General features: G+C 51.9%; 1 protein-coding gene across 1 annotated transcript; it reads left to right on the top strand.

The window, feature by feature from the left end:
• Nucleotides 1-7,899: 7,899 nt before the first annotated feature.
• On the top strand, nt 7,900-44,763 carry LOC139239365 (transmembrane protein 151B-like). Its single transcript, XM_070868041.1, has 2 exons — nt 7,900-8,134; nt 43,333-44,763. Exons 1-2 carry the CDS (start codon nt 8,060-8,062, stop codon nt 44,761-44,763), a joined length of 1,506 nt encoding a protein of 501 aa, XP_070724142.1. The 5' UTR covers nt 7,900-8,059.
• The last annotated feature ends 22,776 nt before the right edge of the window (nt 44,764-67,539 follow it).

Genomic DNA, 67,539 nt, shown 5'->3' with positions numbered 1-67,539 from the left:
TTATAGTTGACCACGGCATAAATCATGTTACGACGGCACCATTCAAGCCGGCCTCCAATGGCCAGGTGGAGCTTGTCGCGACTGCTGCTGGCATACAGATCTCGTTCGCATTCGTTGACTGGGGTTCCCCCCGCGCAACTATTGATGAAACGGACCTTAAAGACTAGGCTCTCGTTAATCCTCCCAGACATGCATGAAATTGTTGAGACAAAGCGCCGGAAGCTAACTGAGTACCATGACCGAAATTTGAGGGGGAGGTGGAATGAGATAGGGGACAAAGTGTTTGTGCTAAACTATGGTAGGGGTCCCAAATGGCTTGCAGGGACAGTAACTGGCAAGGAAGGAAACAGGTTACTGGTTGTACAAATGGACAATGGCCAAACCTGCCGGAGGCATGTAGACCAAGTAAAAAGTAGATTTACCAACAACACTGCAGAACCAGAGGCAGACTACAATGTGGAACTCACACCACACCTGGTGGACAGACAGAGAGAACAACCTGAGGAAAGGGCAGTCTCAACAGACAGCCCAGGCGAGACACCAGCAATCACACCGAAAGAAAAACAGGCACCAAGGCAAACAACTGAACCACAACTAAGACACTCCACGCGAGAGCGTAGACCATCTGAGAGACTGAATCTATAAAGACAATAAGAACTTGGGGGAGGGTGATGTCATGTATCTCACACTACTGTACATATCTGTATCTTACCATGCTATACATGCCTGTAACTAGATATGACCTGTAACCACAAGCATACCTTACCACCAGGGGTGCACTTGCAGGAGACACTGCGTACCTGTTCCACACAGGTATATAAAGGCAGGTCTCAGGCAAGTGTGGCACTCGAGAGCTGTGAAATAAAGGTGCAGGTCCAGAGTGACCTTGACTTCAGCATGTGTCTCGTGTAAGTCTGTACTGCAGGGTCAGGACTTTACACAGATTATATCTGAATGGTGACAGATTAGGAGAAGGGGAGGTGCAACGAGACCTGGGTGTCATGGTACATCAGTCATTGAAAGTTGGCATGCAGGTACAGCAGGCGTTGAAGAAGGCAAATGGTATGTTGGCCTTCATAGCGAAAGGATTTGAGTATAGGAGCAGGGAGGTCTTACTGCAGTTGTACAGGGCCTTGGTGAGGCCACACCTTGAGTATTGTATTCAGTTTTGGTCTCCAATCTGAGAATGTCTTCTTGCTATTGAGGGAGTGCAGCGAAGGTTCACCAGACTGATTCCCGGGATGGCAGGACTGACATATGAAGAAAGACTGGATCGACTAGGCTTATATTCACTGGAGTTTAGAAGGATGAGAGGGGATCTCATAGAAACATATAAAATTCTGACGGAATTGGACAGGTTAGATGCAGGAAGAATGTTCCCGATGTTGAGGAAGTCCAGAACCAGGGGTCACAGTCTAAGGATAAGGGGTAAGCCATTTAGGACTGAGATGAGGAGAAACTTCTTCACTCAGAGAGTTGTGAACCTGTGGAATTCTCTACCACAGAAAGTTGTTGAGGCCAGTTCATTGGATATATTCAAAAGAGAGTTAGATGTAGCCCTTTCGGCTAAAGGGATCAAGGGGTATGGAGAGAAAGCAGGAAAGGGATACTGAGGGAATGATCAGCCATGATCATATTGAATGGTGGTGCAGGCTCAAAGGGCCGAATGGCCGACTCCTGCACCGATTTTCTATGTTTCTATGTTTCTAATACCACACTGGGTGTTGCCTCTACCCACTCAATCTTCCTGGCAGTGGCTCTGTCATACCCATTTAGTGAATTTAGCCATTTTCCCCACCCTCTACTAGCCCACTCCACCCATCCTGAGCCAGAACTAACGTCCTTCAAAGTCCATCGTCATTGAATAAAGAAAGAAGGACTTGCATTTATATAGCGCCTTTCACGACCACTGGACTTCTCAAAGCGCTTCGCAGCCAATGAATTACACTTGGAGTGTGGTCACTGTTGTAATGTGGGAAACACGGCAGCCAATTTGCGCACAGCAAACTCCCACACACAGCAATGCGATAATGACCAGATCATCTGTTTCAGTGATATTGATTGAGGGATAAATATTGGCCCCAGGACACCGGGGAGAACTCCCCTGCTCTTCTTCGAAATAGTGGCCGTGGGATCTTTTACATCCACCTGAGAGGGCAGACGGGGCCTCGGTTTAACGTCTCATCCAAAAGACAGCTCCTCCAACAGTGCAGTGCTCCCTCAGTACTGCCCCTCGGACAGTGCAGCACTCCCTCAATACTGTCCCTCCGACAGTGCGGCGCTCCTTCAGTACTGCTCCTCTGACAGTGCGGCACTCCCTCAGTACTGCCCCTCCGGCAGTGCGGTGCTCCCTCAGTACTGCCCCTCCGACAGTGTAGCGCTCCCTCAGCACTGCCCCTCTGACAGTGCAGCGCTCCCTCAGTACTGCCCCTCCGACAGTGTGGCACTCCCTCAGTACTGCTGCTCTGACAGTGCGGCGCTCCCTCAGTACTGCCCCTCCGACAGTGCGGCGCTCCCTCAGTACTGCCCCTCCGACAGTGTGGCACTCCCTCAGTACTGCTGCTCTGACAGTGCGGCACTCCCTCAGTACTGCCCCTCCGACAGTGCGGCGCTCCCTCAGTACTGCCTCTCCGACTGTGCGGCGCTCCCTCAGTACTGCCCCTCTGACAGTGCGGCGCTCCCTCAGTACTGCCCCTCCGACAGTGCCGCACTCCCTCAGTACTGCCCCTCCAACAGTGCGGCGCTCCCTCACTACCTCACTGGGAGTGTCAGCCTGGATTTATGTGCTCAAGTCCCTGGACTGGGATTTGAACCCACAACCTTCTGACTCAGAGATCTGGCCAGAGATCCATTGTAAAGAGCTTTGATTGACCAGCTCAATGAAAAGTGACCTGGTCACCTCATTAAACTGAGTTCCGTTTCCTCATCATGTTTCAGAAGAAGGCCCACCCCCACTGTCTCTAGTCAATCACGGGCACCCAATGAATGCCCGCCTTATCAGCGTCACCCACCTGATTGGCTCCACTCACATCCGAAAAGGGCAGCGACCTGAGGCAAGCCCTTCTTTTAATAATTGGGCAGTCGCCCAGTGTCCATTATCCAATGGGTAACCAGATCAGTGTCCATTCATCCAATGGGCAGACAGACCAGTGTCCATTATCCAATGGGAAACCAGACCAGTGTCCATTCATCCAATGGGCAGACAGACCAGTGTCCATTATCCAATGGGAAACCAGACCAGTGTCCAGTCATCCAATGGGCACAGACCAGTGTCCATTATCCAATGGGAAACCAAACCAGTGTCCATTCATCCAATGGGCAGGCAGACCAGTGTCCATTATCCAATGGGAAACCAAACCAGTGTCCATTCATCCAATGGGTAGACAGACCAGTGTCCATTATCCAATGGGAAACCAGTGTCGATTATCCAATGGGCAGATAGTCTCGTGTCCATTATCCAATGGGCAGACAGGCCAGTGTCCATTATCCAATGGGCAGACAGACAAGTGTCCATTATCCAATGGGCAGACAGACCAGTGTCCATTCATCCAATGGGCAGACAGACTAGTGTCCATTATCCAATGGGAAACCAGACTGGTGTCCATGGACGATCGGAACACATGTCCAGAGTGCCGGTGGACTGACCCAACACGGCCAGAATGAGATGGTCCAGTCACTGGAAGGTCCCACAGGTGCAGGAGCGCTCCTCTACCAGCAGACGTGGGATATAAGGCACACTGCAGACACCTAGTGGCTGCAAATTGTCACTGCAGGGACCTTCTCTCTGAATTGGACACCTTGGCGTTGACGGGGTGGGGCGGGGGGGAGGGGAGGAGGCTCCTGCTGTCAGTATCTGGGCCCAAGACACCCCTGGATTTGAATCAGCTTCTTTGGGGAGGTGCAATGAGTTATGCAGGAGCGTTCTCCCCGGTGTCCTGGGGCCAATACTTATCCCTCAGCCAACATCACCAAAACAGATGATCTGGTCATTATCACATTGCTGTTTGTGGGAGCTTGCTGTGCGCAAATTGGCTGCCACGTTTCCCACATTACTACACTCCAAAATTACTTCATTGGCTGTACAGCACTTAGAGCAGCATCTGTGGACAGAGAGAAACAGAGTTAACATTGCCTGGGTCCCAAGCTCTGGAACTCCCTGCCTAAACCTCTCTGCCTCTCTACCTCTCTTTCCTCCTTTAAGACACTCCTTAAAACCTATAGGCAGGTTGGGCCTATACTCAGTGGAATTTAGAAGAATGAGAGGTGATCTTATTGAAACATAGAAACATAGAAACATAGAAAATAGGTGCAGGAGTAGGCCATTCGGCCCTTCTAGCCTGCACCGCCATTCAATGAGTTCATGGCTGAACATGCAACTTCAGTACCCCATTCCTGCTTTCTCACCATACCCCTTGATTCCCCTAGTAGTAAGGACTTCATCTAACTCCTTTTTGAATATATTTAGTGAATTGGCCTCAACAACTTTCTGTGGTAGAGAATTCCACAGGTTCACCACTCTCTGGGTGAAGAAATTCCTTCTCATCTCGGTCCTAAATGGCTTCCCCCTTATCCTTAGACTGTGTCCCCTGGTTCTGGACTTCCCCAACATTGGGAACATTCTTCCTGCATCTAACCTGTCTAACCCCGTCAGAATTTTAAACGTTTCTATGAGGTCCCCTCTCATTCTTCTGAACTCCAGTGAATACAAGCCCAGTTGATCCAGTCTTTCTTGATAGGTCAGTCCCGCCATCCCGGGAATCAGTCTGGTGAACCTTCGCTGCACTCCCTCAATAGCAAGAATGTCCTTCCTCAGGTTAGGAGACCAAAACTGTACACAATACTCCAGGTGTGGCCTCACCAAGGCCCTGTACAATTGTAGCAACACCTCCCTGCCCTTGTACTCAAATCCCCTCGCTATGAAGGCCAACATGCCATTTGCTTTCTTAACCGCCTGCTGTACCTGCATGCCAACCTTCAATGACTGATGTACCATGACACCCAGGTCTCTTTGCACCTCCCCTTTTCCTAATAAGATTCTGAGGGGGCTCGACAAGGTAGATGCAGAGAGGGTAGATGCCATTGGTGTCAAATTGAAAACAAGGGCATATAATGTGGCCAGGACCAGAGGATTGGGAAACTTTTAAAAACCAGCAAAGAACGACTAAAAAAATAATAGAGAGGGAAGATAGATTATGAAAGTAAACTAGCAAGAAATATAAAAACAGATAAGAGTCTCTACAGGTACATAAAAAGGAAAAGAGTGGCTAAAGTAAATGTTGGTCCCCTAGAGGATGAGACTGGGGAATTAATAATGGAGAACAGGGAAATGGCTTAGACGTTGAACAAATATTTTGTATCAGTTTTCACGGTAGAAGACACTAAAAACACCCCAATAATGGATAATCAAGGGGCTATAGGGCGGGAGGAACTTAATACAATCACTATGACTAAATGACTAAAGAAGTAGTACTCGGTAATATAATGGGACTAAAGGCGGACAAGTCCCCTGGACCTGATGGCTTGCATCCTCGGGTCTTAAAAGAAGTGGCTGCAGAGATAGTGGATGCATTGGTTGTAATCTACCAACATTCCCTGGATTCTGGGGTGGTCCCAGTGGATTGGAAAATCGCAAATGTAACACCCCTATTTAAAAAAGGAGGTAGACAAAAAGCAGGAAACTATAGACCAGTTAGCCTAACATCTGTGGTTGTGAAAATGTTGGAGTCCATTATTAAGGAAGCAGTAGCAGGACATTTGCAAAAGCATAATTCAATCAAGCAGAGTCAGCATGGTTTTATGAAAGGGAAATCGTGTTTGACAAATTTGCTGGAGTTCTTTGAGGATGTAATGAGCAGAGTGGATAAAGGGGAACCAGTGGATGTGGTGTATTTGGACTTCCAGAAGGCATTTGACAAGGTGCCACATAAAAGGTTACTGCACAAGAAAAAAGTTCACGGGGTTGAGGGTAATATATTAGCATGGATAGAGGATTGGCTAACTAACAGAGAACATAGAGTCGGGATAAATGGGCCATTTTCCGGTTGGCAAACAGTAACTAGTGGGGTGCCACAGGGATCGGTGCTGGGGCCTCAACTATTTACAATCTATATTAATGACTTGGATGAAGGGACAGAGTGTAATGTAGCCAAGTTTGCTGATGATACAAAGATGGGTGGGAAAGCAAGTTGTGAGGAGGACACAAAAAAATCTGCAAAAGGCCAAGTGAGTGGGCAAAAATTTGGTAGCTGGAGTATAATGTGGGAAAGTGTGAGATTATCCACTTTGGCAGAAAAAAATAAAAAAGCAAATTATAATTTAAATGGAGAAAAATTACAAAGTGCTGCAGTACAGAGAGACCTGGGGGTACTTGTGCATGAAACACAAAAAGTTAGTCTGCAGGTACAGCAAGTGATCAGGAAGGCAAATGGAATGTTGGCCTTTATTGCAAGGGGGATAGAGTATAAAAGCAGGGAAGTCCTGCTACAACTGTACAGGGTATTGGTGAGGCCACACCTGGAGTACTGCGTACAGTTTTGGTCTCCGTATTTAAGGAAGGATATACTTGCATTGGAGGCAGTTCAGAGAAGGTTCACTCGGTTGATTCCGGAGATGAGGGGATTGACTTATGAAGATAGGTTGAGCAGGTTGGGCCTCTACTCATTGGAGTTCAGAACAATGAGAGGTGATCTTATCGAAACATATAAGATAATGAGGGGGCTCAACAAGGTGGATACAGAGAGAATGTTTCCACTCATAGGGGGAACTAAAACTAGGGGACATAGTCTTAGAATAAGGGCCCCACATTTAAAACTGAGATGAGGAGGAATTTCTTCTCTCTGAGGGTTGTAAATCTGTGGAATTCTCTGCCCCAGAGAGCTGTGGAGGCTGGGTCATTGAATATATTTAAGGCGGAGATAGACAGATTTTTGAGCGATAAGGGAGTCGAGGGTTATGGGGAGCGGGCGGGGAAGTGGAGCTGAGTCCATGATCAGATCAGCCATGATCGCTTTGAATGGCGGAGCAGGCTCGAGGGGCCGAATGGCCGACTCCCGCTCCTATTTCTTACATTCTCTCTGACCAAGCTTCTGATCACCTGCGCTGGTTTCTACCGATGCTATATCGAATTTCTGCCCGGTGTCAAATTCCTTATCTCGTAACGCTCCGGCGCAGCGCCTTGTGACCTGCTACAACTGCACGGGGTATTGGTGGGGCCACACCTGGAGTACTGCGTGCAGTTTTGGTCTCCGTATTTAAGGAAGGATACACTTGCATTGGAGGCTGTTCAGAGAAGGTTCACTCGATTGATTGCGGAGATGAGGGGGTTGACTTATGAAGGTAGGTTGAGGCTAACGGCGCTACACAAATGCAGATTGTCGGCTGAGGCGCTGATGAAGGGGTCGACGACCCGAAACGTTAACTCTGCTTCTGAATCTCTCTCTCTTTCTCTCTCCACAGACACCGCTGTGACCCGCTGATAAATGGTCTGCTTCTTTGAAAGATGTCTTTTGTCCCTTTGACGTTTGAAGGGGGGGTTCTCCCAGCGGGGGGGGGGGGGGGGGGCTGAGAGCAGGAACGTGCATGCACAGGAAGCAATCGGGACGTGGAGCAGCTTGCGAGTCCCAGCCCCAATAACAGACTGGTGTCCCTTTAAATATTGCAGGAGCAAGACTCCAGCAGCTGACGTCAGCTAGACACATGAAACATAAATGGAAGAGCTGTACAGGCAGGGCTAGGGTTTGAAAGGAGCCTGGTGTTGGGTATAATCGCTGTAATTTTTTTTTTTAAAACTTTGCTTGCAGTAGCAGCCTGCTTTGAGCTTACATGCTTGTGTGTAAATATTAGATAGATCTGCATGTGTGAATCACACACACACACACACAGTCTGAGCTTCACACTGTACAGAAGGGGAGCTTTCAATGTTGATCTCTCCGTGTACACGGCGTTGCCTCGATGGCTGAGAAGGGCTAAGGGAAAGCAGGTCTCACTGCCTGCCAGCTTCCCCCGGCAGCAAATGGACACGTTCACGCTAGTCCCACATGGCACAGGCTGAAAAGGGAGAATGCAGAGCTTGGTGGCGACTACGGCGGTGAATGGTGGACCCAGCCCAAGCCTGGAAGAAGCCACGAGAGAAGAGGTGAGAGATGGGTCCAGGGGCGGTTGGGGTGTGTGTGTGTGTGTGTGTGTGTGTGGAGAGACAAGACCCTCTCTCTCTCTCTCCCCTTCCCCTTTTATTCTGCTTTGCACATTTGAAATAAATGCGAGAAAAAAAACAAGCAGGAAAAAAACATATTCATTTGAAATCGATTCCTGTCGATTGCACGTCAATTTCATATCCATCTTCAATTTTAGCTCTCTAACCAGTTGGTTAATCAGTGCTTAGGGGAGGGGGCTGTAACTGGTGAGAATATTATCAGCTTTGTTTTCTCTGCCCCCTCCCTCCAGCCCTGTAACATAAATGTAATTTCATGAATTTTTTTTTTGGGGGGGGTGGGGAGGGAGACGGAGATTGAGGAAGGGGTGATATTTCAGAATGGCTGCATTGCAGTGAAGGTTCCTATGTGCACCTGTGACATCCGTGTCCTTTCCAGCTCGTCCTGGCTCTCGAAGGGAACGGTCTTGCGGGGAGGGAGGGCAGGAGACGGGCACCTTGCACTTGGTTATTTGATCCTGGCGTGTTTTTTTTTTGCATTCAGCCGGAAGGAGGGGGCTGAGCGTGAGATTTAACTTCTCAAGGGTAAAACTGGTGAATTGTCAGCTGTGTTTGTTGCTCTGTTCAGGTTCCCCACCACCCCAAGGAGGCTGGGAGCAGAGAGGAGGGAACTGAGCCTCTCGCTATTGGATCAGAATGCGTTTTTCAGATTTGTCTGTCACTTGGTGGGAAAGCATTTTTCTGGAATCTTGACAGCAGGGGAAAAAAAAAAAGGAGGGTGGCCATTTGGCCCATCGCACCCCGTGCAACTGTGCAATTCGTCGCAGAAATTTACGGCACGGAAGGAGGCCATTTCGGCCCATCGTGTCCGCTCCGGCCGACCAAGAGCCACCCGGCCGAATCCCACTTTCCCGCTCTGGGTCCGTAGCCCTGTAGGTTACAAGCGCACATCCAAGTACTTTTTAAATGTGGTGAGGGTTTCTGCCTCTACCACCCTTTCAGGCCGTGAGTTCCGCCCCAGACCCCCACCGCCCTCTGGGTGAGGAAATCGTGCCACCCCACTTCACCCACACCCCCCCCCCCTTCTCCCCCCTGCTCTTACCCCACAGCCCGACAAATGTTTCCATTTCAAATGTTTATCCAAATCCCCTTCTGAAAGTTGAAACTGCTCCCACTGCCCTTTCAGCCAGCGCGTTCCACAATCCTGAAGCTGCGGAGACGTGGCAGGGCCAGGGTTTGTGATTGGCCGGGTGGGGGGGGGGGGGAACATCGAGCCAACTTCCTCGGACTTGGAGGAAGGCCAGCTAAGGTCAAGGGTCAGCTTCCAGACATCAATACAAGACGGCAAAAGAGGCACTGTTTTAAAGGAAAGATTGATTCGAGTCTGGTTCGAAACCTCGGTCCCATAGCTCGGCATATTTTGTTGGAAGGCTTTAGAAACTCGTTCCATAGCACCACCTAGTGGGCAGAACCTGCAGCTACACCGTGACCGTTGACATTGGAAAATTGAATGGGGATTGTTTACATAGCAATTTACAACATAAAAACGTAGGAAATAGGAGCAGGAGTCGGCCATTCGGCCCCTCGAGCCTGCCCCACCATTCAATAAGATCATGGCTGATCTGATCTTGGCCTCAACCCCTCTTCCCTGCCCGCTCCCCATAACCGTATCCTCCCTTATCATTCTAATGGTGACGGTTGTCAGGAAAGCATGAGCAAAATTCGTGCCGATCGTGAATGGTGTAAGCTTTGTGGACAGGAATTGTGGGTGCTACACACAGTATTTTTAGAAACATAGTTGTCTGGGAGTACTCGCTCTGAAATTGTAAAGGTGTTCTTTATAAACGATTGCATTACACAGAAGAAATGGAAACATTTGCCAGGCTATAGGGCAGGAGCAGTGGGGAGTGGGACTGATTGGATCGCTCTGTCACAGAGCCGGCACAGGCTCGATGGGCCCAATGGCCTCCTCCTGTGCTGCAAAAGCTAAAATACTGCAGATCCTTCAGGGAAAAAAAGGAGGGTGGCCATTTGGCCCATCGCACCTCGCGCTGGCTCTGTGTACAAGAACTGTGCAGTTCGTCGCAGAAATTTACGGCGCGGTTGGAGATGCAACAGGTTTTAAGCGGGTGCAGAGGCAGGGGACGGGGAGGAAAGAAGAAAAGGGAAGGTCGGTGATGGGGGCGGAAGGCAGGAGAGATTAGAGAGACAAACGGGGATGGTGGCGCGGGCACGAGGAGATGGTAATGGGGCAAGTAAAGGAACAGAAAACAGGTCTGGAGGACCCCAGTCCCAGAATTCCCAGTCAACAGCAGACGTCTGAAAAAATGAGGTCGGTGGTCATGATCGGGTATTGCTGAGCTCAATTGTTGCACGATTTTGTGATTCTGTGAAATCTTTCCCTCCGCCCCCCCCCCCCCATGTTAGCATCTGGTGCGGGTTTCAAAAGACACGAAAGCAAGACTTGCATTCCTGTAGCACCTTTCACAACCACCGGACCTCCCAAAGCCAGCGAAGTACTTGCGTTGATGCCGTGCCCCTTTTTCAGGGCACTGAGATGTCGCTGACGGTTTCCGCTGAAGCGCGGCCAGCGGCGTTGGGGCAGGCGCACGGGCCGGCCGCCGGGCGCACAGCAAGATCCCACCGGCAGCGCGCGAGCTGCGCGAGCAGTCGGCCCACGCTTCTTTCTGGCGGATGGGGTTGGCGGAGAGAGGAAGGTTGGCCCCGCTCTTCTTCCCAATCTTGGGGGGGAGGAGGGGGGCCGGGGGCAGGGGCGGGATCTAAGCTGGAAAGGCGGGGCCTCGGCTCAGTGGGTGGGTAAAAAAGACAGCAACCGGGGTTCCTGTCCCGCAAAACGACTGCTGAGCCGAGTGTTGGGGAGCTGGGTCGTTGGACGCACCATTCACAGACCGCGTCATCCATCGAATCAGAGAACAGTACAGCACAGAGGGGGGCCATTCGGCCCATCGCATCCACACCGGCTCTTTCGAAGAGCAGCCCAGTCAGTCCCACTCCCCCCCCCCCCCCCCGGCTCTTTCCCCACACCCCTGCAATTTATTCCACTTCGAGTATTTCCCCTTTTGAAAGTCACTATTGAATCTGCTCCCACCGCCCTTTCAGGCAGCGCGTTCCCGATCACAACAACTCGCTGCGTAAAAACATTCTCCCCATCTCCCCCTCTGGTTCCATCGCCGATTATCGTCAATCTGTGTCCCTCTGGTTACCGACCCTCCTGCCCCCGGGGAACTGTTTGCTCTTATCGAAGTTCTTCATGGTTTTGAACACCTCGATCAAATCTCCTCTCGGCCTTCTCTGCTCCCAAGGAGAACAACCCCAGCTGCTCCGGTCTCTCCACGTAACTACAGTCCCTCATCGCCTCATCCTGGGAACCATTCTGGTCAACCTCCTCTGCACCCTCTCCAAGGCTGTCACATCCTTCCTAAAGTGCAGGGCCCAGAATCAGACACAATACTCCAGCTGGGGCCTAACCAGAGTTTTATACAGCTTTACTGTAACGGCCTTGTTTTTGCACTCTGTGCCTCTGTTTATACAGCCCAGAATTCCATGTGCTTTATTTGACTGCCTTGTTAACCTGCCCTGCCACCTGCAATGATTTGTGCACAAGTACCCCCAGGTCTCTCTGTTCCTGCACCCGTTTTAAATTGTTACGGTTTAGTATACAGTGTCTGTCTCTTCTTCTTCCTACCAAACTGTATCACCTCACACATTTCTGTGTTGAATTTCATCCGCCCCATGACCACCCATTCCACCCATTCCACCAGCCCGTCTATGTCCGCTTGAAGTCTATCACTATCTTCCTCACTGTTTACTAGACTTCCAGGTTTCATGTCATCAGCAGATTTTCAACATTATGCCCTGTGTCCCCACCTCCCCCGCCCACCCCTCCCCACCACAGCTCATTCCAGAATCACCGTTCCCGGCCCAGGTCGCAGGATATATACAGCACGGAAGGAGGCCATTTCGGCCCATCGTGTCCGTGCCGGCCGACCAAGAGCTACCCAGCCTAATCCCACTTTCCCGCTCTGGGTCCGTAGCCCTGTAGGTTACAAGTGCACATCCAAGTACTTTTTAAATGTGGTGAGGGTTTCTGCCTCTACCACCCTTTCAGGCCGTGAGTTCCGCCCCAGACCCCCACCACCCTCTGGGTGAAGACATTTCCCCTCAAATCCCCTCTAAACCTCCCCCCGATTACTTTAAATCTGTGCCCCCTGGTTATTGACCCCTCTGCCAAGGGAAACAGGTCCGTCCTATCCACTCTATCCAGGCCCCTCATCATTTTCTACACCTCAATCAGGTCTCCCCTCAGCCTCCTCTGTTCCAAAGAAAACAACCCCAGCCTATCCAATCTTTCCTCCTTGCTAAAATTCTCCAGTCCCGGCAACATCCTGGTAAATCTCCTCTGTACCCTCTCCAGTGCAATCACATCTTTCCTGTAATGTGGTGACCAGAACTGCACGCAGTACTCCAGCTGTGGCCTAACCAGTGTTTTATACAGTTCAAGCATAACTTCCCTGCTCTTGTATTCTATGCCTCGGCTAATAAAGGCAAGTATCCCATATGCCTTCTTAACCCCCTTATCCACCTGTCCTGATACCTTCAGGGATCTGTGGACCTGCACTCCTCTGTTCCTCTACACTTCTCAGTGTCCGACCATTTAATGTGGATTCCTGTGTAGGTCACAATTCGCAAAGCAGGTCACAGCAGGTCACCAATCCCGAACCAGTGTTCCGATCACAGTTCCAATGACTGGCTGTACCTGAACTCCCAGTTAGCCACACGTGGCCCTTGGCTGATGTATTGAGCTGCCCTAACCTCAATCCACGACATCCTTCCTGTGAGTGTGGAGCCCACATTGCCACATATCGAACTCCCTGCTGTTAGTCGTGTGAATCCGGGAAACCTGGAGCAGCGAGGGAGGGAGTGGATTCTGCCCGATCGTTGCTTCACATCACTGATTGATGGCCTAATGAAGGATCATAAGAACATAAGAATTAGGAGCAGGAGTCGGCCATTCGGCCCCTCGAGCCTGCTCCGCCATTCAATGAGATCATGGCTGATCTTCGACCTCAACTCCACTTTCCCGCCCGATCCCTCGATTCCCTTAATATCCAAAAATCTATCGATCCCAGCCTTGAATACACTCAACGACTGAGCCTCCACAGCCCTCTGGGGCAGAGAATTCCAGAGATTCACCTCCCTCTGAGTGAAGAAATTCCTCCTCATCTCAGTCCTAAATGGCCGACCCCTTATCCTGAGACTGTGTGACCCCTGGTTCTAGACTCCCCAGCCCCGGGGGGGAAACACCCTCCCTGCATCTACCCTGTCAAGCCCTGTAAGAATTGTGTCTGTTTCAATGAGATCACCTCTCATTCTTCTAAACTCCAGAGAATATCGGCCTAGTCTCCTCAATCTCTCCTCATAGGGCAATCCCCCCATCCCAGGAATCAGTCTGGTGAACTCCAGCTTTCCTTAGGAAGGATATACTTGCTTTGGAGGCAGTTCAGAGAAGGTTCACTCGGTTGATTCCGGGGATGAGGGGGTTTGACGTATGAGGAAAGGTTGAGGAGGTTGGGCCTGTACACATTGGAGTTCAGAAGAATGAGAGGTGATCTTCTTGAAACGTATAAGATTATGAGGGGGCTTGACAGGGTAGATGCAGAGAGGATGTTTCCACTGATGGGGGAGACTAGAACTAGAGGGCATGATCTTAGAATAATGGGTCGCCCATTTAAAACTGAGATGATGAGGAATTTCTTCTCAGAGGGTTGTAAATCTGTGGAATTCTCTGCCCCAGAGAGCTGTGGAGGCTGGGTCATTGAATATATTTAAGGTGGAGATAGATTTTTGAGCGATAAAGGAGTCGAGGGTTATGGGGAGCGGGCGGGGAAGTGGAGCTGAGTCCATGATCGGATCAGCCATGATCGTATTAAATGACGGAGCAGGCTCGAGGGGCCGAATGGCCGACTCCTGCTCCTATTTCTTATGTTCTTGTGTAGAGTTATTGCAAGGGTTCTAATGAGAGAGGCCTGTACTCCCAGGAGAAGTCCAATTATCAGATTGATTTGAATCAGTTCCGCAATTATAGAATCTCGCGGTACAGCAGGAGGCCATTGGGCCCATCGAGCCTGTGTCGGCTCTGTGACAGAGCGATCTAATCAGTCTCATTCCCCCTGCTCTTTCCCCACAGCCCGGCACATTTACCCCCAAGTATTTATCCAATTCCTGTTTGAAAGTCACTATTGAATCTGCTCCCACCGCCCTTTCAGGCAGCGCGTTCCCGATCACAACAACTCGCTGCGTAAAAACATTCTCCCCATCTCCCTCTCTGGTTCCATCGTCGATTATCGTCAATCTGTGTCCCTCTGGTTACCGACCCTCCTGCCCCTGGGAACAGTCTCTCCCCATCTACTTCATCAAACCCTTCATAGTATGGAACACCTCGATTAAATCTTCCTTTAACCTTCTTTGTTCTGAGGAGAACAGCCCCAGCTTCTCCAGTCTCCCCACGTAACTACAGTCCCTCATCCCTGGAACCATTCTGGTCAACCTTCTCTGCACCCTCTCCAAGGCCGTCACATCCTTCCTAAAGTGCGGGGCCCAGAATTGGACACAATACTCCAGCTGGGGCCTAACCAGAGATTTATAAAGGTTTGGCGTAACTTCCTTGTTTTTGTACTCTGGGCCTCTCATCATCATAGGCAGTCCCTCGGAATCGAGGAAGACTTGCTTCCACTCTAAAAGTGAGTTCTCAGGTGACTGAACAGTCCAATACGGGAACCACAGTCCCTGTCACAGGTGGGACAGACAGTGGTTGAGGGAAGGGGAGGGTGGGACTGGTTTGCCGCACGCTCCTTCCGCTGCCTGCGCTTGGTCTCTGCACGCTCTCGGCGACGAGACTCGAGGTGCTCAGCACCCTCCCGGATGCACTTCCTCCACTTAGGGCGGACTGGTCTTTGGCCAGGGACTCCCAGGTGTCGGTGGGGATGTCGCATTTTATCAGGGAGGCTTTGAGGGTGGTCCCTTGTAACGTTTCCTCTGCCCACCTGGGGCTCGCTTGCCGTTTTGGAGTTCTAAGTCGAGCGCTTGCTTTGAGAGTCTCGCGTCGGGCATGCGGACAATGTGGCCTGCGAAGCGGAGCTGGTCGAGTGTGGTCAGTGCTGCGATGCTCTAACTCTATGCCTCTAATGCACAAGGTGCCAATGGTGGGATTTGAAGTCTTGCCTGTGGAATGAGAGTTGAGTTCTGGTCTCACTGGGCTCCTGCACCAGTCCGGGGGGGTGGATGCTGAGCGATTGGCACGGCAGTGAGGGAGTGCTGGGTACCCACATGTGAAGACGACAGGCAGGAAAAGACCAGATGCTCCATCTTTCCTGCCCCACACAGTTATCATGTGAATAAGCACTATGACCCCCCCCCCCCCCCGGCCACCACCGCCCAACCCTCGCAATCCCCCCCCCACCAGCCGTGTCACCTCCCGCGACAGGAAGATGAACTCTCGACCAATTCATGCACTCTGGGAAATTCCCCTCCCACTCTTCCTGAAGTCACAAGAACATAAGAATTAGGAGCAGGAGTCGGCCATTCGGCCCCTCGAGCCTGCTTCGCCATTCAATGAGATCACGGCTGATCTTGGACCTCCATTCCACTTTCCCGTCCGATCCCTCGATTCCCTTGATATCCAAAAATCTATCGATCTCCACCTTGAATATACTCAACGACTGAGCCTCCACAGGCCTCTGGGGCAGAGAATTCCAAAGATTCACCTCCCTCTGAGTGAAGAAATTCCTCCTCATCTCAGTCCTAAATGGCCGACCCCTTATCCTGAGACTGTGTGACCCCTGGTTCTAGACTCCCCAGCCCGGGAGAAACATCCTCCCTGCATCTACCCTGTCAAGCCCTGTAAGAATTGTGTGTGTTTCAATGAGATCATCTCCCATTCTTCTAAACTCCAGGCCCATATAAGTCGGTTGTAAGGAGTTCCAGGAGAGCACAGCGACCGAGTGACACAGCTCCTCCATCAGCCCCTCTCCCCGCATCTTTTATCGGCAGTGATAGTCTCCGCCAGGAGCTCGTCCAGCGCCCCTCTCGAACCCTCGCAGCACGTCAGCGTGACCCGCAAACTCCTTCCGGAGGCCGACGTCCGTCTGGGAAAAGAAAAACACTCCCCACATTACACCAGGCTCCACGCTCATGCAACGTATTCACCCGTCTCCCCACTGTCCCCATCTGGTCTCATTCAAACAGTCGGTCCACAAGAACACCGTCTAATCCTTCCATTATTTGCAATCAAATCACCCCAAGTCTACGCTTTTCCAGTGTCAACTGATCCCGTCTTGGTTTAATGTCTAATCCAGAAAGACTGCCCCTCCGACAGTGCGGCGCTCCCTCAGTACTGCCCCTCCGACAGTGCGGCGCTCCCTCAGCACCGCCCCTCCGACAGTGCGGCGCTCCCTCAGCACCGCCTCTCCGACAGTGCGGCGCTCCCTCAGCACTGCCCCTCCGACAGTGCGGCGCTCCCTCAGCACTGCCCCTCTGACAGTGCGGCGCTCCCTCAGTACTGCCCCTCCGACAGTGCGGCGCTCCCTCAGCACTGCCCCTCCGACAGTGCGGCGCTCCCTCAGCACTGCCCCTCCGACAGTGCGGCGCTCCCTCAGCACTGCCCCTCCGACAGTGCGGCGCTCCCTCAGCACCGCCCTGCCGACAGTGTGGCGCTCCCTTGGCACTGCCCCTCCGACAGTGCGGCGCTCCCTCAGTACTGCCTCTCCGACAGTGCGGCGCTCCCTCAGTACTGCCTCTCCGACAGTGCGGCGCTCCCTCAGTACTGTCCCTCCGACAGTGCGGCGCTCCCTCAGTACTGCCCCTCCGACAGTGCGGCGCTCCCTCAGTACTGCCCCTCCGACAGTGCGGCGCTCCCTCAGTACTGTCCCTCCGACAGTGCGGCGCTCCCTCAGCATCGCCCCTCCGACAGTGCGGCGCTCCCTCAGTACTTCACTGGGAGTGTTGGCCTGGATTATGGGGCTCGAATCTTTGGAGTGGCTCGAACCCACGACCTTCTGACTCCGAGGCGAGAGCGAGGGTCTTGCCCACTGAGCCACGGCTGAATCCCATGGTTTTCATGACGCAGATGATGAAGAGTAACGGCCCTAACTCCGATCCCTGCAGCACTCCCCGTCGAGACAACCCTCTGGCTATGAGGGAGCAACCAATTCCCTGTGCAATGCAGGACCAGTCCTCCAATCCCACAGGACTACATTTTATAAAGTACAGGTTGAACCTCCTTTATCCAGAACTCCCTTATCCAGAACCACCCCTCGTCCACAACCATTCCCGGCCACCGGGTGGCGCATGCGCAGAACTCCGACATGAACAAATTGATGTCCTTCCTCGCTGCCGACTCCCGCCATCGCTGGCCTGACCCCGCGATCCACCCCAACAGCCCCCCCCACCCACCGATCTCTCTGCCGCACTCCCAGCCCTGATATCCCCTTGCTCAGTACCTGTAGGCCACATTGTTCACATGCCAGACACGAGACTCCCAAAGCAAGCGCTCTACTCTGAACTCCTTCACGGCAAACGAGCCCCAGGTGGGCAGAGGAAACGTTACAAGGGACCACCCTCAAAGCCTCCCTGATAAAGTGCAACATCCCCACCGACACCTGGGAGTCCCTGGCCAAAGACCAGTCCGCCCTAAGTGGAGGAAGTGCATCCGGGAGGGCGCTGAGCACCTCGAGTCTCGTCGCCGAGAGCGTGCAGAGACCAAGCGCAGGCAGCGGAAGGAGCGTGCGGCAAACCAGTCCCACCCACCCCTTCCCTCGACCACTGTCTGTCCCACCTGTGACAGGGACTGTGGTTCCTGTATTGGACTGTTCAGCCACCTGAGAACTCATGTTAAGAGTGGAAGCAAGTCTTCCTCGATTCCGAGGGACTAGGTATGATGATGATCGAATCCTTCACACATGTCGAACAGATCATCAATCAATCCCCTATTCGATCCACAACTATATCTGCATCCGCTTTGACAGTGTGACCTTTTGTGCCAACTGTGCCTTGCATTAAGGATTACTGAGTACAGTCTGCAGGGGAAAAGCAGACATTTAAAACCTTTAGCACGTCCTGGGACACCACCTGAATCTGACCTGAGGAGTTCTATCACAGCCCGTGATGTCCTTCTGACTCCTTACAGAACGGAGAAAGGTTTTGCATCACTGTTGGCCTTTTGACTAATCGTTGCTTTAAGTCAAGCTCCCTACCGAGAATCTCACAGTACAGGAGGAGGCCATTGGGCCCATCGAGCCTGTGCCGGCTCTGTGACAGAGCGACCCAATCAGTCCCACTCTCCCCTGATCTTTCCCCACAGCCCGGCAAATGTTTCCTTTTCAAGTATTTATCCAATTCCTGTTTGAAAGTCACTACTGAATCTGCTCCCACCGCCCTTTCATGCAGCGCGTTCCCGATCACAACAACTCGCTGCGTAAAAACATTCTCCCCATCTCCCCCTCTGGTTCCATCGCCGATTATCGTCAATCTGTGTCCCTCTGGTTACCGACCCTCCTGTCCCCCGGGAACAGTTTCTCCCCGATCTACTCGAGCAAAAACCTCCGTTACATCGCCCCTTAACCTTCTCTCATCCAAGGAGAACAAACCCAGCTTCTCTTGTCTCCCCACGTAACTACAGTCCCTCATCCCTGGAACCGTTCTGGTCAATCTGTAAGTAGCCAAGTTTTGCTGATGATACAAAGATGGGTGGGAAAGCAAGTTGTGAGGAGGACACAAAAAATCTGCAAAGGGATATAGACAGGTTCAGTGAGTGGGCAAAAAATTGTCACATGGAGTATAATGTGGGAAAATGTGAGGTTATCCACTTTATTTGGAAATAATAGAAAAGCAAATTACAATTTAAATGGAGAACAATTGCAGTGTGTTGCAGTACAGAGGGACCGGGGGGTCCTTGTGCATGAAACACAAAAAGTTATCACGCAGGTACAGCAAGTGATCAGGAAGGCAAATGGTATCTTGGCCTTTATTGCAAAGGTGATGGAGTATAAAAGCAGGGAAGTCTTGCTACAGTTATACAGGGTATTGGTGAGGCCACACCTGGAGTACTGCGTGCAGTTTTGGTCTCCGTATTTAAGGAAGGATATACTTGCATTGGAGGCAGTTCAGAGAAGGTTCACTCGGTTGATTCCGGAGATGAGGGGGTTGAGTTATGAGGAAAGGTTGAGTAGGTTGGGCCTCTACTCATTGGAATTCAGAAGAATGAGAGGTGATCTTATCGAAACGTATAAGATAATGAGGGGGCTCGACAAGGTGGATGCAGAGAGGATGTTTCCACTGATGGGGGAGACTAGAACTAGAGGGCATAAAATAAAATAAAACTGAGATGAGGAGGATTTTCTTCTCTCGGAGGGTTGTAAATCTGTGGAATTCTCTGCCTCAGAGAGCTGTGGAGGCTGGGACATTGAATATATTTAATGTGGAGATAGACAGATTTTTGAGCGATAAGGGAGTCAAGGGTTATGGGGAGCGGGTGGGGAAGTGGAGCTGAGTCCATGATCAGATCGGCCATGATCGTATTGAATGGCGGAGCAGGCTCGAGGGGCCGAATGGCCGACTCCTGCTCCTATTTCTTATGTTCTTATGTTCAAGCTCCCCTTAACCTTCTCTGCTCCAAGGAGAACAACCCCGGCTTCTCCAGTCTCCCCACGTAACTACAATCCCTCATCCCCGGGGCTATTCCAGTAAATCTGCTAGAACAATTTTCCTTGTGTTGGTAATTTCTTGCCCTCAGCCAATCCTGCACTCAACCCTCTCGAAATATGGTTTTCAATTTTTGCCAACTCTGTTTTGCCCGATTGACCTGAACCTATCGATGTTGTGGTGACTGATGTCCCAGAGTTGCCCCCCCCCAACACGGACCTCTGATCCTGTGCTGACGAAGGCCATCGCTGGCGATATCGAGACCCCAGTAACTGGGGTTCGGTGGAAATCACCATGCCGGACCTTTCGGCAAAGTTACGGAGGTAATTCCCAGCTTCAGTTTCTTCACACCCCACGTTACAACAGTGACCACACTCCAAAAGTACTTCATTGGCTGTAAAGCGCTTTGGGACGTCCTGAGGTCGTGAAAGGCGCTATAGAAATGCAAGTCTTTTCATTTAGATGCTGTGTTAGGAAACAGTCGTTCATCGTGAACTGTGTACACATTTTATTTTCTATTTTGTTACAGAAAGAAAGAAAGACTTTCATTTATATAGCGCCTTTCATGAACACCAGATGTGCTAAAGCACTTTACAGCCAATGAAGTACTTTTGGAGTGTAGTCACTGTTGCAATATGGGAAACACAGCAGTTAATTTGCGCACAGCAAGCTCCCACACACAGCAATGTGATAATGATCCAGATCATCTGTTTTTTGTTATGTTGGTTGAGAGATAAATATTGGCCCCAGGACACCGGGGAGAACTCCCCCTGCTCTTCTTCGAAATAGTGCCGTGGGATCTTTTACATCCACCTGAGAGGGCAGACGGGGCCTCGGTTTAACGTCTCATCCAAAAGACAGCATCTCCGACAGTGCGGCGCTCCCTCAGCATTGCCCCTCCGACAGTGTGGCGCTCCCTCAGCATTGCCTCTCCGACAGTGTGGCGCTCCCTCAGCACTACCCCTCCGACAGTGCGGCGCTCCCTCAGTACTGCCCCTCCGACAGTGCGGCGCTCCCTCAGTACTGCCCCTCCGACAGTGCGGCGCTCCCTCAGTACTGCCCCTCTGACAGTGTGGCGCTCCCTCAGCACTGCCCCTCCGACAGTGCGGCGCTCCCTCAGCACTGCCCCTCCGACAGTGCGGCGCTCCCTCAGTACTGCTCCTCCGACAGTGCGGCGCTCCCTCAGTACTGCACTGGAGCATCAGCCTAGATTCATGCGCTCAAGTGTCTGGAGTAGGATGAAGGGTTGAGATTGAGAGGAGTGGCAGAGACAATTATTATTATATTATATTATATTATATTATATATTATTTGCTGAGAAATTAAAGGCAGCTGAATGACACTTACCGTTATTATTACGCAAACCACCAGCAACCTGTGGCGAGGGAGAGTTACCCCGTGAGGTGCAAATCGCCACAGATTGCCAGACAATTTGCATCGCTCCATCGTCTGCTCCCCCTCAACCTCCCCGCGAGTTTCAGGCAACTGCTGCCTCTGCGCATTAATTACCCATTAAATTCGCAGCCAAAAGTGAAGTCTAGTAATTAATGGCGCAAGGAGCCTCTTCATGATCATTGTTAATTACTGTTGGTCAACCTCTCCGGCCCAGAAAGTGAAGAGTTAAATGTGTGGCGTCTCATTCCCTCAAGTGGTGAATAGTTGTTGGAGATTTTTTAAAATGTCAATGTTTTTTTAAAGATTAACTTTTCCCTTCTGTCTCTCTTTTCCTCTCTCTGTCATAATTCAATCTTTCTTTCCCTCTCTCTTTATTTCTCTTTCTCGACCTGATTTGATTCTTAATTCACCTGATTTCATTCTCCGTCTGATTCTTTCTCACTCGTTAAATCTCACGGGTTAAGGAGACAGACTCTCGGTCCTGTGGTTTCCCAAGGTTGCCCCCGCCTCGTTATATCAGCTTGCACTCCCAGGAAAGTTAGTGGGCAAACATATTTTGAGTTGTGAGGTACAGGAACAAGTCTAACTAACAAGACCCAGTAATTGTATTATTTTGATGTTGAGCGTCCCTGATTATAATCGCCCCACCATCGGTGGCCGTGCCTTCTGTTGCCTGGGCCCCAAGCTCTGGAACTCCCTCCCTAAACCTCTCCGCCTCTCTACCTCTCTCTCCTCCTTTAAGAAGCTCCTCAAAACCGACCTCTTTGACCAAGCTTTTGGTCACCTGACCTAATTTCTCCTCATGCAGCTCGCTGACAAATTATTTATCTCATAATGCTCCTGTGAGGCGCCTTGGGATGTTTCACTATGTTAAAGGCGCTATATAAATACACGTTCATAGAATTATAGAAATTTACAGCATGGAAGGAGGCCATTTCGGCCCATCGTGTCCGCGCCGGCCAACCAAGAGCTACCCAGCCTAATCCCACTTTCCCGCTCTCGGTCCGTAGCCCTGTAGGTTACAAGTGCACATCCAAGTACTTTTTAAATGTGGTGAGGGTTTCTGCCTCTACCACCCTTTCAGGCCGTGAGTTCCAGACCCCCACCACACTCTGGGTGAAGACATTTCCCCTCAAATCCTCTCTCAACCTCCCCCCCAATTACTTTAAATCTGTGCCCCTGGTTGTTGACCACTCTGCCAAGGGAAACAGGTCCGTCCTATCCACTCTATCCAGGACCCTCATCATTTTATACACCTCAATCAGGTCTCCCCTCAGCCTCCTCTGTTCCAAAGAAAACAACCCCAGCCTGTCCAATCTTTCCTCATCGCTAAAATTCTCCATTCCCGGCAACATCCTGGTAAATCTCCTCTGCACCCTCTCCAGTACAATCACATCTTTCCTGTAATGTGGTAACCAGAACTGCACGCAGTACTCCAGCTGTGGCCTAACCAGTGTTTTATACAGTTCAAGCATAACCTCCCTGCTCTTGTATTCTATGCCTTGGCTAATAAAGGCAAGCATTCCGTATGCCTTCTTAACCCCCTTATCCACCTGGCCTGCTACCTTCAGGGATCTGTGGACCTGCACTCCAAGGTCCCTCTGTTCCTCTACACTTCTCAGTGTCCTACCATTTAATGTGTATTCTCTTGTCTTGTTGGCCCTCCCCAAAATGTAATAACGAGTTGTTTTTGTTGTTGAGGAGCAGGGCCAAGGTTGAGAGGAGACGGTGGGGGTCGGGGGGGGGGGGGAAACGATAAGGTGAATCAGGAAGTTGGTGGTTGAGTGAAGTCGATCCCGGCCGATATACACACAGCGGACGGAATTCTGGGTCGTGTTGCCGGGCCGGTAAGGATCAGATTCCCACACGTCATTGCCAAGGTCGGGCTGCAGCTGGAGCACAGGCAAAGCCTCAGATCCCGGAGGTGCCAGCCGGCCCTGGGATTGCAGAGCGGCTGCGTGGAAAGCCCCCAAAGCTGCTCCTCCGTGTGTGTGTGTGTGTGTGTGTGTGAGAGAGACGGGCACCGAGGCCCAACGGGACCAATATTGCGTCCTCTCCGGGGCATGTACGCCGGTTCTCGGCCCACCATGCGCATGCGCAGAGGTGCGCCCTTGCGATCTGTCGAAATTTATTTAGACGCATCAAACGTATCCCCGGGGGGGAAGGACGTCCGGGAGGGGGGGGGCGCAGAGATTGGGTTGTTTGCCCAGCAATTGACCCAGCTAATGTTCTTCAGATGAGAAGGAATTTCTTCTCCCAGAGGGTTGTCGATCTGTGGAATTCGCTGCCTCAGAGAGCTGTGGAAGCTGGGACATTGAATATATTTAAGACACTTTCTCAACCAATAAGGGGATAAAGGGTTATGGGGAGCGGGCGGGTAAGTGGAGCTGAGTCCATGATCGGATCAGCCATGATCGTATTGAATGGCGGAGCAGGCTCGAGGGGCCGAATGGTCGACTCCTGCTCCTATTTCTTATGTTCTTATGTTCTTAAACGCTTACACCCTTAAAGCAGGCATAGAGCTTACTGCTACCAGCGTAAGAGTTTTAAAACGTAGAAAAATTAAAATTCATCATTTTTATATTTAAAAACCCCGTCCATTAAGGTCAGTTTTTTTTTTAACCCGATTAAAACACAAAAGAATTCTCAAAAAAAAAAATGTTTTTTCTAAAACATTGAATTCCAATTAATTTTAAATAGGTGGGGTGCTTTATGTATTTATTTATTGTGTTGTGTTTTAGGGTTTTTTTCTCATTGCCTAGTAATGAGAGCTCGTACAGAGGGAACTTCCATTATTATTGATGAGAATACGGTGCGGCCTGAATATTTGCCCCTCCTTCCTCCAGGCCTGTTACCGCCGCAAATCAGCGGTCCCCGACGTTTGGTGGAATAGCGCTGCTTTGCCTGATTGCCCCCCCCCGCTGACGGGGACACTCCCTGCGGGACATCTTCCGCACACCCGACGGTGCCAGAACAAGCTTTTACCCGTTGGTCCGCTGAGCCCTGTGGCCTTCTGCGGCGGCCCTTAAAGGGGAGGGCGCCCTGCTGCGGCCGCCATCTTGTTTTTTGTCGGACGACTGCCGTGTCGGCCCGACAATTCTGCCCCTGGATTCGGCCGGGCCACCAACAGGCAGCCCCCCACCCTCTCTGGGTCCCGGCCCGAAACCCTCCCTGGTGGCCCAGCGGGCCTGAAGTTTTACAATCGCAGAGGCCGTCCCCTTTAAGTGCGGCGCTCCCTCAGCACTGCCCCTCCGACAGTGAGGCGCTCCCTCAGTACCGCCCCTCCGGCAGTGAGGCGCTCCCCCAGTACTGCCCCTCCGACGGTGCGGCGCTCCCTCAGCACTGCCCCTCCGACAGTGCGGCGCTCCCTCAGTACTGCCCCTCCGACAGTGAGGCGCTCCCTCAGTACTGCCCCTCCGACAGTGAGGCGCTCCCTCAGTACCGCCCCTCCGACAGTGAGGCGCTCCCTCAGTACCGCCCCTCCGACAGTGAGGCGCTCCCTCAGTACTGCCCCTCCGGCAGTGAGGCGCTCCCTCAGCACTGCCCCTCTGACAGTGAGGCGCTCCCTCAGTACCGCCCCTCCGACAGTGAGGCGCTCCCTCAGTACTGCCCCTCTGGCAGTGAGGCGCTCCCTCAGCACTGCCCCTCTGACAGTGAGGCGCTCCCTTAGTACTGCCCCTCCGACAGTGAGGCGCTCCCTCAGTACCGCCCCTCCGACAGTGAGGCGCTCCCTCAGCACTGCCCATCCGACAGTGAGGCGCTCCCTCAGCACTGCCCCTCCGACAGTGAGGCGCTCCCTCAGCACTGCCCCTCCGACAGTGAGGCGCTCCCTCAGTACCGCCCCTCCGACAGTGCGACGCTCCCTCAGTACTGCCCCTCCGACAGTGCGGTGCTCCCTCAGCACTGCCCCTCCGACAGTGAGGCGCTCCCTCAGTACCGCCCCACCGACAGTGCGGCGCTCCCTCAGCACCGCCCCTCCGACAGTGAGGCGCTCCCTCAGTACTGCCCCTCCGACAGTGCGGTGCTCCCTCAGCACTGCCCCTCCGACAGTGAGGCGCTCCCTCAGTACTGCCCCTCCGACAGTGAGGCGCTCCCTCAGTACTGCACTGGGAGTGTCGGCCTGGATTATGTTGCTCAAGTCTCTGGAGCGGGGCTCGAACCCACTACATGCTGACTCAGAGGCTCGACGGCTGGGCATCCACCTTAGAACACAAGAGCATAAGGAATAGGAGCAGGAGTCGGCCATTCGGCCCCTCGAGCCTGCTCCGCCATTCAATGAGATCATGGCTGATCTTCGACCTCAACTCCACTTTCCCGCCCGATCCCTCGATTCCCTTAATATCCAAAAATCTATCGATCTCAGCCTTGAATATACTGAACGACTGAGCCTCCACAGCCCTCTGGGGCAGAGAATTCCAAAGATTCACCACCCTCTGAGTGAAGAAATGCCTCCTCATTTCAGTCCTAAATGGCCAACCCCTTATCCTGAGACTGTGACCCCTGGTTCTAGACTCCCCAGCCCGGGGGGAAACACCCTCCCTGCATCTACCCTGTCAAGCCCTGTAAGAATTGTGTATTTTTCAATGAGATCACCTCTCATTCTTCTAAACTCTAGAGAATATCGGCCCAGTCTGCTCAATCTCTCCTCATAGGACAATCCCCCCATCCTGCTGCTGATAGACTGGTATTTAAGAGGGAACTGATTGCTGATCTAATTGCTGAAAGCGTTCCGGTGCCGAGCCAGTAACCACACGCTCTAATCATCTCCCCGAGCACGAAATCACTCCATGCATCATTAGCTTTACAATTCTCTGCTAACCGCAGATTCAGTCTTCTGCCATCCCCCAGCTCTGTGTCCCCAAGCCTTGTGTGCAGCTTACCCACAGCCGCTTACGTCTCTGTGCGCGCTGACCGAGGGCCCTGCGGCTCTTTGTCGGCCGGCGAGGACACGATGGACCGAAATGGCCTCCTTCTGCCCTGTAAATTTCTATGTTTTTAGATACGAGGCGAGGTACGGCGGGAGGTACGATGGGGGGACGGGGTATGGCGGAGGTATGGGGGGTATGGAGGGGTACGGGAGTTATGGGGGGGTTTGGGGGGTATGAGGTATGGGGGGTATGGAGGGTACAATGGAGGTACAGGGGGGGAGGTATGATGGGGCTACGGGGAAGGTATGGGGGGGTACGGGATGAGGTATGATGGGGGACAGGGGGGGAAGTACGGATGGGCGTACGGGGGGAGATATGGGAGGTATGATGGGGGTATGGGTGGGGGGTATGATGGGGGATACGATGGAGTTACGGGGGGTACGATGGGGGTATGGGTGGGGGGTATGATGGGGGATACGATGGAGTTACGGGGGGTACGATGGGGGTATGGGTGGAGGGTATGATGGGGGATACGATGGAGTTACGGGGGGTACGATGGGGGTATGGGTGGGGGGTATGATGGGGGATACGATGGAGTTACGGGGGGTACGATGGGGGTATGGGTGGGGGGTATGATGGGGGATACGATGGAGTTACGGGGGGTACGATGGGGGTATGGGTGGGGGGTATGATGGGGGATACGATGGAGTTACGGGGGTACGATGGGGGTATGGGTGGGGGGTATGATGTGGAATACGATGGAGTTACGGGGGGTACGATGGGGGTATGATGGGGGATACGATGGAGGTACGGGGGGTACGATGGGGGTATGGGTGGGGGGTATGATGGGGGATACGATGGAGTTACGGGGGGTACGATGGGGGTATGGGTGGGGGATATGATGGGGGATACGATGGAGGTACGGGGGGTACGATGGGGGTATGGGTGGGGGGTATGATGGGGGATACGATGGAGGTACGGGGGGTACGATGGGGGTATGGGTGGGGGGTATGATGGGGAATACGATGGAGGTACGGGGGGTACGATGGGGGTATGGGTGGGGGGTATGATGGGGGATACGATGGAGGTACGGGGGGTACGATGGGGGTATGGGTGGGGGGTATGATGGGGGATACGATGGATGTACGGGGGGTACGATGGGGGTATGGGTGGGGGGTATGATGGGGAATACGATGGAGTTACGGGGGGTACAATGGGGGTATGGGTGGGGGGTATGATGGGGAATACGATGGAGGTACGGGGGGTTACGATGGGGGTACGGGGGGTACGATGGGAGTGTGGGGGGGTACAATGGTACGATGGAGATATGGGGGGGGGTACGGGAGGGGTTACGATGGAGGTATGGGGGGGGGCGTACAAGGGGGTGTACGATGCTCCCCGACATTAACAGCGTGGGTAAGCAGCCCTCTGTGAGAGTGTGTGTGTGTGTGTGTGTGTGTGTGTGAGGGGGGGGCGGGTGGGGAGGGTGTGTAGGGAGGGGCAAGCTTCACTCCGAGCTGGGAAAGACCCGCGGCTGACCGAGAGAGTGGGGTTCCGGGGCCAGAGAGAGGGGGAAGGGGGGGGGTACAGGGCCCGAGAGGGAGTGGATTATTTTGAGTATCGAGGGTCTGGAACCTCGCTACCCAGCCCAAGGTCAGTGCGTGAGCCCGAGCGATCGTACCCCGCTCTTGCGGTGAATGCCGCGCGATCCCGTGGTTGAGGGTGTGGAGTCCCAGCTCAAAGCTGCCGGCGGAGCCTGAGGCAAAATCCCCAGTGGCTGGGCCCGCCCAGATTGTCCAATATATCACAATCCGAGCGGGTGGGCACCTGGTGTGAAAATCCCCGAGTGTGTCCACACGATCGTGCCCCAATCCCAATCCCAGGAGTCCTGGCATTCTTCCCTGAATGTTGCGGAACCATCCAGGCCGTGCCTTTGTTACCTCCGGACTCGACTAGTTCCAACGCACTCGGGGTTCGCCTCCCACGTTCTACCCGACGTAATCTTCAGCTCATCCGTGTAATGTCCGCTCATAGATTTGTCGAGCTGTGGGGAGATCCCGTCCGAACTGACCCCCTCGTCCGGACGGAATTCCTCATCGGCGCCAAACCCCGGAACCTCCCTCGGGAGCCGGCGCCTCACGACTTGAGCCGCCTCGGGGGAAATCCCCTCCGCTGCCTTTCAGTTCCGCGCGGAGGAGATTCCTGCACGGGCTGCTCCTGCGCACTCTCCACCTTGCCATCCTCGCCTGCCGTCCGGACACGCCATGGCGCACCATCTTGCCGCCCGGAGGAGGCGGGGGTCCCCGATGGAGTGCACTCTACGCGGGAGTCCTCCCACTGTTTATCGGGGACTTGGCCTGGAGGGTGGTGCACGGAGCAGTGCCGTGCAACAAATTTTTAAAGCCGGTTCACGGGCAGCCAGGCCGCCTGCAATTTCTGCGGTCTGGAGGAGTCCGTGTTCCACGTGTATGTTCGGTGTGCGAGGTTGCAGCCCCCGTTCCATTATTTGAAGGGGCTGCTCCTCAAATTCTGGCTGCACTTCAGTCCCACACTCCTGATCTTTGGGCACCCTGTGCGGAGGGGAGCGGGCAGGTCCGAGGGCCTCCTTGTAGGACTGCTCCTAGGCACGGCCAAGGGGGCCATCAGCCGGTCCAGGCAGCGGGCGGTCGAGGGGGTCGTTCAGCCCGACTGTCTGCCTCTCTTCCGCGGTTACATCCGAGCCCGGGTGTCCCTGGAGATGGAGCACGCGGTGTCCACCGGTACGCTCGCGACCTTCCGTGAGAGGTGGGCGCCGGAGGGACTGGAGTGCATCGTCACCCCTGGCAACCAAATTGTAATTTGATTTAAGGCTTCGTTAAAGTTCAAAATGTTAATTTGTGGGTTCTAGTACCAAAAGGGGGCATTTGATTTACGTTGCAACAAAATAGTTGTAGAGCTGTTGAGGTGGGAGTGGCTCAGCCAGTCACATGATGTTCACAAGACTCAATAAAACCCCGGCCAGTTGGGTTCGGGGGATCCACGATGGGGCAGGTGGTTGTGAGCCTGGTGGATGAACTGATAATGTGTAGTGTGATTGTTAAACCTTTGTTAATAAACCAACTAGTTCTTAATAGCAATGTGTTGCTGTGAATTCTTAAGCAAAGGACCCATGAAGCAAATACGTTACAATCCAAAACTCGGCTGCCCCGTGTCCTAACTTGCACCGAGTCCCGCTCACCCATCATCCCCTGTGCTCGCTGCCACGTGAGCTATTTCGCACAGAGTCCCGCTCACCCATCACCCCCTGTACTCCCTGTCCCGTGTCCTAACTCACACCGAGTCCCGCTCACCCATCACCCCCTGTGCTCACTGTCCCGTGTCCTAACTCGCACCGAGTCCCGCTCACCCATCACTCCCTGTGCTCACTGCCCCGTGTCCTAACTCGCACCGAGTCCCGCTCACCCATCACCCCCTGTGCTCACTGCCCCGTGTCCTAACTCGCACCGAGTCCCGCTCACCCATCACCCCCTGTGCTCACTGCCCCGTGTCCTAACTCGCACCGAGTCCCGCTCACCCATCACCCCCTGGGCTCGCTGCCCCGTGTCCTAACTCGCACCGAGTCCCGCTCACCCATCACCCGCTGTGCACACTGACCTACATTGGCTCCTGGTTAAGCAATGCCTCGATTTTAAAATTCTCACCCTTGTTTCCGAATCCCTCCATGGCCCTCGCCCCTCCCTATCTCTGTAATCTCCTCCAGCCCCAGAAACCCGAGATATCTGCGCTCCTCCAATTCTGCCCTCTTGAGCATCCCTGATTATAATCACTCCACCATCGGTGGCCGTGCCTTCAGCTGCCTGGGCCCCAAGCTCTGGAACTCCCTCCCTAAACCTCTCCGCCTCTCTTTCTTCCTATAAGACGATTCTTAAAACCTGCTTCTTTGATGAAGCTTTTGGTCACCTGTCGTAATATCACCTTATGTGGCTCGGTCTCAAATATTTGGTCTTCTAACCAGCCTTGGAATGTTGTACAATATTAAAGTCGCTATATAAATGAAGATATATTGACGGAGTCGTGTATGAAGCAGATGCTTTCATACAGATAATGGAAGACGTAATGTAGTATTTAAAGAATTAATACACCATTTACAACAAACATACATTCCTTTAAGGCACAAAACCCCACAGGAAAAGTGGTCCAACCGAGACTAACGAGAGAAGTTAAAGATCGTATTAGATCAAAGGAACTGGCTTATAAATGTTGAAAAACAACCCTGAGGTTTGGGAGGATTTTAGAATTTAGCAAAGGAGGCTAACTTGATGAAGAAAGTGAAAATAGAATGGGAGTAAACTAGCAAGAGACATAAAATGTACTTTCAAAGCTTCTAGAGGTAGGTGAAAAGGAAACAATTAACGAAGGTAAATGTGGGTCCCACAGGCTGAGACAGGAGAAATTATAACAGAGAACAAGGAAATTGCAGAGAAATTAAACAATTCTTTGCCCTTTTTTTCAATAGCCCCGTTAGTGCCACTGGAGGTTTTGGGGGGGTGGGGGGGGGGGCAGCGGTGTGCCGTTCACGCCCCGCGATTTGCGTCCCGGGCTGGCGCACGCATGGCGATGACGTCACCAGCATGCGCGCGCCAGTCCCTTTGTGCCCCCGCGGGGGGAAATTCATTCGCGCCTTGAGGCTGCCGTATTTTTCTGTCGGCCCGACAATGGCAGCCCACCCTGCAGCCCACGCTCTCCGTTACAAGTACATAAGAAATAGGAGCAGGAGTCGGCCATTCGGCCCCTCGAGCCTGCTCCGCCATTCAATACGATCTTGGCTGATCTGATCATGGACTCCGCTCCACTTCCCCGCCCGCTCCCCATAACCCCTTATCCTCTTATCATTTCAGAAACTGTCTATTTCTGTCTTAAATTTATTCAATGTCCCAGCTTCCACAGCTCTCTGAGGCAGCGAATTCCACAGATTTACAACCCTCTGAGAGAAGAAATTTCTCCTCATCTCAGTTTTAAATGGGCGGCCCCTTATTCTAAGATCATGCCCCCTAGTTCTAGTCTCCCCCATCAGTGGAAACATCCTCTCTGCATCCACCTTGTCGAGCCCCCTCATAATCTTATACGTTTCGATATGATCACCTCTCATTCTTCTGAACTCCAATGAGTAGAGGCCCAACCTCCTCAACCTTTCCTCATAAGTCATTTCCGGAATCAACCGAGTGAACCTTCTCTGAACTGCCTCCAAAGCAAGTATATCCTTTCATAAATATGGAAACCAAAACTGCACGCAGTATTCCAGGTGTGGCCTCACCGATACCCTGTATAACTGTAGCAAGACTTCCCTGCTTTTATACTCCATCCCCTTTGCAATAAAGGCCAAGATACCATTGGCCTTCCTGATCACTTGCTGTACCTGCATACTATCCTTTTGTGTTTCATGCACAAGTACCCCCAGGTCCCGCTGTACTGCAGCACTTTGCAATCTTTCTCCATTTAAATAATAACATGCTCTTTGATTTTTTTTTCTGCCAAAGTGCATAACCTCACACTTTCCAACATTATACTCCATCGGCCCAATTTTTTCCCACTCACTTAGCCTGTCTATGTCCTTTTGCAGATTTTGTGTCCTCCTCACACATTGCTTTTCCTCCCATCTTTGTATCGTCAGCAAACTTGGCTACGTTACACTCAGTCCCTTCTTCCAAGTAATTAATATAGATTGCAAACAATTGGGGTCCCAGCACTGATCCCTGCGGCACCCCACTAGTTACTGGTTGCCAACCAGAGAATGAACCATTTATCCCGACTCTCTGTTTTCTGTGAGTTAGCCAATCCTCTATCAATGCTAATATATTACCCCCAACCCCGTGAACTTCTATCTTGGGCATCATCGTCATCGTCATCGTCATCGCCATCATAGGCAGTCCCTCGGAATCGAGGAAGACTTGCTTCCACTCTTAACATGAGTCCTTAGGTGGCTGAACAGTCCGATACGGGAACCACAGTCCCTGTCACAGGTGGAACAGACAGTGGTTGAGGGAAGGGGAGGGTGGGACTGGTTTGCCGCACGCTCCTTCCGCTGCCTGCGCTTGGTTTCTGCACGCTCTCGGCGACGAGACTCGAGGTGCTCAGCGCCCTCCCGGATGCTTTTCCTCCACTTAGGGCGGTCTTTGGCCAGGGACTCCCAGGTGTTGGTGGGGATGTTGCACTTTACCACGGAAGCTTTGAGGGTGTCCCTTGTAACGTTTCCTCTGCCCACCTTTGGCTCGTTTGCCGTGAAGGAGTTCCGAGTGGAGCGCTTGCTTTGGGAGTCTCGTGTCTGGGGCATGCGAACAATGTGGCCCGCCCAGCGGAGCTGGTCGAGTGTGGTCAGTGCTTCGATGCTGGGGATGTTGGCCTGGTCGAGGACGCCAACGTTGGTGCGTCTGTCCTCCCAGGGGATTTGCAGGATCTTGCGGAGACATCGTTGGTGGCATTTCTCCAGCGACTTGAGGTGTCTACTGTACACGGTCCATGTCTCTGAGCCATACAGGAGGGCACCTTGTCAAATGCCTTCTGGAAGTCCAGATACACCACATCCGCTGGTTCCCCTTCAAAAAGGATTGCCGAGTGCGCGGCCCTCCCCTTTAACTGAAGGGGAGGGGCGATCTACTGCGTCAGCATCTCCGTGTACCCCGGGAGAACAGTGCAGGACTCAGCGATGCTCTGCTGCCCCAGGAGCGCCCTTCCATGGACGCGGAGAGCGCCTCCGACACCGCTCCCCCTCCGTTGAGGGCCGGGAGGGATGGAATTCTGCACTGGCGATGGACCCTCCAGGCCGGGAGATATATGTCCTGGCCCCTGAAATGGGGCAAGGGGCAATTTCGCCCCCCCTCTTTTGTGTCTCAAATAACTTCCTAGAATCGTGGAGACCAAGTGATGAGCGAGAATGAGGAACTGGAAGAAATTCGTTTTAGTCAAATAAAATAATGCTGGTGAAATTAATGGGACTGAAAGCCGATAAATCCCCTGGACCCGATACCCTACGTCCTCGGGTTTTGAAAGAGGTGGCTATACAGATAGTGGATGCAGCGGTTGTCATCTTCCAAAGTTCCATAGATTCGAGAACGGTTTCTGTGGATTGGAAGGTAGCTAATGTAACCCCATTATAAGAAAAGAGAGAGAGAGAAAACAGGGAACTACAGAGCAGTTAGCCTGACATTAGTCATCGGGAAAATGCCAGAATCTATTATTAAAGATGTGGTAACAGGGCACTTAGGCAATAATAATAAGGTTGGGCAGAGTCAGCATGGATTTATCAAAGGAAAATCATGTTTGACAAGTCTGTTAGAGTTTTTTGAGGTTGTAACTGGCAGAACAGATAAGGGGGAACCAGTAGATGTGATGTATTTGGATTTTCAAAAGGCATTCGATAAGGTGCCACACAAGAGGTTATTAAATGAAATGGGATTGGGGTTAATATACTAGCATGGATTGAGGATTGGTTAATGGACAGAAAACGGAGAGTCGGAATAAACGGGTCATTTTCGGGTGGGCAGGCTGTAACTAGTGGGGTACCGCAAGAATCGGTGCTGGGGCCTCAGCTATTCACAACCTATATCAATGATTTGGATGAGTGGACCAAGTGTAATATATCCAAGTTTGCTGATGATACAAAGCTCGGTGGGAATGTAAGTTGTGAGGAGGATGCAAAGAGGCTTCAAGGGGATATAGACAGGCTAAGTGAATGGGCAAGGACATGGAAAATGGAATATAATGTGGAGAAATGTGAAGTTAACCACTTTGGAATCCTGGGGGCCAAATATCTCCCTCACCATTGCCCCCGCCCCCACTCCCTTTTCTTCTGAAACCTGCCCTAATCCAGTCTGGGGCCCCAGAACTGATGCTGTTCCTTTCTAACTGGACCTAAACGGTATCATCTGATGGTCACTTATCCTGAGGTGTTCGCCCACAATAAACTCCTCTCTCTGATCAATTATGTTATTCGTAACTCGCTCCAGCAACACCTCTTCCCCCTGTATTCACACCCTTGTGTTCAAATCCCTCCATGGCCTCACCCCTCCCTATCTCTCTAACCCCCGCCAGCTCCTACACCCCTCCCTATCTCTGTAACCTCTTCCTGCCCCTACAACCCCTCCCTATCTCTGTAACCCCCTCCAGCCCCTACACCCCTCCCTATCTCTGTAACCCCCTCCAGCCCCTACAGCCCTCCCTATCTCTGTAACCACCACCAGCCCCTACAGCCCTCCCTATCTCTGTAACCCCCTCCAGCCCCTACACCCCTCCCTATCTCTGTAACCTCTTCCTGCCCCTACAACCCCTCCCTATCTCTGTAACCCCCTCCAGCCCCTACACCTCTCCCTATCTCTGTAACCTCCTCCAGCCCCTACACCCCTCCCTATCTCTGTAACCCCCTCCAGCCACTACAACCCCTCCCTATCTATGTAACCCCCTCCAGCCCCTACAGCCCTCCCTATCTCTGTAACCCCCACCAGCCCCTACATCCCTCCCTATCTCTGTAACCTCCTCCAGCCCCTACACCCTCCCTATCTCTGTAACCTCCTCCAGCCCCTACAGCCCTCCCTATCTCTCCAACCCCCACCAGCCCCTACATCCCTCCCTATCTCTGTAACCTCCTCCAGCCCGACACCCCTCCCTATCTCTGTCACCTCCTTCAGCCCTACAACCGTGATACTTGCCTTTATTGGCCAAGGTATAGAATACAAGAGCAGGGAGGTTATGCTTGAACTGTATAAAACACTGGTTAGACCACAGCTGGAGTACTGCGTGCAGTTCTGGTCACCACATTACAGGAAGGATGTGATTGCACTCGAGAGGGTGCAGAGATTTACGAGGATGTTGCCGGGAGTGGAGAATTTTAGCTATGAGGATAGATTGGATAGGCTGGGGTTGTTTTCTTTGGAACAGAGGAGGCTGAGGGGAGACCTGATTGAGGTGTATAAAATGATGAGGGGCCTGGATAGAGTGGATAGGACGGACCTGTTTCCCTTGGCAGAGGGGTCAACAACCAGGGGGCACAGATTTAAAGTAATTGGGGGGAGGTTTAGAGGGGATTTGAGGGGAAATGTCTTCACCCAGAGGGTGGTGGGAGTCTGGAACTCACTGCCTGAAAGGGTGGTAGAGGCAGAAACCCTCACCACATTTAAAAAGTACTTGGATGTGCACTTGTAACCTGCAGGGCTACGGACCCAGAGCGGGAAAGTGGGATTAGGCCGGGTAGCTCTTGGTCGGCCGGAGCGGACACGATGGGCCGAAATGGCCTCCTTCCGTGCTGTAAATTTCTGTGATTCTGTGACTCTACAACCCCCCCGCCGAGATGTCTGCGCTCCTCTAACTCTGCCCTCCTGAGCATCCCTGATTATAATCGCTCCACCATCGGCGGCCTTGTCGTCTGTTGCCTGGGCCCCAAGCTCTGGAACTCCCTCCCTAAACCTCTCTACCTCTCACTATCTCTACCTCTCTCTCCTGCTTTGAGAGGCTGCTTAAAACCTAGCTCTTTGACCACGCTGTCCTGATCTCTACTGATGTGGCTCGGTGTCCAATTCTGTTCGATGACGCTGCTGTGACGCACCTTACGATCAGTGTTCCCTTTAATAGTTTTTTGGGTGTGTGGCCCCTTTAAGGGGGCTGCGCGAACCTTTCTAAATGCATCGCGGGCGCGGTTTTTCCTATTTAAAGGTCAGTGAGGTAGCCGTGTGCAGCTTAAGGGGAATGTTGCTTCGAATGTTTGACTACATTAAAGATGCGATATAAAATGTCGCCATCATCATAGGCGGTCCCTCGAAGCGAGGATGACTTGCTTCCAGGCCAAAAAAGCGATGAGTTCACAGGTGTTTCAATGAAGGACCTAATGTTCCGGATCCCGATCTACGTCCTGAAGGGTGGAAGATGCCTGTGGGTGGGTTTTTTTAACGCGGGGTGACCGTTGCACACCAGCCACCACACGGGCTTGACAGAGCGAGGTCTTGGTCCAGTGGCAAGGGTTAACCAGGACGACTGGAGACCTGCTCTGCTGCACGGACCTAGTGCGCGCACACATATCGCACAGTGTGGGCTGGGCCCGTGCTGCCCCTGGGCCCCTGGCCCCGAACTCTCGCCGCTCCTTCACCCCGATCTCGCCGCTCCTGCTGTACCTGCCCACGCTCCAATCACCGACCTGGACCGTGGTGATGTCCCTCTTCACTGCCATCGCCCTCCTGCACCAACTCAACTGTACATAGAAACATAGAAAATAGGTGCAGGAGTAGGCCATTCGGCCCTTCGAGCCTGCACCGCCATTCAATATGATCATGGCTGATCATTCCCTCAGTACCCCTTTCCTGCTTTCTCTCCATACCCCTTGATCCCTTTAGCCGTAAGGGCCACATCTAACTCCCTTTTTGAATATATCCAATGAACTGGCATCAACAACTTTCTGTGGTAGAGAATTCCACAGGTTAACAAATCTCTGAGTGAAGAAGTTTCTCCTCATCTCAGTCCTAAATGGCCTACCCCTTATCCTTAGACTGTGACCCCTGGTTCTGGACTTCCCCAACATCGGGAGCATTCTTCCCGCATCTATCCTGTCCAGTCCCGTCAGAATTTTATATGTTTCTGTGAGATCCCCTCTCATTCTTCTAAATTCCAGTGAATACAGGCCCAGTTGATCCAGTCTCTCCTCATATGTCAGTCCTGCCATCCCGGGAATCAGTCTGGTGAACCTTCGCTGCACTCCCTCAATAGCGAGAACGTCCTTCCTCAGATTAGGAGAACAAAACTGAACACAATATTCCAGGTGAGGACTCGCCAAGGCCCTGTTCACCTGCAGTAAGACCTCCCTGCTCCTGTACTCAAATCCCCTCGCTATGAAGGCCAACATGCCATTTGCCGCCTTCACCGCCTGCTGTACCTGCATGCCAACATTCAGTGACTGATGAACCATGACACCCAGGTCTCGTTGCACCTCCCCTTTTCCCAGTCTGCCGCCATTCAGATAATATTCTGCCTTCCTGTTTTTGCCCCCAAAGTGGGTAACCTCACATTTATCCACATTATACTGCATCTGCCATGTGTTTGCCCACTCACCTACTTTGCAGAGGCATGCCTCCACACTGCTCCCGAGGCTGCTGGCTGCTCCTTTTATGGCTCCGACCTGCCGCTGATGGTCTCTGGCAGGTCGGGGCCGCCACGCTGCTTTCAATGTACGTTGTTGTTGTTGTAGGATGACGAACGTGCTCTTTAAGCAGGAGTCCCGCCTTCCCTCTGCCTTCCTGCACGTCCCCCACTCTCTGTTCCAATCAGCGGGCCGGGGAATCAGTATCTCCCACAACAATCACTTTCCTGTTCCCTGTTCCTCGCTCTGATCTGCCCACGCATTGTATTGGAGCAGGAGGAGGCTGTTCAGCCCCTCGAGCCTGCTCACGGCTTTGCAACGGGCAGGTCCGAGGGCCTCCTCGTAGGCCTGCTCCTGGGCACGCCCAAGGGGGCCTTCAGCCGGCCCAGGCAGCGGGCGGTCGAGGGGAGTCGTTCAGCCCGACTGCCTGCCTCTCTTCCGCGGTGACATCCGAGCCAGGGTGTCCCTGGAGATGGAGCACGCGGTGTCCACCGGTACGCTCGCGGCCTTCCGCGAGAGGTGGGCGCCGGAGGGACTGGAGTCCATCATCACCCCCGGCAACCAAATTTTAATTTGGACCACTTGATGTCTAAAGTTTAATTTGTTTATTTGTCGGTTTGGGCGCCCCTTCAATAAGAAGGCACTTTATTTAAACGGTCAAACTAAAATAATTGGAGAGCTGTTGAGTTGGGAGGGGCTTAGCCAGTCAGGTGATGTTCACAAGACTCAATAAAACCCCGGCCAGTTGGGTTCGGGGGATCCACGATGGGGCAGGTGGTTGTGAGCCTGGTGGGCCGTCGGGGGCCGCCGATTTGCGGCGGTAACAGGTCGTGAGGAGGCGGTGGCGGGGGGGGTGGTGGAAGACAATTTTGGGTCCTGAGGTCCATCGGGCTTCACCAACTCTGTAACTCTTTCAAAGACTGCGATCGGAGGGTTGAAAGGGGTCCTTACGCCGTTAATTGCCGGGCTTCACTTTTGGCGGCGCGTTTGCTGGGCGATTAACGCGGCGGTTGCTGGAAACCCGCGGGTGGGGGGGGGAGTTGTTGAGGGCGAGCTGACGGTTCCGCGGGGGCTCGCGGTCCGGCAACCTTGTGGCGATTCGCAGCTCACGGGCCGCCCCTGCCTCAGCCGCGCGGTGCGGGACCTCTGGCACGTTAACGAGGGCGAGCATGCTCACTGACACAGCGGGACTCGAGGGCTGTATGGGAGGGGAGGCTGTGAATGTGTGCGTTCTCTCTCTGAGGGTCCTGAGCCGAGGGGGGGGGGAGGATGTGGAGAGGGGGTATGGGCACATCGCGGAGGACCAGTCCACAAACCGAAGCGGAACTTGCAAAGGGGCTAAGAAGATTCATCCGAAGGTGTGAATCGAATCTGATCAGTGAATCTGGTCTGATCCACCAGCCCCCACCCCCCCCCCCCGGCCACCATCCTGTGATCCAATCATATTCCTGTTATTTCTCCCCTCTCTCGTACTTTGCTCTCCTCCCAGTGCCAGCCGTGGCTCAGTGGGCAGCACTCTCGCCTCCGAGTCAGAAGGTTGTGGGTTCGAGTCCCACTCCAGGGGCTTGAGCACAAAAAATAAAGGGGACACACACCCAGTGCCTTACTGAGGGAGCGCCGTACTGCGCTGTCGGAGGGGCAGTACTGAGGGAGCGCCGTACTGCGCTGTTGGAGGGGCAGTACTGAGGGAGCGCCGTACTGCGCTGTCGGAGGGGCAGTACTGAGAGAGCGCCGCACTGTCGGAGGGGCAGTACTGAGGGAGCGCCGTACTGCGCTGTCGGAGGGGCAGTGCTGAGGGAGCGCCGTACTGCGCTGTCGGAGGGGCAGTACTGAGGGAGTGCCGTACTGCACTGTCGGAGGGGCAGTGCTGAGGGAGCGCCGTACTGTTGGAGGGGCAGTGCTGAGGGAGCGCGGCACTGTCGGAGGGGCAGTACTGGGGGAGTGCCGTACTGCACTGTCGGAGGGGCAGTACTGAGGGAGTGCCGTACTGCACTGTTGGAGGGGCAGTACTGAGGGAGCGCCGTACTGCGCTGTCGGAGGGGCAGTACTGAGGGAGTGCCGTACTGCACTGTCGGAGGGGCAGTACTGAGGGAGTGCCGTACTGCACTGTCGGAGGGGCAGTACTGAGGGAGCGCCGCACTGTCGGAGGGGAAATTGTCTGCTACGTTTCCCACATTACAACAGTGACTACACTCTGAAAGTACTTAATTGGCTGTAAAGCGCTTTGAGACATCCGGTGGTCGTGAAAGGCGCTATATAAATGCAAGTCATCCTTCTCTTTCCCAATCGCCCCCCACCCCCCCAGTTCCGATATAGCTCATCACCACATCATCACACACTAATCTCTGCTCTCTCCCTATAGCCCTGTATTAATCCCAGACTAATCCCACTGCCCCACTCTCTCCCCATAGCCCTGTATCAATCCCAAACTAATCCCACTGCCCCGCTCTCTCCCCATAGCCCTGTATTAATCCCACTGCCCCGCTCTCTCCCCATAGCCCTGTATCAATCCCAAACTAATCCCACTGCCCCGCTCTCTCCCCATAGCCATGTATCAATCCCAAACTAATCCCACTGCCCGCTCTCTCCCCATGGCCCTGTATCAATCCCAAACTAATCCCACTGCCCCGCTCTCTCCCCATGGCCCTGTATCAATCCCAAACTAATCCCACTGCCCCGCTCTCTCCCCATGGCCCTGTATCAATCCCAAACTAATCCCACTGCCCCGCTCTCTCCCCATAGCCCTGTATCAATCCCAAACTAATCCCACTGCCCCGCTCTCTCCCCATAGCCCTGTATCAATCCCAAACTAATCCCACTGCCCCGCTCTCTCCCGATAGCCCTGCATCAATCCCAAACTAATCCCACTGCCCTGCTCTCTCCCCATAGTCCTGTATCAATCCCAAACTAATCCCACTGCCCCGCTCTCTCCCCATGGCCCTGTATCAATCCCAAACTAATCCCACTGCCCAGCTCTCTCCCCATAGCCCTGTATCAATCCCAGACTAATCCCACTGCCCCGCTCTCTCCCCATGGCCCTGTATCAATCCCAAACTAATCCCACTGCCCCGCTCTCTCCCCATAGCCCTGTATCAATCCCAAACTAATCCCACTGCCCCGCTCTCTCCCCATGGCCCTGTATCAATCCCAAACTAATCCCACTGCCCCGCTCTCTCCCCATGGCCCTGTATCAATCCCAAACTAATCCCACTGCCCTGCTCTCTCCCCATAGTCCTGTATCAATCCCAAACTAATCCCACTGCCCTGCTCTCTCCCCATGGCCCTGTATCAATCCCAAACTAATCCCACTGCCCTGCTCTCTCCCCATAGCCCTGTATCAATCCCAGACTAATCCCACTGCCCCGCTCTCTCCCCATAGCCATGTATCAATCCCAAACTAATCCCACTGCCCCGCTCTCTCCCGATAGCCCTGCATCAATCCCAAACTAATCCCACTGCCCTGCTCTCTTCCCCATAGTCCTGTATCAATCCCAAACTAATCCCACTGCCCCGCTCTCTCCCCATGGCCCTGTATCAATCCCAAACTAATCCCACTGCCCCACTCTCTCCCCATAGCCCTGTATCAATCCCAAACTAATCCCACTGCCCCGCTCTCTCCCCATAGCCCTGTATCAATCCCAAACTAATCCCACTGCCCCGCTCTCTCCCCATAGCCCTGTATCAATCCCAAACTAATCCCACTGCCCCGCTCTCTCCCGATAGCCCTGCATCAATCCCAAACTAATCCCACTGCCCTGCTCTCTCCCCATAGCCCTGTATCAATCCCAAACTAATCCCACTGCCCTGCTCTCTCCCCATGGCCCTGTATCAATCCCAAACTAATCCCACTGCCCTGCTCTCTCCCCATGGCCCTGTATCAATCCCAAACTAATCCCACTGCCCCGCTCTCTCCCCATAGCCCTGTATCAATCCCAAACTAATCCCACTGCCCCGCTCTCTCCCGATAGCCCTGCATCAATCCCAAACTAATCCCACTGCCCCGCTCTCTCCCCATAGCCCTGTATCAATCCCAAACATAGAATATTTATCCAATTTTTTCTTAAAAGGTGCAATGGTCTTGGCCTCACCCACTGCCTGTGGTGATGTATACATGAAGTGTTGCATCTGACATTTGGACTATGAGACGAAAACCAAATCTGAATCGGCTCATATTTCGCAGAAGCCTTCACTGTCTCTAGGTAATGATCTTACAGACTTGTATCCAATTCCTCCCAGTAGTTTGCGTACCTCCGAATCCTGCCCCACAGCCCAGGCCAACCCTGCAATCTCTGGGTGACTTTGAGCAATGCCACGGGAGGTGCAGTAATCAATGGATAAACCTCTTTAATCATCATGGGTTAATGGGCATAGCACCAGATTGGCTCATATGCCATAATAATAAACCTGCCACAGCTTTTAGGAGGAACAAAGATCTGATCGCTTGCCTGTTCCCTCAGGGAGCCGCCCGCGATTTACAAGCTGGATTCAGATATCCCCCGGCATAACAATTTACCTCTAACTGAACTCAAAGTTCCAAACTTTCCCCAGCAACAGAAATTTACCTCTAATTGTCCTCAAAGATGTTCCTTACTCCTCAGTTACATCAATTAATCTCTAGTTGTCCTCAAAGATGTGTCTTGCTCCTCGATAACAGCAATTTACCTCTAATTGTCCTCAACATGAGCTTGACTTTCTTCAGTAACAGCAAGCTCATCGGCTGCTGAAATCCTCATCCGTGCCTTTGTTACCTCTCGACTCGACTATTCCAATGCACTCCTGGCCGGCCTCCCACATTCTACCCAATATAAACTAGAGCTGATCCAAAACTCGGCTGCTCCGTGTCCTAACTCGCACCGAGTCCTGCTCACCCATCACCCCCTGTGCTCACTGCTCCGTGTCCTAACTCGCACCCAGTCCCACTCACCCATCACCCCCTGTGCTCACTGCTCCGTGTCCTAACTCGCACCGAGTCCTGCTCACCCATCACCCCCTGTGCTCACTGCTCCGTGTCCTAACTCGCACCGAGTCCCACTCACCCATCACCCCCTGTGCTCACTGCCCCGTGTCCTAACGCGCACCGAGTCCCACTCACCCATCACCCGCTGTGCTCACTGCCCCGTGTCCTAACGCGCACCGAGTCCCACTCACCCATCACCCCCTGTGCTCACTGCCCCGTGTCCTAACTCACACCGAGTCCGGCTCACCCATCACCCCCAGTGCTCACTGCCCCGTGTCCTAACGCGCACCGAGTCCCGCTCACCCATCACCCCCTGTGCTCGCTGCTCCGTGTCCTAACTCGCACCGAGTCCCACTCACCCATCACCCACTGTGCTCGCTGCCCCGTGTCCTAACTCACACCAAGTCCCGCTCACCCATCACCCACTGTGCTCGCTGCCCCGTGTCCTAACTCGCACCGAGTCCCGCTCACCCATCACCCCCTGTGCTCGCTGCCCCGTGTCCTAACTCGCACCGAGTCCCGCTCACCCATCACCCCCTGTGCTCGCTGCCCCGTGTCCTAACGCGCACCGAGTCCCGCTCACCCATCACCCCCTGTGCTCACTGACCAAAATTGGCTCCCGGTTAAGCAACGCCTCGTTTTCAAAATTCTCATCCTTGTTTACAAATCCCTCCATGGCCCTCGCCCCCCCCCCTCCCTATCTCTGTAATCTCCTCCAGCCCCACAACCCCCCGAGATGTCTGCGCTCCTCTAATTCTGCCCTCCTGAGCATCCCTGATTATAATCGCTCCACCATCGGTGGCCGTGCCTTCAGCTGCCTGGGGCCCCAAGCTCTGGAACTCCCTCCCTAAACCTCTCCACCTCTCTCCTACCTTAAGACGCCCCTTCAAAACCCCACCAGGCGTTGGTAACCTGCCGCATTCTCCTCTTGCGTGGTGTCCAAGTTTATTTGTCTTGCCTGCCAAGCGCCTTGTGACGTTTTGGTAGCGGGCGCGATGTGAATACAACTGACGGTAGAACGTTGCAGAGCGGGGGAATAAGTGCAGTGCAATGTTGTGACTAAACTCTTTTTTTCTGCTTGTCTCTTCCCCCACCCCACCCCCCCCCCCCCCCCCAACCCCCTCCACTCCCGGGGATGTCGACAAAGCAGCAGTGGCCGATGAAGCAGTCCTTGAGCGGATCGCTGTGCCGTGAGTCCCACTGGAAATGCCTGGTGCTGACGCTACTGATGTACGGCTGTTTTGGGGCGATGACCTGGTGTCACCTGTCCACGGTGACCCGGCTGGCCTTCAACAAGCCCTACGGCGGCGAGTCCATGATCTACCATGAGAGCCCGTGCTCGAGCGGCTACGTCTACATCCCCCTGGCCTTCCTGGTGATGCTGTACGTGGTCTACCTGGTGGAGTGTTGGCACTGCTTCGCCAAGAACGAGACCCAGCACCGGGTGGACGTGGACAGTGTCTACGAGCGGGTGCAGCGCCTCCAGCTGGCCACCCCCTGCATCTGGTGGAAGGCCATCAGCTACCACTATGTCCGGCGCACGCGGCAGGTCACCCGCTATCGCAACGGCGACGCCTACACCACCACCCAGGTCTACCACGAGCGGGTCAACACCCACCTGTCCGAGTCGGAGTTCGACTACTCCCAGCACGGGGTGAAGGATGTCTCCAAGGAGCTGCTGGGCCTGGGCGCCCACCCTGCCACCAAGCTTCGCTTCACCAAGTGCTTCAGCTTTGCCAGCGCCGAGTCGGAGACCTCATACCTGACCCAGCGCGCCCGCTTCTTCAGCGAGAACGAGGGGCTGGACGACTACCTGGAGGCCCGCGAGGGCATGCACCTGAAGAACGTGGACTTCAAGGAGCACATGGTGGCCTTTTCCGACCCCAAGAGCCCCCCCTGGTACGTGTCCCGTTGCACCTTCTGGGGCCTGTCCTTCCTGGTCTTGTCCTGGCCCCTGAGGGTGTTGGCCGAATACCGCACGGCCGGCGTGCACTACCACGTGGAGAAGCTCTTCGGCCTGGACGAGGGGGCGGCCACGCCGGGGGAGGGGGGCTTCTGCGGGGCCTCGGGGCGCCGGGGCATCGCCCGGGTCAACACGGTCGACATGACCGAGCTCGAGTGGCACATCCGCTCCAACCAGCAGCTGGTGCCCAGCTACTCCGAGGCCATGCTGATGGAGGCTTCCTTGGCCTCCTCCTCCTCCGCCCACTCCCCGGCCTACCTCCAGCGCTGCCACCGCTGCCGCCGCACGGTCAGCAGCTGCTCGCTGCCCGCCCGCGAGCCCTCGGCTGCCCACGCCCCCCCCCACCACGGCGCCCCCCGCCTGCCCTTCAGCCGCAGCCGCTTCTCGCTGGGCCGCCTGCAGGGCCCGGGCCGGGCCTGCCTCTTCCGCAGCCTGAGCGGGCGGGTGGGCGACGAGCCGGGCCTGGCCGCGGCGACGGGCGTGGCCACGGGGGCCGAGGAGCCGCCCTCCTACCAGGACGCCATCTTCTTCCCCCGCCTCATCGTGCACGCGGACGACGGTTGCCAGGGGCACCAGCCCCGGCAACGGGAGGGGCTGGGGCCGGACACGCGGCTGTGAACTTTGAACTTTGAACTGTGTGTGTGTGTGTGTGTGTGTGTGTGTGTGTGTGTGTGTGGGGGGGGGGTCGGTGGGGGAGGGGAGGGGAGGGAGCGGCCCGGGGGCTGGGAGAGGGCACACATTTTTTGACAATCGAGCCACCACGCTCTCCGTTTTCACCCCCCCCCCCCACCTCCCCCACCCTCTCCCTCGCCCCATCACCGGCGCCACGAACTCGTTTACCGAATCACGCAACAGGACGCACAGGCCGACGAACCGACTCACCGGGAAAAGATGTTCATTCACCCCCCCACCCCCACACCACACAACCGGGGGCAAAGTCCCGGCAACATTCACTTGCTCCAAAGTGGCGAACTGCGACGTTTCGATTGAGGACCACCGGTGGACAGAGGGTCAGCGGGCCGTGGGGGGGGGGGGGGGGAAATGAGGAGCTAACAATCCCTCCTGAATGTCGGGCCTGCTACACAGGCCTCGGCTCGGGACTAACTGGACACCGGGGGGAGGTGGGGAAACCGACAGCTGATGATAGGATGTATTGCCCGTGGTAACAGCACAATGAGGGGGTTAATTGAGGCCACTTTGCCCAGACTGGGCCTATATTCCCCCCCCCCCCCCCCCCGTGCGTTTACAAGGCCCAGAGGGAATCTCGTCCAGGCCGGTTGAAAATGATGCGAGGATGCGATGGGGTAAACACAGATTGTATTCCCGCGGGTGGGGGCAGTCCAGAACAAGGGGGGCCACCACCTTAAAACCAGAGCCCGGCCGTTCAGGGGTAATGTCAGGAAGCACTTCTTCGCACAAAGGGTGCTGGGAATCTGCAACTCTCTCCCCCCTCCCCCCTGCCAACAAAAAGCTGTAAGTGCTGTGGGTCAACTGGAGCTTTCAAAACTGAGATTGAGAACATTTCTTGGATAATGGGAACATGCACAGGATGCAAATCAAGTAAATGGAGTTGAGGGAATATTCAGAGGGAGCTTTACTCTGTATCTAACCCCCTGTACCTGCCCTGGGAGTGTTTGATGGGACAGTGTCGAGGGAGCTTTACTCTGTATCTAACCCGCTGTACCTGCCCTGGGAGTGTTGGATGGGACAGTGTAGAGGGAGCTTTACTCTGTATCTAACCACGTGCTGTACCTGCCCTGGGAGTGTTGGATGGGACAGTGTTGAGGGAGCTTTACTCTGTATCTAACCCGCTGTACCTGCACTGGGAGTGTTTGATGGGACAGTGTCGAGGGAGCTTTACTCTGTATCTAACCCCCTGTACCTGCCCTGGGAGTGTTTGATGGGACAGTGTAGAGTGAGCTTTACTCTGTATCTAACCCCGTGCTGTACCTGCACTGGGAGTGTTTGATGGGACAGTGTAGAGGGAGCTTTACTCTGTATCTAACCCCGTGCTGTACCTGCCCTGGGAGTGTTTGATGGGACAGTGTAGAGGGAGCTTTACTCTGTATTTAACCCTGTGCTGTACCTGCTCTGGGAGTGTTTGATGGGACTGTGTAGAGGGAGCTTTACTCTGTATCTAACCCGCTGTACCTGCACTGGCAGTGTTTGATGGGACAGTGTAGAGGGAGCTTTACTCTGTATCTAACCCCGTGCTGTACCTGCCCTGGGAGTGTTTGATGGGACAGTGTAGAGGGAGCTTTACTCTGTATTTAATCCTGTGCTGTACCTGCTCTGGGAGTGTTTGATGGGACTGTGTAGAGGGAGCTTTACTCTGTATCTGACTCTGTGCTGTACCTGCCCTGGGAAGTGTTTGATGGGACAGTGTAGAGGGAGCTTTACTCTGTATCTAACCCCCTGTACCTGCCCTGGGAGTGTGTGATGGGACAGTGTAGAGGGAGCTCTACTCTGTATCTAACCCCCTGTACCTGCCCCGGGAGTGTGTGATGGGACAGTGTAGAGGGAGCTCTACTCTGTATCTAACCCCCTGTACCTGCCCCGGGAGTGTGTGATGGGACAGTGTAGAGCGAGCTTTACTCTGTATCTAACCCCGTGCTGTGCTGTACCTGCCCTGGGAGTGTGTGATGGGACAGTGTAGAGGGAGCTTTACTCTGTATCTAACCCCCTGTACCTGCCCCGGGAGTGTGTGATGGGACAGTGTAGAGGGAGCTTTACTCTGTATCTAACCCCCTGTACCTGCCCTGGGAGTGTTTGATGGGACAGTGTAGAGGGAGCTTTACTCTGTATCTAACCCCCTGTACCTGCCCTGGGAGTGTTTGATGGGACAGTGTAGAGGGAGCTTTACTCTGTATCTAACCCCCTGTACCTGCCCCGGGAGTGTGTGATGGGACAGTGTAGAGGGAGCTTTACTCTGTATCTAACCCCGTGCTGTACCTGCCCTGGGAGTGTGTGATGGGACAGTGTAGACGGAGCTTTACTCTGTATCTAACCCCGTGCTGTACCTGCCCTGGGAGTGTGTGATGGGACAGTGTAGAGGGAGCTTTACTCTGTATCTAACCCCGTGCTGTACCTGCCCCGGGAGTGTGTGATGGGACAGTGTAGAGGGAGCTTTACTCTGTATCTAACCCGCTGTACCTGCACTGGCAGTGTTTGATGGGACAGTGTAGAGGGAGCTTTACTCTGTATCTAACCCCGTGCTGTACCTGCCCTGGGAGTGTTTGATGGGACAGTGTAGAGGGAGCTTTACTCTGTATCTAACCCCGTGCTGTACCTGCCCTGGGAGTGTTGGATGGGACAGTGTTGAGGGAGCTTTACTCTGTATCTAACCCGCTGTACCTGCACTGGGAGTGTTTGATGGGACAGTGTCGAGGGAGCTTTACTCTGTATCTAACCCCCTGTACCTGCCCTGGGAGTGTTTGATGGGACAGTGTAGAGTGAGCTTTACTCTGTATCTAACCCCGTGCTGTACCTGCACTGGGAGTGTTTGATGGGACAGTGTAGAGGGAGCTTTACTCTGTATCTAACCCCGTGCTGTACCTGCCCTGGGAGTGTTTGATGGGACAGTGTAGAGGGAGCTTTACTCTGTATTTAACCCTGTGCTGTACCTGCTCTGGGAGTGTTTGATGGGACTGTGTAGAGGGAGCTTTACTCTGTATCTAACCCGCTGTACCTGCACTGGCAGTGTTTGATGGGACAGTGTAGAGGGAGCTTTACTCTATATCTAACCCCCTGTACCTGCCCTGGGAGTGTGTGATGGGACAGTGTAGAGGGAGCTCTACTCTGTATCTAACCCCCTGTACCTGCCCCGGGAGTGTGTGATGGGACAGTGTAGAGGGAGCTCTACTCTGTATCTAACCCCCTGTACCTGCCCCGGGAGTGTGTGATGGGACAGTGTAGAGCGAGCTTTACTCTGTATCTAACCCCGTGCTGTGCTGTACCTGCCCTGGGAGTGTGTGATGGGACAGTGTAGAGGGAGCTTTACTCTGTATCTAACCCCCTGTACCTGCCCCGGGAGTGTGTGATGGGACAGTGTAGAGGGAGCTTTACTCTGTATCTAACCCCCTGTACCTGCCCTGGGAGTGTTTGATGGGACAGTGTGGAGGGAGCTTTACTCTGTATCTAACCCCCTGTACCTGCCCTGGGAGTGTTTGATGGGACAGTGTAGAGGGAGCTTTACTCTGTATCTAACCCCCTGTACCTGCCCCGGGAGTGTGTGATGGGACAGTGTAGAGGGAGCTTTACTCTGTATCTAACCCCGTGCTGTACCTGCCCTGGGAGTGTGTGATGGGACAGTGTAGAGGGAGCTTTACTCTGTATCTAACCCCGTGCTGTACCTGCCCTGGGAGTGTGTGATGGGACAGTGTAGAGGGAGCTTTACTCTGTATCTAACCCCGTGCTGTACCTGCCCCGGGAGTGTGTGATGGGACAGTGTAGAGGGAGCTTTACTCTGTATCTAACCCCGTGCTGTACCTGCCCCGGGAGTGTGTGATGGGACAGTGTAGAGGGAGCTTTACTCTGTATCTAACCCCGTGCTGTACCTGCCCTGGGAGTGTGTGATGGGACAGTGTAGAGGGAGCTTTACTCTGTATCTAACCCCGTGATGTGAGGAGCAGAGTTGAACTGAAAGTCGATTCGCTGCGTTGACATCCTGGACCTCGTTGCCTGTGGATATTGTCCGTGTCTGCGATTCTGCGATATGTTGGTGGGGACTCTGAACGTCGATGGTTGAGGCGATGGGAACGTTTGTGCTCTAGATGAAGGTTGAAGGTTGTCCTCCTCCCGAGAGAGAATATGTGGCCCTGGGCGGGTGTATTGGTTTGGTATGGCTGGTCTCTGGAACCCTTCGCTGGACTCTCTGCTCACCGTGCTCTGGCCGAGCATCACTCAGACTGACATTTACAGGTGCAAAACCATGTTTGCCTGTAACCGAACACACACAACTGTTGCTTGAATCACATTTAAATAAAGCATAACTGTTTGGAGGTGTTTGACTTGCTGGATCGTTGTCGGACGCAGTGCTGAATATTAACGACACCTGAGGGCTGAACCATACGATGTACAGACGTTTCATCCGACACGTTTTCGGCTGATAGATAAGTTATTTTCCTTTTATTTTATTTTAATTTGTTGCTGGGATGTGAGCATTGTTTGCCTGTCCCGAATCGCCCTCGAGAAGGTGGTGATGAGCCACCACATCGTCGTGTGTCTGGAGTCACATAGCGGCCAGACCGGGTAAGGGCGGCAGATTTCCCTCCCTAAACTTAAGAACATAAGAAATAGGAGCAGGAGTCGGCCATTCGGCCCCTCGAGCCTGCTCCGCCATTCAATAAGATCGTGTCTGATCCGATCATGGACTCAGCTCCACTTCCCCGCCCGCTCCCCTTATCCCCTTATCGGTGAATAAACTGTCTATTTCTGTCTTAAATTTATTCAATGTCCCAGCTTCCACAGCTCTCTGAGGCAGCGAATTCCACAGATTTACAACCCTCCGAGAGAAGAAATTCCTCCTCATCTTAGTTTTAAATGGGCGGACCCTTATTCCAAGATCATGCCCCCTAGTTCTAGTCTCTCCCATCAGTGGAAACATCCTCTCTGCATCCACCTTGTCAAGACCCCTCATAATTTTATACATTTCGATCACCTCTCATTCTTCTGAATTCCAATGAGGAGAGGCCCAACCTACTCAACCTTTCCTCATATGTCAACTCCCTCATAGAAACATAGAAAATAGGTGCAGGAGTAGGCCATTCGGCCCTTCGAGCCTGCACCACCATTCAATAAGATCATGACTGATCATTCCCTCAGTACCCCTTTCCTGCTTTCTCTCCATACTCCTTGATCCCTTTAGCCGTAAGGGCCATATCTAACTCCCCCTTGAATATATCCAATGAACTGGCCTCAACAACTCTCTGCGACAGGGAATTCCACACGTTAACAACTCTCTGAGTGAAAAAGTTTCTCCTCATCTCGGTCCTAAATGGCCTATCCCTTATCCTAAGACTATGCCCCCTGGTTCTGGACTTCTCCAACATCGAGAACATTCTTCCCGCATCTAACCTGTCCATTCCCGTCAGAATTTTATATGTTTCTATGAGATCTCCTCTCATCCTTCTAAACTCCAGTGAATAAAGGCCCAGTTGATCCAGTCGCTCCTCATATCAGTCCAGCCATCCTGGGAATCAGTCTGGTGAACCTTTGCTGCACTCCCTCAATAGCAAGAACGTCCTTCCTCAGACTCGGAGACCAAAACTGAACACAATATTCCAGGTGAGGCCTCACCAAGGCCCTGTACAACTGCAGTAACACCTCCCTGCTCCTATACTCAAATCCTCTCGCTATGAAGTCCAACATACCATTTGCCTTCTTCACCACCTGCTTTACCTTCGTGTCCACTATCAATGACTGATGAACCATGACACCCAGGTCTCGTTGCACCTCCCCTTTTCCTAATCTGCCGCCATTCAGATAATATTCTGCCTTTGTGTTGTTGCCCCCAAAGTGGATAACCTCACATTTATCCACATTATACTGCATCTGCCATGTGTTTGCCCACTCACCTAACCTGTCCAAATCACCCTGCAGCCTCTTAGCGTCCTCCTCACAGCTCACACCGCCACCCAGCTTAGTGTCATCTGCAAACTTGGAGATATTACATTCTATTCCTTCATCCAAATCATTAATGTATATTGTAAAGAGCTGGGGTCCCAGCACTGAGCCCTGCGGCACCCCACTAGTAACTGCCTGGCATTCTGAAAAGGACCCGTTTATCCCGACTCTCTGCTTCCTGTCTGCCAACCAGTTCTCTATCCACATCAGTACATTACCCCCAATACCATGCGCGTTGATTTTGCACACCAATCTCTTGTGTGGGACCTTGTCAAAAGCCTTTTGAAAATCCAAATATACCACATCCACTGGTTCTCCCTTGTCCACTCTACCAGTTACATCCTCAAAAAATTCCAGAAGATTTGTCAAGCATGATTTCCCTGTCATAAATCCATGCTGACTCGGTCTGATCCTGTCACTGCTTTCCAAATGCGCTGCTATTTCATCCTTAATGATTGATTCCAACATTTTCCCCACTACTGATGTCAGGCTAACCGGTCTATAATTACCCGCTTTCTCTCGCCTTCCTTTTTTAAAAAGTGGCGTTACATTAGCTTCCCTTCAGCCCATAGGAACTGATCCAGAGTCGATAGATTGTTGGAAAATGTTCACCAATGCATCCACTATTTCTAGGGCCACTTCCTTAAGTACTCTGGGATGCAGACTATCAGGACCTGGGGATTTATCAACCTTTCATCCCATCAATTTCCCTAACACAATTTCCTGCCTAATAAGGATATCCTTCAGTTCCTCCTTCTCACTCGACCCACTGTCTCCTAGTACATTCGGAAGGTTATTTGTATCTTCCTTCGTGAAGACAGAACCGAAGTATTGGTTCAATTGGTCTGCCATTTCTTTGTTCCCCATTAGAAATTCACCTGAATCTGACTGCAAGGGACCTATGATGTCTTCACTAATCTTTTTCTCTTCACAGATTTAGAAAAGCTTTTGCAGTCAGTTTTTATGTTCCCAGCAAGCTTCCTCTTGTACTCTATTTTCCCCCTCTTAATTAAACCCTTTGTCGTCCTCTGTTGAATTCTAAATTTCTCCCAGTCCTCAGGTTTGTTGCTTTTTCTAGCCAATTTATATGCCTCTTCCTTGGTTTTAACACTATCCTTAATTTCCTTTGTTTGCCACGGTTGAGCCACCTTCCCCGTTTTGTTTTTACTCCAGACAGGGATGTACAATTGCTGAAGTTCATCCATGTGATCTTTAAATGTTTGCCATTGCCTATCCACCGTCAACCCTATAAGTATCATTTGCCAGTCTAATCTAGCCAATTCACGTCTCATACCATCGAAGTTACCTTTCCTTAAGTTCAGGACCCTAATTTCCGAATTAACTTTATCACTCTCCATCTTAATAAAGAATTCTACCATATTATGGTCACTCTTCCCCAAGGGGCCTCGCTCAACAAGATTGCTAATTAGTCCTTTCTCATTACACATCACCCAGTCTAGGATGGCCAGCCCTCTTGTTGGTTCCTCGACATATTGATCTCGAAAACCATCCCTAATACACCCCCAGAAATCCTCCTCCACCTCATTGCTACCAGTTAGGTTAGTCCAATCTATATGTAGATTAAAGTCGCCCATGATTACTGCTATACCTTTATTGCACACATCCCTTATTTCTTGTTTGATGCTGTCCCCAACCTCACTATTACTATTTGGTGGCCTGTACACAACTCCCACTAGCGTTTTCTGCCCTTTGGTATTCCGTAGCTCCACCCATACCGATTCCATATCATCCAAGCTAATGTCCTTCCTTACTATTGCATTAATTTCCTCTTTAACCAGCAACACCACCCCGCCTCCTTTTCCTTTCTGTCTATCCTTCCTAAATGCTGAATACCCCTGGATGTTGAGTTCCCAGCCTTGATCACTCTGGAGCCATGATGCCAATCACATCATATCCGTTAACTGCTATCTGTGCAGTTAATTTGTCCACCTTATTCCGAATACTCCTTGCATTGAGGCACAGAGCCTTCAGGCTTGTCTTTTTAACACACTTTGCCCCTTTTGAATCTTGCTGTAATGTGGCACTTTTTGCTTTTTGCCTTGGGTTTCTCTGCCCTCCACTTTTACTATTCTCCTTTCTATCTTTTGCTTCTGCCCCCCTTCTATTTCCCTCCGTCTCTCTGCATAAGTTCCCATCCCCCTACCATATTAGTTTAACTCCTCCCCAACAGCACTAGCAAACACGCCCCCTAGGACATTGGTTCCGATCCTGCCCAGGTGCAGACTGTCCAGTTTGTACTGGTCCCACCTCCCCCAGAACCGGTTCCAACGTCCCAGGAATTTGAATCTCTCCCTTCTGCACCACTCCTCAAGCCACGTCTTCATCTGCGCTATCCTGCGATTCCTACTCTGACTAGCACGTGGCACTGGTAACAATCCTGAGATTACTACTTTTGAGGTCCTACTTTTTAATTTAACTCCTTGCTCCCTAAATTTGTCTCGTAAGACCTCATCCCGTTTTTTACCTATATCGTTGGTACCCTATATACATCACCTCATCCCCGGAATCAACCTCGTGAACTTTCTCTGAACTGCCTCCAAAGCAAGTATATCCTTTCGTAAATATGGAAACCAAAACTGCACGCAGTATTCCAGGTGTGGCCTCACCAATACCCTGTATAACTGTAGCAAGACTTCCCTGCTTTTATACTCCATCCCCTTTGCAATAAAGGCCAAGATTCCATTGGCCTTCCTGATCACTTGCTGTACCTGCATACTATCCTTTTGTGTTTCATGCACAAGGACCCCAGGTCCTGCTGTACTGCAGCACTTTGCAATCTTTCTCCATTTAAATAATAACTTGCTCTTTGATTTTTTTTTCCTGCCAAAGTGCATGACCTCACACTTTCCGACATTATTCTCCATCTGCCAAATTTTTGCCCACTCACTTAGCCTGTCTATGTCCTTTTGCAGATTTTTTGTGCCCTCCTCACACATTGCTTTTCCTCTCATCTTTGTATCGTCAGCAAACTTGGCTACGTTACACTCAGTCCCTTCTTCCAAGTCGTTAATATAGATTGTAAATAGTTGGGGTCCCAGCACTGATCCCTGCGGCACCCCACTAGTTACTGGTTGCCAACTCGAGAATCTAAAGGATCAGAATACAAGGGGGTAGAAGTTAAGCTGTAGCTGTACAAAGCCCTGGTTAGCCCACATCTTGGAGCACTGTGAGCAGTTCTAGACACCACACCTTTGGGAGGGTATATTGGGTTTGGAGGGAGTGTAGCGTAGATTTACCAGAATAATACCCGCACTCCAAGGGTTCAGTTACGAGGAGAGATTACTCAAACTAGGGTCTTATTTCCTATAATTTAGACGGTTAAGGGGCGATCTGATGGAAGTTTTCAGGATATTAAGGGGAACAGAGAGGGTAGATAGACAGAAACTATTGCCGCTGGTTGGGGAGTCTAGGACGAGGGGCACAGTCTAAAAATTAGAGCCCGGCCTTTCAGGACTGAAATTGGGAAACATTTCTACACACACAGGGTGGGAGAGGTTTGGAACTCTCTTCCACAAACAGCAATCGATGCTGGGTCAATTGTTAATTTTAAATCAGAGATTGACAGAATTTTGTTAACCCAAGGGATCTGGGCCAAAGGTGACGTATCAGCCATGACCTCATTTAATGGCGGAGCAGGCTCGAGGGGCTGAATGGCCGACTCCTGTTCCTGTGTAACTCACCCCCTCCCCCAGCCCCACGCGCCCCTCCCCCAGCCCTGCAAGCCCCTCCCCCCAGCCCCGCAAGCCCCGCCCCCAGCCCCGCAAGTCCCTCCCCCCACCCCCTCCCCCCAGCCCCACACCCACCTTCAACATTCACTCCCTCCACCACCGGCGCCCCCTGGCTGCAGTGTGTACCATCTACAAGATGCACTGCAGCAACTCACCAAGGCTTCTTTGACAGCACCTCCCAAACCCACGACCTCTACCGCCTAGCAGAACAAGGGCAGGAAGATGTTAGCAGTCCAACTCCTTCCTACCAGAGTATAAAAGCAGGGAAGTCTTGCTACAGTTGTACAGGGTATTGGTGAGGCCACACCTGGAGTACTGCGTGCAGTTTTGGTCTCCATATTTAAAGAAGGATATACTTGCATTGGAGGCAGTTCAGAGAAGGTTCACTCAGTTGATTCCGGGGATGAGGGGGTTGACTTATGAGGAAAGGTTGAGTAGGTTGGACCTCTACTCATTGAAATTCAGAAGAATGAGAGATGATCTTGTGGAAACGTATAAGATTATGAGGGGGCTCGACAAGGTGGATGTAGAGAGGATGTTTCCACTGATGGGGGAGACTAGAACTCGGGTCTTGGGGCCAGACTTTTGGCTTCATTGCCGGCAATTTTCTCGGCGTTACAGTTGGTTTTTCACCCGGTGTAAGTTTTTGAACGTTATCGCCCGCCGGGACCAGACCGCCCACGTGCAAGGCCCAGAATAACCGGCATGGCCTAAGTTTGGCCTCAACCGCCGGCGTCCAGATTACCGAGAGACCCGCCTGGTAAAAGCTGCTTAAACCGAGCGGTAAGGCGGGGGGGGAACCCTGCCAAGAAAGGTCAGATAAAGGTTATTTAAATATTTATTTAACATGTTACCACGGCGATTAGGGTTAAAACTGTCTTGGGAATATTAAATCATTTTTTTATTTAAGCTTTCTCCTCTCCATAGGCCCAACCGCAGCCTCGGCCGAAATTTTTGCACTTACCGTCCATTCCGGTAATGACTGCCCATTTGGCTGACTTTCCACTTGCCCGCCGAGAGACCGCCGAGAATGATTGTGCAACGCTGATCTTTCTCGCCGGGCGATGAGTTCCACACACCTTTTCCCGCAAACTGGAAATTCTCGCCCGCTTTTTTTCGCCCGCGCGTTTGCGATCCTTCTCAGCGGGCAATCGGGCGTTGCCGGCCTTTATGGAAAGTCTGGCCCATAATCTTAGAATAAGGGGCCGCCCATTTAAAACTGAGATGAGGAGGAATTTCTTCTCTCAGAGGGTTGTAAATCTGTGGAATTCTCTGCCCCAGAGAGCTGTGGAGGCTGGGTCATTGAATATATTTAAGGTGGAGATAGACAGATTTTTGAACGATAAGGGAGTCGAGGGTTATGGGGAGCGGGCGGGGAAGTGGAGCCGAGTCCATGATCAGATCAGCCATGATCTTATTAAATGGCGGAGCAGGCTCGAGGGGCCGTATGGCCGACTCCTGCTCCTATTTCTTATGTTCTTATGTTCTCCTCTGGTTCATAACACATTGCAAGGAAGCACTTGATGGTAGAGTAGGTGGAACTGATGTCTAGGTTGCATGATTAGATCACCGAAACACAAGAGAGTGGTTTTGTCCGTTCTATCAGTCTGAAGGCCTGTTGAAAACCAGGTTTCTTTATTGTTCTTCTCGCAGGAGGTGCCTCGAAGCGAGGATGACTTGCTTCCACGCCAAAAAGGGATGAATTCATCGGTGTTTCAATGAAGGATCTAATATTCCGGATCCCGAACTACATCCTGAAGGGTGGAAGATGCCTGTGGGTGGGTTTTTTTAACGTGGGGTGACCGTTGCACACCAGCCACCACACGGGCTTGACAGAGCGAGGTCTTGGTCCAGTGGCAAGGGTTAACCAGGACGACTGGAGACCAGCTCTGCTGCACGGACCCAGTGCGCTCACATATCGCACAGTGTGGGCTGGGCCCGTGCTGCCCCTGGGCCCTCGCCTCTCCTGGGCCCCGATCACGTCACTCCACGATCCCTCGCCGCTCCTGCTGTACCTGCCCACGCTCCAATCACCGACCTGGCTTACAGTGGCGTCCAATCCAGTCGCCCTCCCGGACCGGCTCGCGCTGCACTTTCCAGTGACATGGTCCTTTTATGGTCCCGATCTGCCGCTGGTGATCTCTCGCAGGTCGGGACTACCACGCTGTCCCTGCTGTACACCACATTTGTCTACATCAAAGGTACATGTCACAGATAAGGCTGCATGATGTATCTGCCCCCAAATCTCTTCATGTAAACACTTTTAATTATTTACTTCAAAGCCACTTCCATTAAACAAGACTGCCTGACATAACTGTTCCTTAAACCCTTTGAAATTCAGAGTTTATTAACCGTTATCTTTCTGTACTATCGGTGATGGAAAGCTCTGTCTATGTTTATTATGCTCGCTGCTGACACCATTACTTATTTCCTTCCACATGTACTCTGCAAATAGATCTTAACGGATATGATGTGATTGGGATTACAGAGACGTGGCTCCAGGATGATCAGGGCTGGGAACTCAACATCCAAGGATATTCAACATTCAGGAAGGATAGAATAAAAGGAAAAGGAGGTGGGGTAGCATTGCTGGTTAAAGTGGAGATTAATGCAATAGTTAGGAAGGACATTAGCTTGAATGATGTGGAATCTATATGGGTAGAGCTGCAGAACACCAAAGGGCAAAAAACGTTTGTGGGAGTTGTGTACAGACCTCCAAACAGTAGTAGTGATGTTGGGGAGGGCATCAAACAAGAAATTAGGGGTGCATGCAATAAAGATGCAGCAGTTATCATAGGTGACTTTAATATGCATATAGATTGGGCTAACCAAACTGGAAGCAATACGGTGGAGGAGGATTTCCTGGAGTGCATAAGGGATGGTTTTCTAGACCAATATGTCATGGGGGAGGCCATCTTAGACTGGGTGTTGTGTAATGAGAGAGGATTAATTAGCAATCTCGTTGTGCAAGGCCCCTTGGGGAAGAGTGACCATAATATGGTGGAATTCTACATTAGGATGGAGAATGAAACAATTAATTCAGAGACCATGGTCCAGAACTTAAAGAAGGGTAACTTTGAAGGTATGAGGCGTGAATTGGCTAGGATAGATTGGCGAATGATACTTAAGGGGTTGACTGTGGATGGGCAATGGCAGACATTTAGAGACCACATGGATGAACTACAACAATTGTACATCCCTGTAAAAATAAAAAAGAGAAGGTGGCTCAACCGTGGCTATCAAGGGAAATCGGGGATAGTATTAAAGCCAAGGAAGTGGCATACAAATTGGCCAGAAATAGCAGCGAACCCGGGGACTGGGAGAAATTTAGAACTCAGCAGAGGAGGACAAAGGGTTTGATTAGGGCAGGGAAAATATAAGTACGAGAGGAAGCTTGCAGGGAACATTAAGACGGATTGCAAAAACTTCTATAGATATGTAAAGAGATAAAGGGTTAGTAAAGACAAACGTAGGACCCTGCAGTCAGAATCAGGGAAAGTCATAACGGGGAACAAAGAAATGGCAGACCAATTGAACAAGTACTTTGGTTCGGTATTCACTAAGGAGGACACAAACAACCTTCCGGATATAAAAGGGGTCAGAGGGTCTAGTAAGAAGGAGGAACTGAGGGAAATCCTTATTAGTCGGGAAATTGTGTTGGGGAAATTGATGGGATTGAAGGCAGATAAATCCCCAGGGCCTGATGGACTGCATCCCAGAGTACTTAAGGAGGTGGCCTTGGAAATAGCGGAAATAGCATTGACAGTCATTTTCCAACATTACATAGACTCTGGATCAGTTCCTATGGAGTGTAGGGTAGCCAATGTAACCCCACTTTTTAAAAAAGGAGGGAGAGAGAAAACAGGGAATTATAGACCGGTAAGCCTGACATCGGTAGTGGGTAAAATGATGGAATCAATTATTAAGGATGTCATAGCAGCGCATTTGGAAAGAGGTGACATGATAGGTCCAAGTCAGCATGGATTTGTGAAAGGGAAATCATGCTTGACAAATCTTCTGGAATTTTTTGAGGATGTTTCCAGTAGAGTGGACAAGGGAGAACCAGTTGATGTGGTGTATATGGACTTCCAGAAGACTTTCGACAAGGTCCCACACAAGAGATTAATGTGCAAAGTTAAAGCACATGGGATTGGGGGTAGTGTGCTGATGTGGATTGAGAACTGGTTGGCAGACAGGAAGCAAAGAGTAGGAGTAAATGGGTACTTTTCAGAATGGCAGGCAGTGACTAGTGGGGTACCGCAAGGTTTTGTGCTGGGGCCCCAGCTGTTTACATTGTACATTAATGATTTAGTCGAGGGGATTAAATCTAGTATCTCCAAATTTGCGGATGACACTAAGTTGGGTGGCAGTGTGAGCTGTGAGGAGGATGCTAAGAGGCTGCAGAGTGACTTGGATAGGTTAGGTGAGTGGGCAAATGCATGGCAGATGAAATATAATGTGGATAAATGTGAGGTTATCCACTTTGGTGGTAAAAACAGAGACAGAGTATTATCTGAGTGGTGACAGATTAGGAAAAGGGGAGGTGCAACGAGACCTGGGTGTCATGGTACATCAGTCATTGAAGGTTGGCATGCAGGTACAGAAGGCGGTTAAGAAAGCAACTGGCATGTTGGCCTTCATAGCGAGGGGATTTGAGTACAGGGGCAGGGAGGTGTTACTACAGTTGTACAGGGCCTTGGTGAGGCCACACCCGGAGTATTGTGTACAGTTTTGGTCTCCTAACTTGAGAAAGGACATTCTTGCTATTGAGGGAGTGCAGCGAAGGTTCACCAGACTGATTCCCGGGATGGCAGGACTGACATATCAAGAAAGACTGGATTAACTGGGCTTGTATTCAGAAGAATGAGAGGGGATCTCAGAGAAACATTTAAAATTCTGACGGGTTGCCATTCTGCAAAACAGATACACTGCTTTGAGTACTGTTGAGGGGGATGACTCATCAGGGGAGGGCAGCAACAGCCAAGTTCATTGCACCGTGGCTGGCTCTGTTGCACAGGAGGGCAGGAAAAAGAGTGGGAGAGCGATAGTGATAGGGGATTCAATTGTAAGGGGAATAGATAGGCGTTTCTGTGGCCGCAACCGAGACTCCAGGATGGTATGTTGCCTCCCTGGTGCAAGGGTCAAGGATGTCTCAGAGCGGGTGCAGGACATTCTAAAAAGGGAGGGAGAATAGCCAGTTGTCGTGGTACACATTGGTACCAACGACATAGGTAAAAAAAAAGGGATGAGGTCCTACGAGATGAATTTAAGGAGCTAGGAACTAAATTAAAAAGTAGGACCTCAAAAGTAGTAATCTCGGGATTGCTACCAGTGCCACGTGCTAGTCAGAGTAGGAATCACAGGATAGCTCAGATGAATACGTGGCTTGAGCAGTTGTGCAGCAGGGAGGGATTCAAATTCCTGGGGCATTGGAACCGGTTCTGGGGGAGGTGGGACCAGTACAAACCGGACGGTCTGCACCTGGGCAGGACCGGAACCAATGTCCCAGGGGGAGTGTTTGCTAGTGCTGTTGGGGAGGAGTTAAACTAATATAGCAGGGATATGGGAACCAATGCAGGGAGACAGAGGGAAACAAAAAGGAGACAAAAGCAAAAGACAGAAAGGAGATGAGTAAAAGTGGAGGGCAGAGAAACCCAAGGCAAAAAACAAAAAGGGCCACTGAATATAAAGGGGCTGCAGGAGGGGTCAAAACTAAAAATCATGGTTTAAAAACTAGGATTAAAACACTCTACCTAAATGCACGCAGCATTCGAAATAAAGTAAATGACGGCACAAATCATTACAAATGGGTATGATTTGGTGGCCATTACAGAAACATGGTTGCAGGGTGGCCAAGACTGGGAATTAAACATACAGGGGTATCTGACGATTCAGAAAGATAGACAAGAAGGGAAAGGAGGTGGGGTAGCTCTGTTAATAAAGGATGATATCAGGGCAGTTGTGAGAGACGATATTGGCTCTAATCAACAAAATGTTGAATCATTGTGGGTGGAGATTAGAGATAGTAAGGGGAAAAAGTCACTGGTGGGTGTAGTTTATAGTCCCGCAAATAATAACTTCACGGTGGGGCGGGCAATAATCAAGGGAATAATGGAGGCATGTGAAAAAGGATTGGCAGTAGTCATGGGGGATTTTAACCTACATATCGATTGGTCAAATCAAATCGCACGGGGTAGCCTGGAGGAGGAATTCATAGAATGCATACGGGATTGTTTCTTAGAACAGTATGTTACAGAACCTACAAGGGAGCAAGCTATCTTAGATCTGGTCCTGTGTAATGAGACAGGAAAAATAAACGATCTCCGAGTAAAAGATCCTCTCGGAATGAGTGATCACAGTATGGTTGAATTTGTAATACAGATTGAGGGTGAGGAAGTTGTGTCAGAAACGAGCGTACTATGCTTAAACAAAGGGGGACTACAGTGGGATGAGGGCAGAGTTGGCTAAAGTAGACTGGAAACAAAGACTAAACGGTGGCACAATTGAGGAACAGTGGAGGACGTTTAAGGAACTCTTTCATAGTGCGCAACAAAAATATATTCCAGTGAAAAAGAAGGGCGGTAAGAGAAGGGATAACCAGCCGTGGATAACCAAGGAAATAAAGGAGAGTATCAAATTAAAAACCAATGCGTATAAGGTGGCCAAGGTTAGTGGGAAACTCGAGGATTGGGAAAATGTTAAACAACAGCAAAGAATGACTAAAAAAGCAAAAAAGAAAGGGAAGATAGATTACGAAGGTAAACTTGCGCAAAACATAAAAACAGATAGTAAAAGCTTTTACAGATATATAAAACGGAAAAGAGTGACTAAAGTAAATGTTGGTCCCTTAGAAGATGAGAAGGGGGATTTAATAATGGGAAATGTGGAAATGGCTGAGACCTTAAACAATTATTTTGTTTCAGTCTTCACAGTGGAAGACACAAAAACCATGCCAAAAATTGCTGGTCACAGGAATGTGGGAAGGGAGGACCTTGAGACAATCACTATCACTAGGGGGGTAGTGCTGGACAGGCTAATGGGACTCAAGGTAGACAAGTCCCCTGGTCCTGATGAAATGCATCCCAGGGTATTAAAAGAGATGGCGGAAGTTATAGCAGATGCATTCGTTATAATCGACCAAAATTCTCTGGACTCTGGGGAGGTACCAGCGGATTAGAAAGCAGTTAATGTAACGCCTCTGTTTAAAAAAGGGGGCAGACAAAAGGCAGGTAACTATAGGCCAGTTAGTTTAACATCTGTAGTGGGGAAAATGCTTGAAACTATCATTAAGAAATAGCGGGACATCTAGATAGGAATAGTGCAATCAAGCAGACGCAACATGGATTCATGAAGGGGAAATCATGTTTAACTAATTTACTGGAATTCTTTGAGGATATAACGAGCATGGTGGATAGAGGTGTACCGATGGAAGTGGTGTATTTAGATTTCCAAAAGGCATTCGATAAGGTGCCACACAAAAGGTTACTGCAGAAGATAAAGGTACGCGGAGTCAGAGGAAATGTATTAGCATGGATAGAGAATTGGCTGGCGAACAGAAAGCAGAGAGTCGGGATAAATGGGTCCTTTTCGGGTTGGAAATCGGTGGTTAGTGGTGTGCCACAGGGATCGGTGCTGGGACCACAACTGTTTACAATATACATAGATGACGTGGAAGAGGGGACAGAGTGTAGTGTAACAAAATTTGCAGATGACACTAAGATTAGTGGGAAAGCGGGTTGTGTAGAGGACACAGAGAAGCTGCAAAGAGATTTGGATAGGTTAAGCGAATGGGCTAAGGTTTGGCAGATGGAATACAATGTCGGAAAGTATGAGGTCATCCACCTTGGGGGAAAAAAACAGTGAAAGGGAATATTATTTGAATGGGGAGAAATTGCAACATTCTGCGGTGCAGAGGGACCTGGGGGTCCTTGTGCATGAATCCCAAAAAGTTAGTTTGCAGGTGCAGCAGGTAATCAGGAAGGCGAATGGAATGTTGGCCTTCATTGCGAGAGGGATGGAGTACAAAAGCAGGGAGGTCCTTCTGCAACTGTATAGGGTATTGGTGAGGCCGCACCTGGAGTACTGCATGCAGTTTTGGTCACCTTACTTAAGGAAGGATATACTAGCTTTGGAGGGGGTACAGAGACGATTCACTAGGCTGATTCCGGAGATGAGGGGGTTACCTTATGATGATAGATTGAGTATACTGGGTCTTTACTCGTTGGAGTTCAGAAGGATGAGGGGTGATCTTATAGAAACATTTAAAATCATGAAAGGGATAGACAAGATAGAGGCAGAGAGGTTGTTTCCACTGGTCGGGGAGACTAGAACTAGGGGGCACAGCCTCAAAATACGGGGGAGCCAATTTAAAACCGAGTTGCGAAGGAATTTCTTCTCCCAGAGGGTTGTGAATCTGTGGAATTCTCTGCCCAAGGAAGCAGTTGAGGCTGGCTCATTGAATGTATTCAAGTCACAGATAGATAGATTTTTAACCAATAAGGGAATTAAGGGTTACGGAGAGCGGGCGGGTAAGTGGAGCTGAGTCCACGGCCAGATCAGCCATGATCTTATTGAATGGCGGAGCAGGCTCGAGGGGCTAGATGGCCTACTCCTGTTCCTAATTCTTATGTTCTTATTATGTTCTTATGGGTTTAGACAGGTTAGATTCAGGAAGAATGTTCCCAATGTTGGGGAAGTCCAGAACCAGGGGTCACAGTCTAAGGATAAGGGGTAAGCTATTTAGGACCGAGATGAGGAGAAACTTCTTCACCCAGAGAATTGTGAACCTGTGGAATTCTCTACCACAGAAAGTTGTTGAGGCCAATTCACTAAATATATTCAAAAAGGAGTTAGATGTAGTCCTCACTACTAGGGGGATCAAGGGGTATGGCGAGAAAGCAGGAATGGGGTACTGAAGTTGCATGTTCAGCCATGAACTCATTGAATGGCGGTGCAGGCTAGAAGGGCCAAATAGCCTATTCCTGCACCTATTTTCTATGTTTCTATGTTTCTATAACGAACACTCAGACAGTAATGGCAGAAAACAAGCCATGCATTCCTCTCACAACACTTTGAAGTGTCTTATTTATCACGGGAAGCCTGTTACCCCAAGATACAAAGAGGTTTGACGATGCGGGAAGAATGTTCCCGATGTTGGGGAAGTCCAGAACCAGGGGTCACAGTCTAAGGATAAGGGGTAAGCCATTTAGGACCGAGATGAGGAGAAACTTCTTCACCCAGAGAATTGTTAACCTGTGGAATTCTCTACCACAGAAAGTTGTTGAGGCCAGTTCGTTAGATATACTCAAAAGAGAGTTAGATGTGGCCCTTACAGCCAAAGGGATCAAGGGGTGTGGAGAGAAAGCAGGAATGGGGTACTGAAGCCATGATCATATTGAATGGTGGTGCAGGCTCGAAGGGCCAAATGGCCTACTCCTGCACCTATTTTCTATGTTTCTATGTTAACCCTTAACTCTCCAGGATGTCCAACGCAAGCGCATGGGAACACCACCACCTCCACGTTCCCCTCCGAGTCACACACACCATCCCGACTTGGAAATATATCGGCCGTTCCTTCATCGTCGCTGGGTCACAATCCTGGAACTCCCTCCCTAACAGCACTGTGGGAGCACCTTCACCACACGGACTGCAGCGGTTCAAGAAGGCGGCTCACCACCACCTTCTCAAGGGGCGATTGGGGACGGGCAATAAATGCTGGGCCTTGCCCACATCCTGGGAATGAATCAATAAAAAAGAGATGTGAACATTTTAAATCTCTGCATGCTGAAGGAGGCCAGGGAGGAGACAACAGAGGCAGCAACCGGGATGTTCCAAAGATCTGTGGGAGCGGGAATGGGGCAGGGTATTGGGGGTTAGCGGGGGGCCTTGGGGGGGGGGGGGTTTGGACACCTGTTCACGAAAGGGGAATAAAGATTAGTTCGAAAGCTCCAGGCTTCAATGATGGGGGCAACAGGAAGTTGGTAGATGGAGAGATGAGGAGACAGAACAAACTCAACAACAACTTGTATTTATATAGCGCCTTTCACGTGGTGAAACGTCCCAAGGCGCTTCGCAGGAACGTTGAGAAATTTTTAATAAATTTGACACCGAGCCCCATACGGAGAAATTAGCGCAGGTGACCAAAAGCCGGGGTCAAAGAGGGAGGTTTTAAGGAGCGTCTTGAAGGAGGAGAGAGAGGTAGAGAGGCGGAGAGGTTTAGGGAGGGCGTTCCAGAGCTTGGGGCCCATATCGAAACATAGAAGCAAATGAGGGGGCTGGACAAGGTGGATGCAGAGAGAGTGTTGCCCCTCGTGGGGGAATCTAGAACTAGGGGGCATAGTCTCAGAATAAGGGGCCGCCCATTTAAAACTGAGATGAGGAGGAATTTATTCTCTCAGAGGGTTGTAAATCTGTGGAATTCTCTGCCCCAGAGAGCTGTGGAGACTGGGTCATTGAATATATTTAAGGTGGAGATAGACAGATTTTTGAGCGATAAGGGAGTCGAGGGTTATGGGGAGCGGGCGGGGAAGTGGAGCTGAGTCCATGATCAGATCAGCCATGATCTTATTGAATGGCGGAGCAGGCTCAAGGGGATGAATGGCCGACTCCTGCTCTGATTTCTTATGTTCTTATGTTCTCCTCTGGTTCATAACATGTTGCGAGGAAGCACTTGATGGTGAAGTAGGTGGAACAGAATTTGATGACTAGTTTGCATGTTCGGATCACTGAAACACAAGAGAGTGGCGTTTGTCCGCTCTATCAGTCTGAAGACCTGTTGTATTCTCTGAGGCGATCCCTCGAAGCGAGGATGACTTGCTCCCACGGCAAAAACATAGAAACATAGAAAATAGGTGCAGGAGTAGGCCATTCGGCCCTTCGAGCCTGCACCACCATTCAATAAGATCATGACTGATCATTCCCTCAGTACCCCTTTCCTGCTTTCTCTCCATACCCCTTGATCCCTTTAGCCGTAAGGGCCACATCTAACTCCCTCTTGAATATATCCAATGAACTGGCATCAACAACTCTCTGCGACAGGGAATTCCACAGGTTAACAACTCTCTGAGTGAAGAAGTTTCTCCTCATCTCGGTCCTAAATGGCCTATCCCTTATCCTAAGACTATGCCCCCTGGTTCTGGACTTCTCCAACATCGAGAACATTCTTCCCGCATCTAACCTGTCCATTCCCGTCAGAATTTTATATGTTTCTATGAGATCTCCTCTCATCCTTCTAAACTCCAGTGAATAAAGGCCCAGTTGATCCAGTCTCTCCTCATATCAGTCCAGCCATCCCGGGAATCAGTCTGGTGAATCTTCGCTGCACTCCCTCAATAGCAAGAACGTCCTTCCTCAGATTAGATAACCAAAACTGAACACAATATTCCAGGTGTGGCCTCACCAAGGCCCTGTACAACTGCAGTAAGACCTCCCTGATCCTATACTCAAATCCCTTAGCTATGAAGGCCAACATACCATTTGCCTTCTTCACCGCCTGCTGTACCTGCATGCCAACTTTCAATGACTGATGTACCATGACACCCAGGTCTCGTTGCACCTCCCCTTTTCCTAATCTGCCGCCATTTAGATAATATTCTGTCTTCATGTTTTTGCCCCCAAAATGGATAACCTCACATTTATCCACATTATACTGCATCTGCCATGTATTTGCCCACTCACCTAACCTATCCAAGTCACTCTGCAGCCTCCTAGCATCCTCCTCACAGCTCACACCGCCACCCAGCTTAGTGTCATCTGCAAACTTGGAGATATTACACTCAATTCCATCATCTAAATCATTAATGTATATTGTAAATAGCTGGGGTCCCAGCACTGATCCCTGCGGCACTCCACTAGTCACTGCCTGCCATTCTGAAAAGGACCCGTTTATCCCGACTCTCTGCTTCCTGTCTTCAAAGGGATGTTTCAATGAAGGGCCTAATATTCCAGATCCGGAACTACATCCTGAAGGGTGGAAGATGCCTGTGGGTGGGTTTTTTTAACGTGGGGTGACCGTTGCACACCAGCCACCACACGGGCTTGACAGAGCGAGGTCTTGGTCCAGGGGTAAGGGTTAACCAGGACGACTGGAGACCAGCTCTGCTGCACGGACCCAGTGCGCTCACATATCGCAGTGTGGGCTGGGCCCGTGCTGCCCCTGGGTCCTGGGCCCTGATCACATCCCTCTACAATCTCACCACTCCTTCGCCCCGACCTCGCCGTTCCTGCTGTATCTGCTCCCCCCAGAATTAGAGGAGTGCAATCTCGGGGAGTTGTGAGGCTGGAGGAGATTACAGAGATAGGGAGGGGCGAGGGCCATGGAGGGATTTATAAACAAGGAGGAGAATTTTGAAATCGAGGCGTTGCTTAACCGGGAGCCAATGTAGGTCAGCGAGCACAGGGGGTGATGGGTGAGTCGGACTTGGTGTGAGTTAGGACACGGGGCAGTGAGCACAGGGGGTGATGGGTGAGCGGGACTCGGTGCGAGTTAGGACACGGGGCACAGGGGGTGCTGGGTGAGCGGGACTCGGTGCGAGTTAGGACACGGGGCAGTGAGCACAGGGGGTGCTGGGTGAGCGGGACTCGGTGAAAATTAGGACACGGGGCAGCGAGCACAGGGGGTGATGGGTGAGCGGGACTCGGTGCGAGTTAGGACACGGGGGAAGCGAGCACAGAGGGTGATGGGTGAGCGGGACTCGGTGCGAGTTTGGACACAGGGGCAGCGAGCACAGGGGGTGATGGGTGAGCGGGACTCGGTGCGAATTAGGACACGGGGGCAGCGAGCACAGAGGGTGATGGGTGAGCGGGACTCGGTGCGAGTTAGGACATGGGATATTGAGCACAGGGGGTGATGGGTGAGCGGGACTCGGTGCGAGTTAGGACACGCGGCAGCGAGCACAGGGGGTGATGGGTGAGCGGGACTCGGTGCGAGTTAGGACACGGGGCAGTGAGCACAGGGGGTGCTGGGTGAGCGGGACTCGGTGCAAGTTAGGACACGGGGCAGTGAGCACAGGGGGTGCTGGGT

This window comes from Pristiophorus japonicus, chromosome 27, assembly GCF_044704955.1.
Source record: "Pristiophorus japonicus isolate sPriJap1 chromosome 27, sPriJap1.hap1, whole genome shotgun sequence".
NCBI lineage: Eukaryota > Metazoa > Chordata > Chondrichthyes > Pristiophoridae > Pristiophorus > Pristiophorus japonicus.
This window is presented reverse-complemented; position numbering and strand designations above follow the sequence as displayed.

Excerpts from the sequence above, each read along its gene's own strand:
- LOC139239365 (XM_070868041.1), top strand. The coding sequence starts at position 8,060 with ATGCAGAGCTTGGTGGCGACTACGGCGGTGAATGGTGGACCCAGCCCA. Across the intron at positions 8,135-43,332 it reads AAGAAGCCACGAGAGAAGAG|CAGTGGCCGATGAAGCAGTC; the intron begins GTGAGAGATGGG and ends TCGACAAAGCAG.